Raw genomic sequence first — 72,089 nt, 5'->3', positions numbered from 1 at the left:
TACAAAAATTACAAGACAAAAATTTACATGGCAATGAGATAAGGACTTGGATCTTCGCAACTTGTGATGTCTTGGTATCATGAATTCCAACAACTTATATCATTTGCTCTTATAACTTCTTCTAACTAAGTCTTCAACTTTGATTTCTGAATTATTCTTTTCTATTGTTTCTTCTAAACCTTAAACGTCTTCAACTTTCTTCATAGATTTTGATGTCGCTCCGCTTGTTGATGATGATAAGTTTCTACTGAGAGAGAGTCGTAATCCAGTAACTAAGACTACACTGTGAGGTTGCTTTGTCTTTCTGGCATTTCCTGGCTTACTTGCCTTTCCATCATGGATGGTTAGGTCCATCACGGTTACCCTCTAAAAGGAACAAGTTCTCTCCTGAATTTCAAAGATCTCAATGTCTTTTTCTATAATGTCTCAAAAGATTGTTATCTCTAGCATTCCAATTTTTATCTTTTCGGTGAGAAACAATATGTAAACTTAGCTAACTGGATACTATGTGACTAGAAGTTTCTCCCTTACCCCCAAAATTAAATCTAACATTGTCCTCAATGTTTTAAAGATAAAATTAAAAACATGAACAAGGAGAAACTATTACCACTTGAGGGAAAAGAAATAAGGAAGAATATTACCGTGTCGCATGAAAATGGGTTACCTCCCAAGAAGTGCTAAGTTTAAAGTCTTCAACCAGACATTGGAAAAATTAGTCACCTCGTAGAATCACATAGCAGTAGCCGGAATAATTGTAGGTCATATGGATCAAAAAGTATTACCCACAAGAAGAGGAAACTGCAACAGACCAAGAAGATATCGAACATACCCTTGCTTAAGACAACTACATCTAGTTGTGGTTCAGGTTCAGGTTCAGGTTCAGGCTCTATAAAAGGGTCTAAATAAAAAGCTTTCATTGCTTGGATTTCCTCAAATGCATTCTGAAGATCAGGCTAAAGAGTCTGGAAATACTCGAGTAAGAACTTAGAAGCGCATAACAAAATCCTGAATAACTGGGGATCCTCTAAGTCAATCATATTTGACTCACACAGCTGACCACAATGAAAGAGGTAGTCTTCCTTAAGAAAATGTGTCGACCCTATTCTCCTAAAGTAATTAGGTTCAGTCTCAAAACTTAATAACCGACACATCTGAAAATCATATGTTCCCACAATTAAAAGAAAAGTTTTTGGTGGGAAAACAAAGTCAATCTTGGTATCATAGCCTGGGTTAACCACATCAACCAGAGAATGGGTTTCTAACAACTGAGCTTCTTTTTGGATACAACGAGGTCAGGAAAAAGTGTATGAAGATAATCTTGTAAGATGGTTGAGGCACAAATTTCAAGTCCCAAGTGAGGGACATTTGTAAGAGCTAAAGGTATGGCACAAGGAGAATGCTAATCACCCAAAAACTTAGATTTTTGGGTATTTCTAGATAGACTAGCTACAGTTTCCCTAATTTCTAGATCGTTGGAATCCTGAAAATAGTTAATTGCTTCTTCTAGGTTATACTCAAGTGACACATCCTCACTCATATTTAATATCTCTACGAGTTCATTTTCTTCGTCTAAGACCATTGTTTCTAAATCGCTAGACTCTAAAACGGTATTCTCAGAATAAACTCGTTCCTCTAGACCATTATCGACTTCGTAATCAAAAGGAAATACTACATCATGTAAAGAAGTGGTATCTCTAATCAAATCCTCGTCCTTTTGAATAGGTGAATAATCATTAAAATTATCGGGATTTGAACCAGAAATAACACTATCACCATAAAGTTCATTAGGAGTAAAAAATTCCTGATCACCATGCCTAAATACTTCATATTCTTCATCAACATTGTCCACATCATAATCATCATTATAATAACATGAAAATGGCTGAACCTCATCTACACAAGGAGTGTCACCAAATCTAACCTCGATATCTTGATTATGCAAATAACTAAACTCATTTTCAAGGGTATTATTGGATACACTACATTGGAAATTCAAGTCATTTCGAGCAATACTTTCGTTCGTATCTAACTCAAGTCTACGTGTCGTCTCAGCTATCCTCTCAAGGGTCTCTTCTAAAGAAAGGTCCCTAAGGGTTGGATCTAAGTTTTCACTTAACCTGTGAAGGAGATATTCCAAAGAAGATTCAGTCGTTGTTGTAGTTCTTTCATCCATAACTACGTTGTTGACCTCCTCTAATTTGTATGTCGATTCATCTAACTTACGTGATGACTCAGCTAAATTCCTGAGAGACTCTTCTAGAGAAGGAATAGGAACTGAAGGATCATAAAAAGGACTACTTTTAAAAAGTTTGATTGTATCCTCTAAATACGAAGAACTATTATTATAATCTTCTTGCTCGTAAGACTGATGCGCATGCGAATAGTAATTGGACTCACCATGGTATGACCCAAAATCTTGAAAAGGTTGGCGTGCCCAACCACTATTCACACTATGATCATAAAAAGAGTAATGTCCATGTTGCTCGGTTGGATAATCATTGTATTGGCTATACCAGTTCGACATCCTAACTGCAAGGGGATTCTAAACAAGCACAAAGAAGGCGGACTCGACCACAACAAGCCTATTTTATCTAGCAAACAAAAAGCATGATGGCTCCACTTAGATTGTTTCTAGACCAGCTTCTAATCCTTCGAAAGGGAATTCGTTACAATTTAAGCAAACCCTTTTGGAATCAATCCGAGTCAAAGTAAGTTGAATAGAGGCGAGGGAAGCTGCATGGAGCTTTGATACCCAAGGCCTCACTGCATTACAAGGTGGCGCAGTCACGCATTCAACTCACAGAAACCATCATGAACTTCGAAGTATGCTTAAAAGAGTAACCAATATTTTTCGAATGACTTTCTTATTAAGCTCATTACCCTATCGGTCTCGTTCTAGTCAAAATTTTAGGCTTAGGTTCGCGTTTGGTTTCATTTTCCTAAGGCGGGCAAGAATAGAACGGTGATGAAATCTGAACCCTTATCTTGTATGGATAGGCCTTGCCCTTTACTAGGAAATTAAAACAGCCGTATTCGATTCCTCAACATATATGCATACAAAATCATCCAGTAAACCCGCTGACAGAGGATTTGCGGGTGTTTAGAATTCTTACCTCCCGTTCCAGACGGGGGATGAACCGTTGAAGTCGACTCGGGCCACAACTCCTATGTCATGTACGAACCCGAGGGGCCGAGGCGATATCGTAATCGCCGTCCTTCCCTGTGCAGTTTATATTTGAAACTACCCTTCCGTAGGGTTTAAAAAAAAAATGTCCAATGACCAAAAATAAAGTCCAAAAAAAAAAGGTCCAAAAATAAAAGATTACAAAAATAAAAACCTTAATTACAGTTTCTAAAAAAAATAAAATAAAATTATTTACAAAATCTTCTTCTTCACTCCTTTTGGATTTCTCTTTTCTTTCCTTTTTGGGCTTTTCCTTTCTTTTCAACACTTTCTTCCCTTTTCTTTAGCTTAGCTCCAAATATGAAAGCAAACAAAATACCAAAACGCGTAAAAAAGAACAAATAAAATAAAACCTAAAAACAAATCTGCGTCGGCGGCGCCAAAAATTGTTCGAATTTTAGATAGTGGTAAAGGTTGTCGTTCACTCGGACTTTGTTGGATTGATTTTAAGTTTTAATAAACGAAAATATATACAAATATGGTGACAAGATGAAGAGGCACTGAGACGCAGGATTTCACTACTTTTCATATTCTTGTGGTTCAATCATTAACTCTAGAAAATGTAGCTCAAACAAAAGAAGTTGTGACTCTAATTCTTTGCCAAAAATAGATTTCATAAAACATTATTTGTAAGTCGTAAGCATGACGCATCAAAAGTAATTTAAACCAAGCATGCGATATCAGACAAAATAACAAGTAATTATTAGAAATCATAAAGCAATTAAATCTATGCAAAAAGTCAATAAAAGAATTAATTCATTTACCACAATCATGAAAAGTTGCTTCCTCCGTTGTCCCAGTGATGGGTCTAGCTCCACATAATGAAAAACACGCTCAAAATATAATTCATTACTCAAAAATGTTTTTCTATTGAAGAATTATAATGGAGAAGAGATTTGCAGCTGCTTCTTTCCACACACAAACATCAGCTGCACTCGGGACAGAGAAGGAAAAGAAAAACCGTGAAACCCTACTTCTCTGTTTTGCCAAAACTTCATGGATAACTCTGTTTCTTCGATTCAATGTCCATTACCAAGTCTGTTCGACCGAAACAGGCCTAAACCAAACCAAAACCATGAGAAATTCCAATAGAAAGCTCGTCCAAATCATAACCAGGTGACTTCGCCGGAGAAGACGAACAATCCCGACCAAAAATTCTGTTTACCTCCCAATCGTCGATATAGTCAATTCCAATCGAAACGAACACCACTACCAACCATGTTTACTCCATTAGAGCAAGCCTAATTAATTCCATCCCTTTAGTCTCCCTAAAACATGCCCAAATCATAAACCCTAATTCTGCCGGTTGAGAGCTTCTTTTCCCGCCAAATTTATGAATTCAAACGAAGGAGGAAATTGCCCTTATCCAACATCTGGGGTGCCAATAGCAGCGAGGTCTCCCTTAGTAACTGAAGTACCCCTTATCTAAACCGAGAGTCCGAATAGTAGGCGTCCTTCGGGTGCCTTTATCAACTTTTTGAGCCGATTTCTCCAAAAACATTTATTGCCCAAAAATACCTACAAACACATCAAACACCATAATAGGTACAAAAATGGGTACTAACAATATACAAAATCGAGATGAAAATAAACACATAAATGCATCTATCACTGAGCATCGAATAAGCCCTGACAAAAATGGTGCAAGTGTAATTAGCAGATAATGCACAGACCAGCATTTTTAATGCACGAACGAGCATTTCAAAAATACGAACGAACGAGGAACCTATGCAAAATAGGAAGGGAAAATAATAATAATAAAATATTAAGCAAAAGCACCAGGGGACTAGGCTCACCATCCGGCTAGTCATGCCGTGACTAGTCCCGCGCCCAATTTTATATTTTATCATATTTTTACTATTTTCACGATCTCATGAAAATCCTCTTGTTCGAGAAAATTTCCTTTATTTCAAAGAAATTATCTAAATCACATGATTTTGTCAAAAATAATAAAATTAGGGAAAGGTGTCGCGCGACCGAGCACCAGCCGGCCATGTCTTGGCCGGTCCCACACCTCACGTCCCATTATTTTATTATTTCTTCTCAAATTATGAAAATTCCTTGATTTTATAAATTTTCCCTAAAATCATGAAAATTACCTAATTTCATGTATTTTTATCTAAATCACATGATTTTATCAAAAATAATAAAATTAGGGAAAGGTGTCGCGGGACCGCCGGCCGGCCGGTCGTACCTTGGTTGTGGCCGGTCCCACATCTCACGTCCCATTATTTTATTATTCCTCCTCAAATTATGAAAATTCCTTGATTTTATGAATTTTCCCTAAAATTACCTAATTTCATGTATTTTCTTTAAAATCATGGAAAATATTAAAAAAATTAGGAAAACTTGTGGGACCGGGCTCTAGCCGGTCGACCATGCCCTAGCCGGTCCCACAAGCCCATTATTTTATTATTATTTGGTGTTTTGTTTCCTGATTTCATGAAAACTCCCTGATTTCAACAAAATATCTTGATTTTCAACAAATCCCTTTGATTTTATGAAAATTATCTAAAATCATCAAAATTACATAAAATTGGGAAGAGTGCCTTGGGACTCGCGCCCATTGGTCGGCCGGCCATGCCACGGCCATTGCCGGTCCCACACTCCCATTTCCTATTTTATATTTTAATTTATGTCTCTCATCTCATGGAAGTTCCCTAATTTCGCCAAACTCTCCAGTTTCATGGAATTTCCCTTAAATCAGAGAAAAATACATAAAATCACATAAAACTGGGAAAAGCATGTGGGACCGCGTGTCAGCCGGCCGACCATGCCCTAGCCGTGGTCGGTCCCACACCTTGTGATTCCTTGTTTATTTATTATTTTCATCATCTTATATATTTTTCCCAGTTTCAGCAAAACCATGGATTTTTTATATTCTCTCCAAATGTTGCTCAAACGTGCACCAGAAAATATCAAAATTCTCAGGACTGAAGCACGGACATCATGGTGACATGGGCACATCCCCTTGACCGACCAAGGGTGAACTTGAGGCTTGCAAACAGCTGGTCCCGCATGTTTTAATGATTTTAACCTAATTTGCTCAGTTACTCATATTAGGTTCGAACTCTTTCCAAACAATTGGAAGTTCACTCAAACGACCATCTACTGGTCCCACGACCACCAAGAGCCGGTCTCATGACCTCTTGGCCGGTCCCTCATATTTTCTACATCAGGTTTTATGATTTGTCGCTCACACGAGCATTATTTCAGTAAATGATTAAATCAACATTTAATCATTCTTTCACCAACTGGTCGTCAAGAGACTTTGGTATTTTTGCTCATTCGAGCATTTGTGCGTTATATGGTGAACCCGTCATCCCATGTAGCCGGTCCTATGTAATTTGCAGTAAATCATCATCTCGGGAAAATTAGGGTTTTGAATCCAGAACTCTGCAGAAATGTGATTCTGAGCAGATTCGAACACTCTGATAATTTTATGTTGATTCCATGATTAACATTCGTATTTATTTTGCTCGACTCAGCAGTCAGTAACTTAAATTAATATTTTGTTTGGTCCAGCTACCAAAAATTCATCAAAAGAACAATATTTGTTCAAACTAGCAATATTTGCTCAATTAGCAATATTCGCTCGAACCAGCAATATTTGCTCAAACCAAAGAATATTGGTTCAACTATCAATATTCAACAATTTAGCAACACAGTTTTGCTCGTCTTAGGTTATAATGATACCGCGTCTCAGCAGACATACATTTAATTCATGAGTTTCGGAACATTTGCTAATCATGTTCAACTCAGCAATACATGGACTCATCGTCCCACAAAGTCAGCAACTGACTCCACGAGATTTCAATCGTGTCACATGGGGGGATATTAACTAGGGTTTTGGTCTGGTGGTCTACGACACGTGTGTTCACCCACGATGAGAATGTGAGCAAGTCGTGCAATCAGTTGGAAGACTCATAAAAGTAGTGGGTGGAAAGTTAACCAAGTCCTCCGCACGATGATTAGTTGGTTTAACATGATTTCCCACTTCCCCGCTCTCTGATTCCAGCAACTGTCACACTTCATGGGATCATGGTGTTTTCAACTCCGGCATTATAAAATGTTTCTGAATCCTGGTTGAAAAGACGGAAGTTTTCGAACACTCGAACGACATTCGCCAAGACGAGCAATTTCTCATCAAAGTTGATACAGACAATCTTTCGTCTACATGAACTCACAGAAATTACTCTCAATTGAGCAAAATTCAATCATTCAGAGCATTTTCACGCTGAATTCACAACACACCTACAATCTCAGATCACCATTGATCTCACGTATTTCTCAGCTTCCCTCCTACATATCAACCCATCCTCTCTTGTGACCGAATTGACTCTGGAACGACCATTGTTATTGGTTTAGGCCGAGGTCTTACATATTGATCTCTCGAACTTAAATCACTCCCTTCTTGCAGTGCATCTGTGTAAGGTTCAACATTTCACTCGGTTCAAGGAGTATCCACACGGTCGACTCTTCAATTCCGTAAAAGCCAGCAAATCGTTTTTCCCCACTCACAAATTGGCGACCACAGTGGGAGATTAATCTCACGATTTCACAAGATGGATGGTCTTAGGTATGGGTTAGTTACATGTTCCAACATAAACGACACTAGTACTAGCAATAACAACAATGACAATCAAAATATCCCTGAAACGATTCCGGCGTCCAACACTGACGGTGGTAACATTACTCCTCCTCACGCTGAAGGTCATCCCCTGTTCGGTCGACACCCTGACGAAGTCAGAGGAAATCCACCACCCACCATTGCTGATCTTATCAAAGTGCGGGAGACTCTCGCAAAGAATCAGACGGACATGGCTGCTACACAGAAGAAGCTGTGTAATTATCTCAAAACTCTCACTGATAAGATGACAGAGAAGACTCAAGAAAAGGGAAAAGAGAAGGAGAAATCCTCAGATGTTGTTGATCCTGAAGTAATCCCAACACAAACAGTGGATGATGATGAAACTGGCAAAGCTGCAGATTCATCAGCAAAGGAACCATCAAATTTCATTACTCGGGAAGACGTGGAGCGCCTTCTGGAGAACCGTGGAAAAGACAAGACATCACATGTCCATCGTCACCAACCTTATTATCCTGCCGCTACGCAGAGGATTACCCTTCCAAAAGGTTACATTTATCCAACTTTCACTCTGTATGACGGAACTGGCAATGCTCGAGAACATCTCTCTCGTTTTCTCGAAGCCTTGGGAGAGCATACACCTGGTACAACAACATTGCACCGGGGACTATCAACAATTGGGGAGAAATGATCAACGCCTTCTACAGGAAGTACTTTTTCGTGTCAGAGCAAGTCACTCTCTCTGATCTTGGAAGAATGTTCCAGAGGGTCAGTGAGAATCCCAATGATTACGTGAAAAGATTCAGAATCCAGGCCCTGGACTGTCATGACCCAAATGTCACAGAGCAGCAGCTGGTAGATTTGTATATCAATGACATGCTCCCGGTCTACAGAGCTCTACTGGAGAAACTTCGATTCCAGACTTTCTCAGAACTTCACGAAGCCGCGAAGAGATCAGCAACCATTGCACCGCTCTGTTAGAAAGAGAAAAGTCCACAAAGACTGAGGAATCACGTGACACTCGAGGAAGCAGACACCTGATCAACAAGCAGTACAACCTGCAGTCCTCTACAAACACTGTTGCAGAAGGGAGCAAGTGCAAGGTTGAATCCACGAACAAGCATGCTGCAGCTCCTCCAAAGACGCAAAAGAAGGACAAACTAGAGACACAGGCTCCTGGCCAACGCACAGATGATCCTGATGATGCACCTGATTTTCCTCTCCCCATTGGAGAAGCGCTCGAACTATTAGACGCCTGGATCCAAGATGGTGCAATCAAATTGCCATACTTCAAGAGAGACCCAACTGAGGAAGACATGGAAAATCCTCTTTACTGCCGATTCCACAGGTTCGTCAATCACCCCACAAGTAGCTACAAAGTTTTGAAACGCATATTCAGAGAAAAGTTTGAGTCAGGAGAACTTAAACTTGGAGCCGAAGGAGTACACAGAGATCCTCTTCCTGTCAGGACTTTCTCTATTTCTGAAGCACCAGTCAAGGAAGCAGTTCAGTCATTGATAGAGCATGTTTGAGAATTGCTCTATCTATCAAAAACACAAAGAGGAGACATGTTCACAAATTTGAACCACATAGTGTCTGGGAAACGCCTACTGATTCCAGAAGTACCTCCTGAACCATCAGCCTCCGACAAAGAAATGTATGACTGGGGACTGCTCACCACCGTACATATTAAAGGAAATGAATTCAAAAGAGCATTTGTTGATGTCGGCATCTCCGTCAATATCATCCCTTTGAAAAATCTTAGACCTGCTGGCATTACTCGACAAGAGGCTACTCATGCTCCCATAGCAATCAGAGACCACGAAGGAATCTCCAGAGATGCATACGGCTTCATCATTCTCAAAGTCACGAAGAATTTGGTCTGCATTGAGACCAAGTTTTACATAATTCGAGAAGATCCTGGATATGACATGATCCTTGGAAGAACTTGGATTCATGCTGGAAGGGTGACTTCAAAGCTTTCAACACACTCTGTCGCTGACAAAGACTCCAAGTCAGAAGAAGAAGTAGATGACGCCCCACCGTTTGAGCATCTGGAGGTAGTAAAAACCTTGATGGGACTTACGCAAGAACCTGGGGAAAATCTACATACCTTTGTCAAGAGGTTTCGAGCTCAGGCAAGTCTTATTCCTCTTCATGCTCCAATATTACCAATGTTCAAATATGATACTTTGATTCAAGGAATTCTCCCTACAAACGATTTAGCAATTACCAAAAGTTATGAATGGATAACTTCACCTCGCCAATATTATACCCAATGGTTGGGTTCAGAGCTTCTCCAAGTCGGTCATTCTATCAAGAGGTTTATTGCTGAGGACCTGGCTAAGCACGACAAACTGTATGCTGGGTACTTTCCTCTACATGAATGTCCATACGTGCCACAACCATGGAATCAACAAAAGATATTCAAGGCGCGAACTACTAAACCAAACAAATTCAAGGAAGGGGATTTTTTTTACAAGGCGGTTAAACGAGATCTCCACTCTGCAAGGAGCTCCAATTGGGAAGGACCATTTATGGTTGCTAAGTCCATAACTGGAGCATACTACAAATTGATCAACACAGATGGTAAAACCCTGCCAGTAATTCACGAGAATTGGCTTAAGGCGTTTACCTGAAATTATTAGGCATTTGAGGTACTGGGCGTTTGAGCACTCATGACGTCTAGATTTGGCATTTAGGATTTTCTTTCATTGTATTTCAATCCCTCCAAAACGTTTGAAATACTTGCAATCAGTATTTGAATCCAACAATTTATCAGAAATTCAATTCCCTTTACTTAAAGAAAATCTCTATCAAATCCAAAATCAAAGGAAATTCTCAGTCGCAGACTCGACACCTATCAAAGAATCAAAACCCAAATAAAATCTCACATCTCTCACAGAGTTCAATGTTCTTGATATTATGGAAAGGAAACTAAAGAAAGCCATCAAAGAAAGATTTCTGCTCTTCTGCCTCCTCCAAGACTTTCAAGGCTGCCTTTTCCGCCTCCAGCTTCCTGGTTAGTTCGGCAACTTCATTCATCTTCTTCAACACGGCATCACTGGTAGGGAAGGGAACATCACCCTTTACTGCTTTCCTGATAACTTCAAGTCTTTGACGGAGCCACTTCAGATTGAAGCCAAGATCTTCAGCATTCTTCAAGTTGTACTCCCAATCAAAGAGTACGTCTTGGGTAACAACATTTCTCTGTAATCCGGATATCATTTATAACACGCAAGATGACTTCTACTTGTCTCGTCAAGAAATAACTGCGTCCTGGATCCTGAGTAACAACAATGTGTCCATACATTTCCCACAGTTCCTTGTACATAGCAGCATATCCGATGGGAACGCTAAATCCTCCAACAAGCTGGTGATATGGGAGTAACTCACCAAATTGAGGATCAAAGGAAATCCCTGCAGTAGGATACTCGTGCACTATCATCTGGTTCTCAGCTACTGGAGCAGCATCGATAATCATAGAGACGATTTCAGAGGAAGTAGCTTCTGCTATTTCGGGTTCGGGTTCCACCGTCTGAGGCACAATTGGAGTTTTCTACCTCCACGGCATCAACGACCAGCACTTCATCATCTTGAGGCACATATATGGAAGTATTGTCATCAACAACTCCTAGATTTCCCAAACCATCATTACTGGATTCATGATTCCCAACTTCGTTGTTAGGCACCTAATGCGAAGATTACATGGGATTAGAATGATTCAAGGGAGAAATCCAATACAATCATAAAATTAAGAGATAAGTGAACTAACATCATCTAAGTTCCTTATCATACATCTAAGATGTGTACAAGTAGCATCAAAGTCATGAAACACGTTTTCAAAGAAACTCAGCTGAAGAAATTTTACACTGCCCTGTGTTCAATGACGAACTGGGCAATTGTGATCTAGAGTTGGGTTATATACCATTCTCTTCGTATGGAAGTCCTCTACAACATGTCAAAATTTCATGGCAATTGGGCGAACGAGCTAGGAGGTGTGATCAAAACATCGGGCAACATACAATCTGAAAAAGTTCTGAAAGTCTCCTGGAAGTTTACTATTTCGTCTTTTTCAGGCCCTAAACGTGCTCAAAACTTAAAAAGCTTCTTTAAAGCTTGGAAATTTTCCGGGCTTGAATATGCATATGCAGATCATGAAAATCCGACTCCAGATGAAGATTTTACGGCGTTTTTGGTAAAAAACTGGGTTCTGAATTTTCTGACGACGAAGTTCGACCAAGTTTTTCGTATATACACATGGATTCTCATTCATTCATTCACAAATCAGCACTTTCATACTTCTATGAAGAGGATGCAGGGTATATACTCACTTTGGGGTCTCCGAAGTACTCAAGGAATTATGATTGTCCGTATTAACGACAAGGGGCTCATTACTTCTATTTGGCTCCGAATCTTTGGAAGTGCCTTCGTCTATATTCTCAGAGGAAGATCGAACATCAGCACTTTCCATCTCCATGACGACATCCTCCTGGACATATTATCAAGTAGTTAGCATTTTCACATGAAACATTTATGTCTGATGGTAAAGGAAATTACTCACGGCGACTTCTTCTTCAACGTTCAAATCAGAAGTCGTCTGCCCAGCAGCAGAGAATCGAAGACCGTCAATACTAGACGGAGCAAAGTCCTGTGACCAAATAACAAATATTGGTTTTGAGATCCTGATAATGCGGATGGAAGAAGTCACAGCGGAAAAATATCAACAACTCACCAAAAAGGCGACTGGGGACTTTATGGTGTTGGGCAACAACTTGCAATTCTTGCTCCTGCCTTCTCCACCGTGGGAATTGCCTCCGCCTCTGAGAAATTCACTTCAATTCGAGGTCTCACAGCACGACCCTCCTGCAAAAGAAATTGATGTGATAATTAAAGACGATTATACGAGTTGTATGAGGAATATGCAAAAGAATACATACTGGTGAACCTCCTGGAGATGTCTTTCGCTTGTCACCACCAGAAATATTCCTTAGTCTGGGACGAGAGGCACTCATCTCAGAAGAAGGAGGATCTTTCACTAAAGGTTGGACGGACGTCACATAATCATTAAGACGCTCAAGCTGCTGATCCCAGAATTCCATGTAGCCTGGAGTCACATACGTAGTTCGATCAGCACAAGGGAACCAATAAGAGCTCCCTTCATCATGTGTGTGATCTAAGCAAGTCTTAAGTTGTTCCACTGATGGTCTTCTCCTTCTGAAGGTTGGAACACATTGGTCCATACCCATCTGACGGGCGGCTCTGTCAATGTTATACTCCTCCACCGAAAAATCCATACGTTGCTGATATTAGATGACCGGGAGTGCAACTCAGCATGAAAGATCTTTCGCCATCGCTCAAATCAGCACCAGATTTCAAATACTTACTTTCTCCAGCATTGAAAGTCGTCAATTGAGAAACGTGAGGAGGAACCACCACCCAAGGACGGAAGTTGAACTCAGACTCGTCATCTAATACGTCAATGAAGCGTGTCTTGGACTGAATTTGCTTCGTAGACCAGCGCATAATCCTAGCGTTGTCTTTCTCATGGAAGATACGTCGAGCATCAGCAGAGTTCAGACTTTGTAAGACACTACGGGGAATGGGTGCATAGTTTCCGAAACGCTCCCACATCAGAGCTTGGAGAAACATCGTGTTGGCGTAGCATTCAATCTTCATGAAGCCGTTCGAAACACTGGAGTCTACGACTAAAGAGTCCAGGTTAGAATATAAAGAGCCCAAGAATAAGCTACCTAGCGGAAGTTGTTCACCTTGAGCCAGCTTAATAGCGAAAGGAATTACAAACGGCTTCAACAAGGTACCAGCATCTTCAAACACATCCCTAGACAGCCATAAGCACAAGAAAGCAGCAATAGACAACATACGTCGGGTTCATCAAGAGGGACGTCTCGTGGCCACCAATGTGTCAACCAATGAGCGTAACAACCTTTACCAAAAACCTTGTTGATTCTCTCCATCTGTTAAAGTTTTGGAAACTGCTTTCTCTTCCGCTGTCCAAAGTTCTTCAGGAAAGTTACCTGTAATTGGAAGATGCAATAAAAACTACATCTTCCAAGGTAATAGTGAACTCTCCCCAGCTGCATATAAACGTGTGAGTTGGGATGCACCAGCGAGCAAGAAGAGCTACAATACCTCGTGCGTCATGAAAGATATACAAATCTCCAGATGTTTGAACGGCCCTGGTAATTTGTGCTCTATCCAGCATAGCTCTAACACGAGGAAATCCTAGCATGTGTCTAGACCATCCCGAGAACTTCTCTAAGGGGCGTCGAGAAAGCTTGAATTCAATCATTGAAGCCTGGAATAGTCCTCGTTCAAGACAGAACCGAATAGCCACGAGGAGTCACCAATTTCTTTTGAGTGACCGTCCTGGGATTGATCAGAAGGCGATATACCGGGGACTTGAGACGATTTTCGGGCTCCGAACTTCAAAGAATGTGTCATCTATGTTTGGGACATTCTTGACTCCAGGTGTTTCGTCTTCCTCACCAACGGAAGTCTCATCCGTGCATGTTTCCTCTATGGAGATATCATCATCTGCACACCTTTCATCTCTGGAAGCATCATTGGCTGGAGAATCAGACATCCTCGCAAAGCTGCTGTGAAATCCACACAATGTTTCAGTCATCCGCGAATTCAATAAGATGATGGAATCATGCAAATTAAAACGCCGGTGTCTACAAATGGTAAATCTTGAACTCTTACCTCTTTCAATTTCACTAACAATAGTGATTGCAATACAAGAGTTAACACACGAAATTAGTTCGTTCCTTGAAACCTGCAGTAACGAACAAAACTTTATTAACCTTCAAAATTGATTTTCTCATAAAATCATATACATAATTTTCATAACGTGAACATTCACACAACTGAACTATGAAATTTACAATAAGACATGACTTCATCATAAATAAGTTGTCTAGTTTGAAGGTTACTCAAAACCCATGTCTTGATTTTACAAATCAATAATTAATGCAATTTGTTCATATAAATTTTCAGAATTTATCTAATAAGAACAAATCCATGTGAATAAAATATGTCATCATGTTTCACATAAAATATGTCACGGCTACATATATTAAAAAAAAAATCTATTTTCCTTCGTATTAGCGTTTTATTAAAAAACGAAGGTTTATGCTAGTTTTGTGAAAGCTCACACCTATTGTGATAAAATACTAATTCTCATGAAAGCTCATAAATAAAGTTTTATCACTGGACATAAATTTACATACATAAAAGTATATATGTCTATTTTCCTCGAATGAGCATTATCCTTTAAAACGGAATTTATTTCGGTTTTGTGAAAGCTCACATCCATTAAGGTAAAATCTTGGTTCACATGAAAGCTCATACACTAAGTTTTATCACTAGACCTAAGTCCACATATATAAAGAAATCTCTCATAAATCAGGGATTTTTATTAGTTTTCAAAACTAACGATCGAACGAACATACGTTTGATAAAACAAGGGTTTTTCTACAAAACTCACATCAACATATACACATGTATAGAATTTTAACATGATGGAAGCATGAACACCTCATGAAATCAGCAAACTTTGAAAAAAATAAAAAAATTAACGCACCTGACGGCGCAGGCCGGAAATTGACCGGCGATGATCGGATGGCGTCGATTCCCGGCGATTTCCGGCGGATTTTATTTTTCGCTTCTGCTGAGATCGGACGTGAAGGAGATGAAGAAGGTGGTGGACGAGTGGGAGAGATAAAAAAAAGGGATTAATTCCCTTTTATACCTAATTTTATTTCCAAAACCTAATTCCATAAGGATTTCCTTTTGGGCCCGACCCGTGAATCCTAAACCAACCAAGGTTCCACCATCGAATCAGCGGTTCTACATCAATTTATGTTCACTAGATGATGTTCTATTATGCCACAGAGGTTTCCGCTCAAACCATGGTTTGCTCATTCAGTCGAAATCCAGTAATATCTTATCTTATGACTAAGTTCAATTACTTATTCTTGTATGTACCTGGAAAATCACCATCCAATGTTGACTGAGGAGCATAACTGTTCCTCAGTAAGCAGGGGACTTAATGTAGATGGTGGATTTTCGACAAAGGGTAGAATTATAAAACTATACTCCAGATTCGGCAACCGGATGAGTATTGAGGCTCATGTCTCTCATCAAAGCATGAAAGCTCATGCCATAAAATCTCTGACTGAGAAGGCCGTCTCTCAGAGTACATGTAGATGTGTAGTCTCTCATCTGAGGCCACGACACATCTCATGAATACTGAGCAATTTCAGTAATTACTCCGGATCCGGCAATCGGATGAGTATCGAGACTCATGTCTCTATGCATGAAAGCTCATGCCACCTCTGATGGAGAAAGTCTCTCATGGAAGATGAAGATGTGTAGTCTCTCAGCTGAGGCCACGACACATCTCATACTGTATAGAATCGAAAGATTGGGCGGCTCCTAGAAAGCATGTCTGCTAGTATAGAGCGACAACGTCTTCGGGATGTAACCAGGTTTTCCTCGACTATGCAAGAGGAATATGACACTCCAGCAAGTTCATATTGCTCAACCCTCAGATAATTAATGCTCCTAGACAGGAAGCCCTTCTAGTATAGAGCCAACAATTAATTATCTTAAATCGTCTGAATATCCAGCAATATTCTTCGAGCCATCGTCTGAATATCCAGCAATATTCTACGAGTCGTCAATTAATCGCCTGAATATCCAGCAATACTCTACGATTCCTCGTTATATTTCGTTACTTCAATATGTGGTTCTTCCCAGCAGAATTCCACAGGTTAATAATAAATATTCAACGAAACAAGCATCTGAGCATCGAATAAGCCCTGACAAAAATGGTGCAAGTGTAATTAGCAGATAATGCACAGACCAGCATTTTGAATGCACGAACGAGCATTTCAAAAATACGAACGAACGAGGAACCTATGCAAAATAGGAAGGGAAAATAATAATAATAAAATATTAAGCAAAAGTGTCAGGGGACTAGGCTCACCAGCCGGCCAATCATGTCGTGACTAGTCCCGCGCCCAATTTTATATTTTATTATATCTAACTAGATGATAATTGAAACTTAATATTTGATTCTCATTAATTCTAGCCCCACTAACACGTGATGTGGGCAATCTAAATAAAGAGTATTAGGAAATACAACTCTTTCATTAGCCCCACACAATTAACTTTAATACTTTCTTATACCTTATTTACACCTCCCACTTAACCCATTTGTCTCTTTTAATGGCTTAACCCCACTTTCCATAGGTAACTGACGATATCCAACAACACATCTACAACAGCCTCCGAAACATGTTATTTACAACAGACGATATCCAAACTGTTATCGTCCTTCTCGAAGAATCAATTAGAACCTGAATAGTTTGGTGTCAATTATTGTCCTTCTCGAAGAATCAATTAAGCAATCACGGTAAGTATTCATGAAAATTATTGGGTTTTGATTCTTTACTTTTTAAATTGGGTTGGTAAAGTAGGAGTCTATCAAAACATAGGATTCTGATTTTGTTGATGCAGCTTTTATGCTTGGTTTACAGGTTGGGCAGATCTCCAAAATGAAATTAGAGGCAGGTGACGAAGTTAATGCCAAAGTATTGACAGGTGAATTTTGGATATTTAGTATGGTTCTTTTTTTTTTGATAAGAATATTTAGTATGGTTGAGATTATGTGAGCTCTCACCAGGGCCGGCCCTGGCATTTTTCTGCCCCAAAGCTTACCCAAAAAATGTTGCCCCCCCCAGCAAACTACAGTCAGGAGCATAAGGTGGTGTACAAACTATGTTAGCCTCATTTTCTGTCATATTTAAGCCTATAAATACATATATTAATTTCTCAAATGTTTCCACAAGCTTGTCAAATATCTCAACAGAACATATATTCAAAAAACAATAATAATAAAAGTTCATTCGATTCGAATAATAACACAGATTACCATCTATTCGAAAATGACCCTTCTTACATTCCTAGATGCGAAATCAGAAAGTACAATTTTAAAATCAACTTGCATAGCCATGTCATTTTCAATTGCTAATATAGATAATCCTACTAGTCTTTCCTGCGACATAGTTGATCGAAGATACGAGAAAATCAACTTTAGCTTAGAAAAACTTCTTTCCGCGGAGGCGACTGTGACTGGAATCGTAAGAAATATCCTATAAGCAATCCATGCATTAGGGTAACAACCACCCATTCTTAGTAAAAATTGTAAGACATCGATTGGCTTACTACACGAACTAGGTAGTACAATTCGCATGACGATTAGTTCCATACATAATTCCTTGCCATCAATATCACTAGATCTACCATGCTTCAAATAAGCTTCAAGTGCAACACATGCACTCATCAATTCATCCTCACTCATATATTTCAACTTGTTCAAGTCATACAAAAACCCAAATATTTCTTCGTACATTTAAAATTGTTCAAATCTGGTTCGGAATGAAGACATAGCACTATCTACTATATATAAGAAGTAATTTTTTCTAAAAAACTCCTCACCTGATGTTGGTTCGGTAGTACGGGTGGTACAAACTTCATGAAATGTAGGTTCAGTTCCGATCGCTCTTGCAATCTCCTTAGCTTCATCCATTGCCTTTTGAAACCCATTTACTCTAAAGTCTTTAAAAAAACTCAATAAGACCTTTCATTTGTTGTATAGCAACACCGATGTCCATATCTTTAGATTGCAATGACTTACTCACAGTATTAACAACAAACAGAAGTCTATACCAGATAGTCAAGCTAAGATAAAATTCAAAATTATGCAAGTCAAAACTTACTAAGCTGTCGGCAGTGCTGACTTCTTGAGTGATAGGGGATGAATCTCGCAATCTCTCTAAAGCATTTCGAATTTTTGGAGCTTGGTATCTTATTTCTTTGACACTTGCGACACGGTTTTCCCACCGTGTGTCTGACAACGGTTTAAGTGTCCATCCTTTCTTTCCAATCTCCTCTTTAAATACATCCCACCGGTTGGTTGAAGCTGAAAAAAGTGTATAAATACGTTGTATGGATCCAAAAAAAGAACTTGCTTTAGGACAAGACTTGGCCATATCTGAAAGTATGAGATTAAGACTATGACAAGCACATGGTGTGTAGAAAGCTCTTGGATTGATCTCGAGTAATCTTGCCTGCACACCTTTATGTTTTCCTTTCATGTTTGCTCCATTGTCATACCCTTGTCCTCTTATATCATCAATGTTTATCCCAAGATTGATTAATGCATCTTCAAGTTCAAAAAATAAACCTTCTCCTGTTTTATCTTCCACTCGCAAAAACCCAAGATAATACTCTTCGATTCTTGTTGTTGAAACATCTACGCATCGGATGATAATAGACATTTGTTCCCTGCGAGAAACATCAGGAGTACAATCAAGAATAACTGAAAAGTATTTGGCTTCGTGGATTTTCTTGACAATAAGCTTTCTCGTTGCATCGGCAAGCATTGAAATCAGTTCGTTTTGAATCTTGTGGCTGAGATAATGAGTACGCATTTCATTCTTTTCAATGCTCTCCAGATGATACTTTAACATGGGATCATATTTTCCAAGTGTCTCTATGAAGCTTAAGAAGTTACCATTGTTTTTTGTATAAACTTTCTCATTATCGCCACGAAATGCTAAACCATTCTTCGCTAGAAACAACACTCCATCCTTCATCCTCTCCAATACTTCTTTATAATGTTTTCTCTCTTTGTTGATCTGTTCTTGTATTCTTTTGTCGATAGTTTTTTCCTTTCTCAATCTTAATTCCAACTCAAGCCAATCATACATACAACGATGATGCACTCCACAGTTTTCATGACTTGCGAGTCTTCCACTTAGGTTATTCCAATCATTAAACTTAGTACTGCACAACTAATAATCACTTTCCCTTTTCATGAACAGATTACAACAAAAACAGAATACCTTGTCCAAAGTTTTCGAATACGCTAACCATCTTCTATCTTGTTTCTCAAAATTGCTCAATTTCCGAAAGTAATGATATCTAGAGAAACAATCGTTCTTGTCATCTCTAGGGAATATGATATTGTCAACTCTTACCGGACCCTTACCAAAAAATCAACAAGTTTTTTATCAATTGTTTCCCAATTACCTGGATCAAGCATGTCTCTATCTGTTAACTTATCACCACAATTTGCAACTTCATTATTTTCTGCTATTGTGTTTACATCATCCTCATTTCTATCTCTATTATCACCATCAACACCTTCATTCTCATTATTCACCTCATAGCCACCATCATTCATACCGTTAGCAGCACTTCCATAATTCTCATTGTCATTAACACCATTATCAGCAACACCAACATTCACATTCCCATTAATCCCCTCATTAACACCATTATTAGCAACACCAACATTCACATTATCCTCCTCAATCCCATTATCAGCAGCCCCATCACTTACATTCCCCTCATTCATGCCATTATCAGCAATACCATGGTTCTCATTCCCCTCATTCATACTCTTATCAGCTGTGGCATCATCTTCGTTGGTGGCGTTCCCAACTATTGGTTGATTCCTAATCAAAAACTTATCAAAAGAACCTGCAAGAGATTTAGTAGATGCCAATCTCTTTTTTTGGTTCTTCCTATTTTGATATCCAGATGATTGTTTTCTTTTCAGAGGCATACCTGCCATTGATTCAACAAAGAAAAATGCTCAGCAAACAAGAACAACTAACAAAAAAATTTCACTAAAAATTGGGGGTTCAATTAAAAAAAAATTTCCCTAAAATATACAATTAAGTAATGTTAACTGAGAATCAAAAGATAACATTTAAAATCAATCATAGAACATACATGATAATCTATTCTTATGATTGAATTGGGGGTTTAAAACTTTTTTCCCTAAAAATACACTTAAGTTATACTAACTGAAAACCAAAGATTAGATGCAAAATCAATTATAATATATAAATGTCAATCTATCTTATGCTTCATGATTGAATTGGGGTTTTGATTCTACTTACCGTGGAGATGATGGTGTCGCAACAATGGCTCAAGTGGAAGAGCCGAAGAGCCAGAGGAGCAGGGAAGGAAATAAGGAAGAAGACGAGATTTTGATAGAAAAATCGAGAAAAAAAATCTATATGTAATATATGATATTTATTATATATTTAGCAATAAGCCTTTAAAGTAAGTCCTTATTCATAATATCCCCCTACTTCTCTTCCTATACATCCTTTTTACTTTCTGTACTCACGTTTTAAACCTTCATTTTCTTTTTTTTTTATCACAAACCCCCTAGATACAATCCTATTTTTGCTGCCCCTTTCCTGCTGCCCCAAAGTCAACCTTCGTTGACTTTGCCTCAGGGCCGGCCCTGGCTCTCACCAAATAATTTCATCCATATCTTAAGAGAATCATCTGAAGATAGAGTGAATAGACAATGGTAGAGTTGAAGAAATCATACTAACAATGCATCTTTATTGCGATGACAGCTCTTCCCCTAATTCAAAGTTTCCTGTAAGTAATCTATTCAATTTGGTTGCCTGCTTATACTAATTTTGCTTCTTCTTTTTTCTACCTATGGACGCCTATCTAGAAATTCCCTCCAAATGACCTAAGAAGCCCGAGACTATTGAGGTTAAAATTGGTTTGTTAACGAATGTTCTGTCATGAATGTTAACTAACTTGGATGTTGTGTCACGAATTTTTAACTAACTTGGATTTCAGGATATGCGGTCAAATTGAATGTAATTTTTCGCCATGTATGCATGAGCTTCCTTTCTCTGTGTGTCATGTTTCCTTTTTATGGTGAGTTGGTAGGAATAAACAAATTTGAGAGGTTCCAGATATTATTTTTTTTTTTTTTTTGTAGTCATGTAGTGGTTGGTTCTGCATAAAATTTGTGTGTTTTACTACCTTTATCTTTGTGAAACACTTTCTGGAAAAAAATTTGGCATTCGTGAAATGAAACTCTTACCAAGCTAGAACAGTCATTTTTAAGCATTTCAGTTTGGAACATATCCAGAAAAAAGGGAAAAAGAAGAAAATGAGGCTTATATGTTTGCTGCAACTCATCTCTTCAAACATGTCTCTTCTGTCTCTCTCTATAAATTTATCTGAAAGTGAGGAAACTTAGTATGGTTCCATGCTTAATGACTATCTTTGTTTTTTCTTCTTCTTCTCATTTTCTTACTTTACGAATCAACGAGTATTTTTTCGGTAATTTCTTTATGACGTAATACTATAACTACTCGCAGATATCAGTAAAGGTCCAAAATTTGGTTTGTTAAGTATTTTCATGTGACTTCACATTTAAAATGTTTTGGTTGGAAAAGTTTCTTACACTGATACTATAACTACTCGCAGATATCAGTAAAGGTCCAAAATTTTGAAACGTTTTGCCTGTTATTGCTACTAATTAGAGTTTTTTAGGAGAGTTTGTTAGTGAAGTTGTTCTTACAGATCATGGTACGTCAGTCCTTCATAGAGATTCTAATGTTTATTTGAAGACTTCGGCTATACCTCTCGACAGCGCAGTCATACTGCATCGGCAGCCGACACTATATCCAATTGAAGAAACAGTGGGACTTTGATTTTTTGAATCAGGGGTTTCGAAAGTCAGATGTGGTGAACATGAGAGTGAATGGAAATTATTATAAGTAGTCGGACTTCACCAGAGGTTGGAGGTAAAAAGTTCAAAGGTTGGGTCTTTTTACCTCCCTAGGAGCTGGACAATGGATCGTAGTGCAAGCTCTGAATCTTTATACAGGTAGTAAATAATGTAGTGGTCTATTAATGCACTGGTTGGTCCAACAAGAACTTTAAAACTATTATTCCAGCAACTATTTGGTTATTGTGTTAACTCTTATTGGTGTAATTATTGTAATCACAATACAAGTGGTTTATATGTATATAGATGTACTTGCATGTTTATTCCGGAAAAAGGTTAAAGAGCTTATGTTAGCAAATCTGTCCGACATAACTTTGACTCGCAGAAATCAAAGCAAAAATCTATCCATCTTTATGGAAGAAATGAAACATGTTCCCGGTGCGTAGCGCGGGTTTCTTTCTAGTTTTTACTATTACGATCTCATGAAAATCCTCTTGTTCGAACAAATTTCCTTTATTTCAAAGAAATTATCTAAATCACATGATTTTGTCAAAAATAAAAAATTAGGAAAAGGTATCGCGGGAGCGAGCACCAGCCGGTCATGTCTTGGTCGTGGCCGGTCCCACACCTCACGTCCCATTATTTTATTATTTCTTCTCAAATTATGAAAATTCCTTGATTTTATGAATTTTCCCTAAAATCATGAAAATTACCTAATTTCATGTATTTTTATCTAAATCACATGATTTTATCAAAAATAATAAAATTAAGGAAAGGTGTCGCGGACCCCGGCCGGCCGGTCATGCCTTGGTGGTGGCCGGTCCCACACCTCACGTCCCAATATTTTATTATTCCTTCTCAAATTATGAAAATTCCTTGATTTTATGAATTTTCCCTAAAATTACCTAATTTCATGTATTTTCTCTAAAATCATGGAAAATATTAAAAAATTAGGAAAACTTGTGGGACCGGGCTCTAGCCGGTCCCACACGCCCATTATTTTATTATTATTTGGTGTTTTGTTTCCCGATTTCATGAAAACTCCCTGATTTCAACAAAATATCTTGATTTTCAAAAATATCCCTTTGATTTTATGAAAATTATCTAAAATCATCAAAATTACATAAAATTGGGAAGAGTGCCTTGGGACCCGCGCCCATTGGCCGGCCGGCCATGCCACGGCCATTGCCGGTCCCACACTCCCATTCCCTATTTTATATTTTAATTTATGTCTCTCATCTCATGGAAGTTCCCTAATTTCGCCAAACTCTCCAGTTTCATGGAATTTCCCTTAAATCAGAGAAAAATACACAAAATCACATAAAACTGGGAAAAGCATGTGGGACCGCGTGTCAGCCGGCCGGCCATGCCCTAGCCGTGGCCGGTCCCACACCTTGTGATTCCTTGTTTATTTATTATTTTCATCATCTCATGTATTTTTCCTAGTTTCAGCAAAACCATGGATTTTTCATATTTTCTCCAAATGTTGCTCAAACGTGCACCAGAAAATATCAAAATTCTCATGACTGAAGCACAAACATCATGGTGACACGGACACATCCCTTTAACCGACCATGGGTGAACCTGAGGATTGCAAACAACTAGTCCCACATGTTTTAATGATTTTAACCTAATTTTCTCAATTGCTCATATTAGGTTCGAACTCTTTCCAAACAATTGGAAGTTCACTCAAACGACCATCTACTGGTCCCACGACCACCAAGATCCGGTCTCATGACCTCTTGGTCGGTCCCTCATATTTTCTACATCAGGTTTTATGATTTGTCGCTCACACGAGCATTATTTCAATAAATGATTAAATCAACATTTAATCATTCTTTCACCAACTGGTCATCAAGAGACTTTGGTATTTTTTCTCATTCGAGCATTTGGGCGTTATATGGTGAACCCATCATCCCATGTAGCCGGTCCTATGTGATTTGCAGTAAATCATCATCTCGGTAAAATTAGGGTTTTGAATCCAAAACTCTGCAGAAACGTGATTCTGAGCAGATTCGAACACTCTGATAATTTTATGTTGATTCCATGATTAACATTCGTATTTATTTTGCTCGACTCAGCAGTCAGTAACTTAATTTAATATTTTATTTGGTACAGCTACCAACAATTCATCAAAAGAACAATATTAGTTCAAACTAGCAATATTTGCTCAATTAGCAATAATCGCTCGAACCGGCAATATTTGCTCAAACCAAAGAATATTGGTTCAACTATCAATATTCAACAATTTAGCAACACAGTTTTGCTCGTCTTAGGTTATAATGATACCTCGTCTCAGCAGACATACATTTAATTCATGAGTTTCGGAACATTTGCTAATCATGTTCAACTCAGCAATACATGGACTCATCGTCCCACAAAGTCAGCAACTGACTCCACGAGATTTCAATCGTGTCACATGGGGGGATATTAACTAGGGTTTTGGTCTGGCGGTCTACGGCATGTATGTTCACCCACGATGAGAATGTGAGCAAGTCGTGCAATCAGTTGGAAGAGTCATCAAAGTAGTGGGTGGAAAGTTAACCAAGTCCTCCGCACGATGAGTAATTGGTTTAACATGATTTCCCACTTCCGCACTCTCTAATTCCAGCAACTGTCACACTTCATGGGATCATGGTGTTTTCAACTCCGGCATTATAAAATGTCTCTGAATCCTGGTTGAAAAGACAGAAGTTTTCGAACACTCAAACGACATTCTCCACGATGAACAATTTCTCATCAAAGTTCATACAGGCAATCTTTCGTCTACACGAACTCACAGAAATTACTCTCAATTGAGGAAATCCAATCATTCAGAGCATTTTCACGCTGAATTCACAACACACCTACAATCTCAGATCATCATTGCTCTCACGTATTTCTCAGCTTCTCTCCTACAGATCAACCCATCCTCTCTTGTGACCGAATTGACTCTGGAATGACCATTGTTCTTGGTTTAGGCCGGGGTCTTACATATTGATCTCTCGAACTTAAAGCACTCCCTTCTTGCAGTGCATCTGTGTAAGGTTCAACATTTCGCTCGTTCAAGGAGTCTCCACACGGTCGACTCTTCAATTCCCTAAAGGCCAGCAAATCGTTTTTCCCCACTCACAGTGTTGATGGTGGTTTTTAGCTTAGGGTTAAAATCGTAAAACCTTGCATCTGATGTGATGACACTCTGCAAGGAAACAGAGCCACGTGTGCTAACCTCTCCACTGGCAAATTTGTTGAGCCGCTCAACATATTTACATGAAATTTATCCAGACTGGCGAATCCCAGATGTTCTGTAAAGTTCGGCGCTTCGCGCATATTCAATTATTATAAGTTCCTCTGGATGCCTCCTATGCTATGTTCCCCGGCTGAACTCTTAATGTTGATATGACATGACGATTTGTGTTCACTCGCATCAGAGTAGCATGAATCTCCAAGTATCAAGAATAAGATCTTTGCATAAGGTATTCAATCAGAAAAGCATGCTGCTCTCTGGGAACGAACTTAAAAGAGCTCTATGTCGACACATAGAATTCAATCAACCTGACTAACTTGCAGAAGTTAGGGATTCACGCGTCGCGCAATATATCAGACCTTGCTTGTCAAAATTTCCACCACAGCGCGCTGGAAGTCTGGACACACCCTAGCTTTCCGGCCCCACTTCGCATCGGCCAATCAGGTCGCCCTAAATGCGCCACGCGCATTCCGAACAAGGTCGTCCCCATGTTACCTGTCGGCCCCCTTTCCATCGACCAATCAAGTCGCTTTAAAACCGCCACAACGCACTGGAAGTGCGGCCACACCCTAGCTTGCCGGCCCCACTTCCCATTGACCAATCAGGTCGCCCTAAAGGCGCCACATTCTCACCAGAAGTGTGGTCACACCTTTTGTTTGGTCGGCCCCCTTTTGTGGCCAATCAGGTAACTCTAAATTTGTCACCATACATTAAAGGCCAAACGCACCTTGCAGCGCCAACATGCTACCTTGGAAACATGCCATGCTACTTCGGAAACATGCCAACACGCTACCTCGGCAACATGCCATGCTACCTTGGCAACACGCCATGCAACTTCGCAACATGCCAACTTCGTGGCAACCTGCCATAAATAGGCACCCACAACAATTTCTACTCCTGTGGCCATTTTCACACTATGGCCTTGCCATAGTTCCTTTGGCAAAGCCATGCCGCCATTTGCACAAAAGTAGTGCCATGCCTCAGCCGCACGCCACGTGCGCTAATTAGGGTTTCGACAAACCCTAATTCGATCAAATTTCTACCAAAGCCAATAACGTTCCCAGAGCAACGGGATTGGCGTGGCAACAAGGCCAATGTTTCCATGCCGCATGTGGGCCCGACTCCACGACGCTTTCTCCAGGACAAATCCTTCCAACGGCGCCAAGACATGTCCAGGCCAAATCCTCCCAACGACGCCAAGACTTGTCCAGGCCAAATCCTTCCAATGACGCCAAGATTTGTCCAGGCCAAATCTTCCCAACGGCGCCAAGACGTGTCCAGGACAAATCCTTTCAACGGCGCCAAGACTTGTCCAGGCCAAATCCTCCGGACGGCGTCAAGACTCGTCCACGACAAATCCTTCTACGACGCCAAACCCTAACTTTGGATGCGAAGCCAATTTTTAGCTTTGGCCATACCGCAACATCACTGGCATACCACTATGTCGCGGCTACTAGCACGCCGCTATGCCGCCATGCCATGGCTACGCCACCGTCATGCCATTAGCATGTGGCCATAATCAATGTCCATCCTTCTTTATGAGATGCAATCTCAGCCATCCAAGTTCACCACCGAACTGATGGACTTGTGGCAACTTTTAGGAGACCAACCGCCTAAACCCAGCGACCATGGGTACATCAGGTGCCACTTGCGCCATCGTGCCCCCGACATGCACAAGTCATGCCACTGCGCCATTTTCAGGCACCAACACAAGGTAGCCACAATCAACGGCTACCCTTATTCACAAGATGCGATCTCGGCCATCGAAATTCGCCAACAAAATGGTAAGCTCGCGACAAGTTTTAGGCGACTAGCTAAGAAGAGCCTAGCACTACATGCTATTTACCTGCGACAAGACTCTCAATTTTAACTTGCCACACGTAGTAAAATGCTACATGTTTTCCACGTAAACACTCGAGACATCAAAATATGTCACAAACTGGGGGATGCTCATCAGGGTATTGGTCTGGCGGTTTACAACGTGCGGCGTGCAATGCCCCCGTTACAAGAAAGTGTCGTGAAGTAGGACAATTAGTAGTGGGAAAAAGTAACGGTGTAAACAATTCATTTCCTTCATCATGGAAGAGTAATGACCGGCGGTTACACGAATTCACTTCCTTCATCATGGAAGCATAACGTCTGGCAGTTACACGTTACTCTTTTTCTTCCACCACTCAATTGTTCCCACTTCTTACGAGACCAGGGTACGTTTCACTATGACTTGTATAAATAAGTCTCATTTATTTCCACCAAAGGACAAGATTTGGTCGGCAACACACAACATATAAAAATCACCTGGTAGCTTTCCATTCGGCTTACCAGTTCTACTTTCTGCTACAAGTCACAAAAACGCCCACACTTCCAGAATCAACTATTCTGGTATCAACACTTCTTCGCTTCCCTCCCTAAGACCAACCCTTCTCCTTCACTTTTTGACCGAAGCAAGCCTGGAATGACCATTTCTTGGTTTAGTCCAGGATTGTACAGATTGATCTCTCGAATCAAAAGTACTCCTGTGCAGTACATTGTTTAGGGTTTAGACTCGTTTCTCACCCACACACCCGAAATTACCAAAATCAGCAGAAATGGTTTCCCCCCTCAAACAATTGGCGACCACAGTGGGAGATTAATCTCTCGGTTACAATATCAGTTTTCAATTCCCAAATACATTTTCGACCTCAATTTTCAGAAGATAATCGGTCTTAGAGATGAGTCCATGATCTCAAATTTTGCTCAGGCTCTGGAGCATGGCAATGTTCCCTTTCCCAACACGACACCTAACGGCGCAACCGATAGAGAAATTCCAAGGTTGGTCGAATTGGCACGGGTTCAGGCGATCCACGCAAGGAACATGGACCTGATGAAGGAAGCGATCAACAACATTCTCCACTTTCTTATCAGCCTGACATCAGATCTGAGTGATTCGCCCATCCCGGAAACTCCAAGACTGGGGACCGACGTATCGGACGATCGCCCTCAAATTAACATCTTCACCACCAATTAGAAACTGGTAGACCAGGAGGCAGCCGCGTTGGTGGAAAGTTTATGTGAACTTCTACACCTTTCAAAAGACCAGCGAACAGAAACGTTTGCTGCTATCAATCAAATAGCCCTAGACGCGTGTATGGTTCCTTTACGCTCGGCGACTCCAAGAATATCAGAGATGTCCGTCAACAATATTACCTTTACTGAAGACGACATGATGGCATAAGAGGGGCATAACTGTACCCTACACGTCACTGCTCGCATCAAGGATTCGGAATTCAAAAGGGCCCTCATCGACACAGGGGCGTCCTCCAATGTTATTACTCTCAGAACTCTCAGGATAACCAAGATGCGGCCAAGCAAAATTGTACGACAGTCTACCATGATGACAAATTTCGAAGGAAACCTAACCAATACGTATGGATACATCAACCTGAATCTTTCGGTAGGACCAATCCAGTCGAAGGTAAACTTCGAGGTAATCGAAAAAGAGCCAGACTACCACATGATACTGGGGAGACCGTGGCTCCACGATAACAGGATCATTCCATCATATCGCCAGTACCTAAAGACCACGTTGAATGAAGAAGTTGTTCGTATTCCCGCGCCACTATATCCTTATGCACCAATTTGTGGTATGGAGATGTTCGAACCAAGGAAAAATTCGCGAGACTCGCCAGGAAAATTCCACTGCACTCCGCTCCCGACGTGGACATCAATCGAAGAAGAAGACATGCTCACATCGCTGCACCAAGAGACCCAATCTCATACTCTCCCTCCAAAAGAAAGGAACACCAATTTCCCCTCATCAAACGGAAGTGCAGCTCACACTCATACCAAGCGGGAGCGGGCTTTTATTTCAAGTCGTGACGAAAGAGGGAAAACCGTATATCGGCGTTGCTGTTAGCAATTAGCAGGGGAGACTACCACCCAGTCTCTCCGCCCAATGGAATACAATCACAGCAGCGAGCCACAAGAGGAAGTTCCAGATGCACTACGAAAACTGCAGGATGGAACCAAATCCACCACGGATGAACTCGAAGTTGTCAACATCGGAAGTGAGGAATCTCCACGGCCTGTCTCTATCAGCTCAACTCTATGTGCTGACGAACGTGAAAAACTTGTGGACCTTCTTAAGGAATATCAAGATGTATTCGTGTGGACGTACGAGGAAATGCCTGTCCTGGATGAGAAACTGGTCACTCACCATTTACATGTAATACCCGGATCCAAACCGGTCAAACAATCCCCAAGGCAATTCAGACACGATGTGGAAGAATAGATCAAGATTGAAGTTCAAAAATTACTAGCCACCGGTTTCATCAAACCCATTCACCATCCCACCTGGTTGGCCAATGTGGTTCCAGTAAATAAGAAGAGCGTACAAATTAGGTGTTGCGTTGATTTTAGAGATCTGAACAAATACTGCCCCAAGGCCGATTTTCCTCTCCCTAACATCGATATGCTGGTAGACGCCGCCGCTGCAACAAGAGGCTTTTCGGAAGATTCAACAGATACTGTCATCTCCAAACGTCATGAAATCTCCTGTACAAGGAAGACCGTTGTGTCTCTACACTGCTTTTAGTGATACTGTTGTCGGAGCCCTTCTCGCCCAATAAGACGATGAAGGAATTGAGCACCCTATATACTACTTCGGCCGGATTTTGAGGGATGCTGAACTCAGATATCCTAAAGCAGAAAAAGCGTGCCTAGCTCTGATTCATTCCATTCAAAATTTCAAGCATTATTTGTTTTCAAACAAAGTGGTGCTGATATCCAGATCTGATCCTGTGAAGTTCTTGCTTTCAAAACCGACCCTGATAGGAAGGCCAGCCAAATGGATCCTCCAAATGTCAGAGTTTGATGTAACGTGCGCTTCCCCAAAAGATATTAAAGACAAGCGGTCGCAGATTTACTCGCAGCTTTCCAGGGAGAAGGTATCACAGCACTGCACGAAGACCTTCCTGGAGAGTTTGCGGAAATCTCTTTTGTCAAGGAAGAGGCGTGGCTACTATTCTTCGATGGCTCCGCTACCCCTAGCAATAATACCGGAGGAGCATGCGTGGTTCTAGTATCCCCAACTGGTGAAGTTTTCTCGCATTCCTTCAAGCTAGACTTTCACTGCACCAACAATTCAGCAGAATATGAAGCTTTTCTCATAGGGTTATCATTAGCCAAGCAAGATGGAGCTACGCGTCTGGAAATAAGGGGTGATTCTAAATTGTTGGTTAACCAAATGAATGGAGTATGCGCGCTGAAGGAGGTGACACTATCCCCGTATAGATCAGAAGTGTAAAAGCTGCTAAATTACTTCGCTGACGCAACCATAACGCATGTTGGCCGTGGCAACAAAAGACATGCCGACTGCCTAGCCACATTAGCATTAAAGCTGCAGTTCGAGGGTTTGGAAGAAACCTTGAGATTGAAAAGAAAAACCATGGAATCAACATGGCTTTCACGATCCAAAGATACTGAAGCCAATGAATGGAGAACACCGATTATTCAAGAACTTAACAGCTCCCTTTCTCAAGGGAAGTTCAGTCTCAAAATCTTACAAAACTTCTTCATGCTTCACGGGATATTGTACCACCAGAACCCAGATGGTTCCCTATCAAGATGCCTCGGAGATGAAGAGGCGCAGCAGCAGCTTAACCATATTCATAATGAAGTTTGCGGGCAAAACGTTGGTGGTAACGCTTTACCGTCGTCTGCAACGCCTTGGCTACTACTGGACAGAAATGGAGACTGAATCTCGTTTGCTCCAAGGATCTTGTTCCAATTTCCAAACACCACTGCATCAACTGGAAGTTTTCAATATTAACCACGCTGGGGACTGGCAGAAGCCGTACATCAGTTATCTTCGCGACGACATACTTCCTACCAGCAAGAGAGATGCAACCATGGTAAAGCAAAGATCCAAAAGATTCATACTCCACGAGGGAATCCTGTGTCGTAAAAGATTTGGGGAGACTTATTACGATGCCTGGGCGAAGCAGAAATCCCAATCATGTTAAAAGAAATGCACGCAGGCGAGCACCAAGGGAAAAGGAAGTTGTTTCTCCAGATACACGAGCGATACTACTGCCCGACCATGGAAGACGACGCGACTGCTTTTGTTCAAAGATGACACAAATGTCAAATTCATGGGAATCTTATTCACGCACCCTCTACTCCGCTGCACTCGTAAGTAGTCCATGGTCGTTTTATAGCCGGGGACTCGACATCATCGGGAAGATCAACCCGTCATCATCAAAACAACATGAGTATATAATAACTGTAACAGAGTATTTCACCAAATGGGTCGAAGCCATTCCTTTACGAGGGACTACTGAATCCACAATTGCAGCGTTCATCAAGGAATATATTATTTGTCGTTTTGGTGTGCTTAAACACATCATCACCGACAACGACACTCCTTTCACTAACAAGCAAGTACGGGAGTTACTTGAAGAATATGGAATTAAACAAGTTTTCTCCACTATTTACTACCCCCAAGGGAATGGGCAGGCCGAAAGCATCAACAAGACTCTGATTCGAATCCTCAGCCGGACAGTGCACGATAACCCTCGAACATGTCATGAACATTTACCCATGGCGCTTTTGGCATATCAGACGTCACCAAGGAGCTCTATTGGCGCCTCCCCTTACTCTCTCTTCTACGTCGCGGATGCCATTCTCCCAGCAAAAATTAAAATCCTGTCAGCCAAAATTGCCGAGGCAAGTGGAGTCCAATGGAATAAAGCCGAAACATCAAATTCCAGGGTAGCAGATCTAGACACTTTGGATTCCAGAAGGGTTAAAGCAGAAGATCACTCGCAAGCATACAGAAATAGAATTTCCCGAGCATATGACAAAGCGGTGAAACCTCGAGTTTTTCAAGTAGGGGATCTGGTGTTGAAGACTGCCAAACACATCCAACAAGACATGTCAGCACCAAAATTCTCCCCAAAATGGGAAGGGCCTTACGTGGTCACCAAAGTGTACAACAGTGGATACTACAAGGTCATCAAGGAAGATGGAGGAAAATTGGAAACAATCATAAATTGGCTCAAGGCATACTACGCCTAACTATTACCTCACCCTTCGTCGTCTCATAGCATGGCCAGCCAGGAATTTTTTCCGTTTCCTTCACATCCCAGTTATCAAATTTCATTTAATCAAAGCACATTAATGAAAATTCTCTTATTTCCCCAAAACCAATACAAAAAAAAAAGAGTTCGAAACTCAGAAGGAAAACCAGGTGTTTCACAATTGCATAACTCAGAAAAGCCCATCCAATAGATGGTAGTTCCTTGAAAGCATCATCTTCAACCGATTTTGATATCTTTCGGTCCTACTCTTCAAGTCCTGGATCGATTTTCCACCTTTTGGGATTCCACGATCAGAGCCTTCTCCTCTTCCAAAATGGATTTTGAGGCAGGAAAAACGTTGGCAAGGATACCGACTCTATCAACCTTCACGATGTTAAGACGATGCTGCAGCCAACTTATGTTAAAATTAAGGGATTCACAGGTAGACACCATGTTTTCCCACTTTTCAATAGTTGATTCTGCGACATCGCGGAGGGATGTGCCTTCCATTTCAACAATCATGGGTAGGAGATAGTTCATTATGGTAACCAAAGCAGACGAGCAATACTTCACCACGTTCCTTGTGGCAATATGGTCATATCTTCTCCATATGCTAGTGTACAGAGTCACGAATTCCTTTCGCACTAGGAATTTACCAACGCTTCGATAGCTAGAAGATAAACACTTCATGCGGACTTCGAATGACAAACCCGCATTGGGATATTCATGGCAAGAAATACCCAAATCAGCATTTTCCAGATCTGCATCGGTTGGTGTGCTCAGATTTGAAGAAAGGGGGGTGGTCAGATCATCATCATTGACAACGGTCACACATATTCCAGATGGATATCTCTGCACAAAAGGAACTCTTGTCTCACTCTCTGATGGTAACAAATAAATATCTACTGGTCAATAAAAACGTACCGGTATCATATTCTTAACTCGGATGATCCGGACGGGGGAGTTGTCGCCAGAATCAGGCCGCCTGCGTTTGACTGAAGAATCTAGCTGGCTCGAAGATGATTCACTTCTGCTCGCATGATGGAGGAAATATGGATTCAACAGAGAAAGTCTTTGTCTTGAATTAAGATAACCTAATTGCACCAACATATATACTGCATAAACCCTAAAGAGAAACGGATGATGAGCAAACACAATGGGTTTACACGGCGGCCAAAAAACGATCTCGACCAGATGAAGTCCCTCGTCGAAGCCCTAATGTGGAACGGGAGAAAACGGTCAGATAGCCAAAGGAACGCCTTCTTCACCGCTCAAAACAGCGCAATCTCCGCGCGCTCCACCAGACAAGCCGCACGATCTCCGCCCGTTCCACAACAATCTCCGCCTTCCAAAGCAGCGCCAACGGCTTCACGTCCTAGCCGACACCAACATCTCGCATTCTTCCAGCGCTAGCTTCTCTGCTCGATAACCGATGCACCAACAACGCCATCTGATACTCCAAGCTAGCCGCGCCATCCACCTTTCCGTAGCCAGCCAAAGCGGCGCCATCTCAGCCGTTCAAGACAGCGCAGTCTCCGCGTCCCAAGCTAGCACGCCATTGGCCCCTCCAAGTTAGTCACGCCATTAGCCTTTCCAAGCTAGTCACGCCATTGGCCCTTCCAATCTAGTCATGCCATTGGCCCTTCCAAGCTAGCCGCACCCATCCGCTACTCCAAGTCAGCCACACCAGGCGCGTGCCGGAAGTCCGCGCCCAAGCTAATAGCGATATTCCGATCTAGCCGCACTATCGGCCTTTCCAAGCTAGTCGCGCTATTCTCCATTCAGCAGCTTCATCTCCTCCCTAGCCAAGATTGAAGCACCATCTTTGTCGTTCAAATCAACACAATCTCCACCGTTCAAAGCCACGTTGTCCGCCATTCTTAAGCCGGAAATGCGCCGAGTCGTCAATACAAGGATCACGGATTTCTCACGCCTTCCGCTAAAGGTTAGTTGAATTTCCCTGCAAAATCTTCATGTATCGCCCTTTCGAGTTCACTCTTGTCTGTTACCATCTCATGTTTACCCCGCAACAATGCCACTGTTCCGAGCTAAGCAGGGGACTTAATGTTGATGGTGGTTTTTAGCTTAGGGTTAAAATCGTAAAGCCTTGCATCTTATGTGACGATACTCTGCAAGGAAACAGAGCCACGTGTGCTAACCTCTCTACTGACAAATTTGTTGAGCCGCTCAACATATTTACGTGAAATTTATCCAGACTGGCGAATCCCAGATGTTCTGTAAATTTCGGCGCCTCGCGCATATTCACTTAATATAAGTTCCTATGGATGCCTCCTATGCTATGTTCCTTGGATGAACTCTTAATGTTGATATGGCATGACGATTTGTGTTCACTCGCATCAGAGTAGCATGAATCTCCAAGTATCAAGAATAAGATCTTTGCATAAGGTATTCAATCAGAAAAGCATGTTGCTCTCTGGCAACGAACTTAAAAGAGCTCTGTGTCGACACATAGAATTCAGTCAACCTGACTAACTTGCAGAAGTTAGGGTTTCGCGCCTCGCGCAATATACCAGACCTTGCTTGTCAAAATTTCCGCCACAACGCGCTGGAAGTGTGGCCACGCCCTAGCTTGCCGGCCCCACTTCGCATCGACCAATCGGTCGCCCTAAATGCGCCACGCGCATTCCGAACAAATTCGACCCCATGTTACCTTCTGGCCCCCTTTTCATCGACCAATCAGGTCGTTTTAAAACCGCCACAGAGCACTGGAAGTGCGGCCACGCCCTAGCTTGCCTCCCCACTTCCCATTGACCAATCAGGTCACCCTAAAGGCGCCACACTCTCACCAGAAGTGTGGTCGCACATTTTGTTTGGTCGGCCTCCTTTTGTGGCCAATAAGGTAACTCAAAATTTGCCACCATACATTAAAGGCAAACGCACCTTGAAGCGCCAACATGCTACCTTGGCAACATGCCATGCTACTTCGGCAACATTCCAACACGCTACCTCGGCAACATGCCATGCTACCTTGGCAACACGCCATGCAACTTCGCAACATGCCAACTTCGTGGCAACCTGCCATAAATAGCCACCCACGACAATTTCTACTCTTGTGGCCGTTTCTACACTATGGCATTGCCATAGTTCCTTTGGCATAGCCATGAACCCATTTGCACAAAAGTAGCGCCATGCCTCAGCCGCACGCCACGTGCGCTAATTAGGGTTTCGACAAACTAATTCGAGCAAATTGCTACCAAAGACAATAACGTTCCCAGAGCAACGGATTGGCGTGGCAACAAGGCCAATGTTGCCATGCCGCATGTGGGTCTGACTCCACGACGCTTTGTCCAGGATAAATCCTTCCAACTGCGCCAAGACTTGTCCAGGACAAATTCTCCCAACGGCGCCAAGACTTATCCAGGCCAAATCCTTCCAACGGTGCCAAGAATTGTCCAGGACAAATCATCCCAACGGCGCCAAGACTTGTCCAGGACAAATCCTTCCAACGGCGCCAAGACTTGTCCAGGCCAATCCTCCTAACAGCGCCAAGACTCGTCCACGACAAATCCTTCCACGACGCCAAACCCTAACTTTGGATGCGGAGCCAATTTTTATCTTTGGCCATACCGCAACATCACTGGCATACCACTATGCCACGACTACTAGCACGCCTCTATGCCGCCATGCCATGGCTATGCCACCGGCATGCCATTAGCATGTGGACGTAATCAATGGACATCCTTCTTTATGAGATGCAATCTCAGCCATCCAAGTTCACCACCGAACTGATGGACTTGTGGCAACTTTTATGCGACCAGCCGCCTAAACCCAACGACCATGGGTACATCAGGTGCCACTTGCGCCATCGTGCCCCTGAAACGCACAAGTCATGCTGCAATGCCACTGCGCCATTTTCAGGCACCAACACAAGGTAGCCACAATCAACGGCTACCCTTATTCACAAGATGCGATCTCGACCATCGAAATTCGCCAACAAAACGGTAAGCTCGCGACCAGTTTTAGGCGACTAGCCAAGACGAGCCTAGAACTACATGCTATTTAACTGCGACAAGCCTCTCAATTTTTACTTGCCACGCGTAGAAAAATGCTACATGTTTTCCATGGAAACACTCGAGACATCAAAAAATGTCACAAACTGGGGGATGCTCATCAGGGTATTGGTCTGGCGGTTTACAGCGTGCGGCGTGCAATGCGCCCATTACAAGAAAGTGTCATGAAGTAGGATAATTAGTGGTGGTAAAAAGTAACGGTGTAAACAATTCATTTCCTTCATTATGGAAGAGTAATGACCGGAGGTTACACTAATTCACTTCCTTCATCATGGAAGCATAACGTATGGCAGTTACACGTTACTATTTTTCTTCCACCACTCAATTGTTTCTACTTCTTACGAGACCAGGGTACGTTTCACTATGACTTGTATAAATAGGTCTCACCTATTTCCACCAAAGAACAAGTCTTGGTCGGCAACACACAACATCTATAAATCACCTGGTAGCTTTCCATTCGGCTTACCAGTTCTACTTTCTGATACAACTCACAAAAACGCCCACACTTCCAGAATCAACTATTCTGGTCTCAACACTTTCTTCGCTTCCCTCCCTAAGACCAACCTTTCTCCTTCACTTTGTGACCGAAGCAAGCTTGGAATGACCATTTATTGGTTTAGGACAGGATTGTACAGATTGATCTCTCGAATCAAAAGTACTCCCGTGCAGTACATTGTTTAGGGTTTAGACTCGTTTCTTACCCACACACCCGAAATTACCAAAATCAGCAGAAACGGTTTTCCCCCTCAAACAGTATGATAGTGCTTCTAACAATTTAAAATAGTATGGTGTTCAAGCTGGATGATGTCCCGGAGTTTTCTGCATATTGCAGTTTTCCTTGCTAACACAATTTCTGGTATCTTGTGTCATTTCTTTTCCACATTATATTGTTTATCTTTATATTTGAAACATCACGAATTGTACGTTAATAAATCTGGATAGTTTTTAGCTTATCTTGTATGGATCCTAACGAGACTTATTCTTGTTGGCTTTGTATCTTGAAAACAGATTATGATGGTTGTTCTTGTTTGAATTTGGATCTTGTACAATTCAGATAAATACTAAGTTATACAATCAGGTACAAAGGTCTTTTCTGTTGATTTTACAACGAATTGTTCGTATAGGTTTACAGATGAAAAAGTTGGTGATATATAATATTTGGTACCCCCTCATTTTTAGTTAATTTGCTAGGTTCATTGTAACCACACTAATAGCGTGTTTGGATATCAGAAGGATTTTTGCTTCTGCTCCTTCAGAAGGAGAAGTCAGGTCCAAAAATCAAAAGCAAAACTATTTTGATTTACAAAAAGTAAACTTTTTTGCTTTTAGAAGTCATTGTTTTTGGGTAATGTTGAAAGAACCTATTGTACTTTGGGTAAAAACTATGGATTCAAAGTACTTTAGAAACAAATCGCCTCTTAGAAATAAAACCTCAATAAGAGGCTCTTGGACTAGGAACTGCATCAGGAAAGGATTAGAACTAGTGCATAAATTTAGTATATGGGAAGTCGGAAATGGACAAGACATTGATATCTAGAAAGCTATCTAGATACCATGATTAAAATAAAATATTCAGAATCTTAATAATTCTAGTAACAACTACTTAGTTAAGGTCTCAGACTTGATTAATATAAAAACAGGTACATGGAATTCTTCATTGCTTACTTCAACCTTTCCTGCTGATATTGCAGACAAAGTTAGTCAAATTTATCTTTTTAAAGATAATAATCAAAACCTTAGAAACGATCAACTCCGTTGGACTCTAACTAAATCTGGTGAGTTTACTATAAAATCTATGTATGAGAAACTGAATGAAAGTGGATTGGATATAGTCAGCTTATCTTTGCCAGAGTCATTCTGTAAATCTCTGTGGAGGCTAAATATATCAGAAAAATCAAACTTTTCTAATGGAAATGCTTACAAAATGCTCTTCTTACTAATGCCAAACTTATGGGTAAAGTAAAGGAAGTCACACCTTTCTGTACTATGTGTAGGAATGAAGTAAGAACAACAAAACATCTTCTTTTCCATTTTCCTTATGCTAAGACAGTATGGAACTCTGTAAATCTCTGTGGAGACTAAATATCTCAGAAAGAATCAAACTTTTCTGATGGAAATGCTTACAAAATGCTATTCCTACTAATGCCAAACTTACTGGTAAAGTAAAGGAATTCACACCTTTCTGTACTATGTTTAGGAATGAAGTAGAAACAACAGAACATCTTCTTTTCCATTTTCCTTATGCTAAGACAGTATGGAACTCTTCTCCTAATCCTGTCACTCTAAATCTAGATACCTCAATTACGATTGTAGATCTTTGCAAAAAATGGATGACTAATCCTAGGACTGACATTTCCATTGAATTACTTCTCACTAAAATGTGGTTCATCTGGAAAGAAAGGTGTGATAAAATCTTTGAGGACAAAACTAAAAATGCTAATATTCTAGCCTTAGAAATACAAAGACATGTAGAATTTTGGTCTACGAGAAAAAGAAAAACTACCAAGTCTAAACAGGTGCAAAAGAATAAATTAAATCCTAAATGGAAGGCTCCGAATATAGATACCCTAAAGATCAATGTAGATGCATCTTGGATCTCAGAAGTATTACCATCTACTTGTGCTTTTATCTTGAGAAATTATACAAGAGATTGTGAAAGAGGAAGAGCAGGACAAGCAGCAGGTTCTGACCCACAAGAGGCAGAGCCTATAGGAGTGTTGCAGGCGGCCATATGGGCTAAGGAAAGGAAGATTCAGAACTTCAGTATCGAAGGCGATTGCGAGAGTATTTTCATTTACATCCATGGGAAAAATTCAGACATCTCCGGGAGAACTAAAGCTTATATTAATGAAGCAAATAGAATATCTCATCTCTGCAATAATTTTCTGGGTTTCTTTTTTGTTCCTAGATTAGGCAATCAAGTAGCGGATATTTTGGCAAAGTCTGTTAGGCCTTTGAATTCGACTGTTGAATGGGGAACTTCTCCACCGGTTTGTAGCAGAAAACAACTTCTAGTAGATAAATCTAATATTGGGAACTCTCCTAATCCCAGATTAGATGGCTCTACTTCTTTTGTAACCTCGACTCTTTCCGAGTCTTAGCCTTTTTAATGTAATATCTTCTTTACAAAAAAAAAATATTTTCCTTGTACGCTTTTGTGCATTTGATCTCTTTTTATTAAAACAGAATCCAATTGTAAAAAAAAAGAAAAAAAAATTGTCATCGTTTTTTACTTTTAGAAACATTTTATAATTGTGTACCCCAAACTAGATATTGTTTCGGATTTATAAGATACTATTCCCAGTGTAGTAAAGTGTGTATCCAAACAACATATAAGTACGGTTAAGATATTGTTTCTGTTATAGGGCCTATGGCCCATCTAGATATATATGGTTTCCCTTCTACATGTATATAAAGGATATTGTTCCATGTAATCCTGTTATTCTGATAAATGGAAACTACTCTTTGTCTCTTTGTTTTCCTTACATTTCCACTGCAATACATTATCAAGCACGAGCTCTAACCCCGCGACAATGGATTTTGATTTTTTTTTTTGTTGCTATCAAATCTGTGAAGGATTGTTTTGGATCCGTATTTATTTTTATATATTTTTTTCAATCAAATACACTACGTTGGAATCATTGGGATCATTATCGTCAAATTAGCTAAGTTTTTATTATGATCTTTGATGATTCCATGTTCTAATATAAAATTATTGTATTATATTTGTCAATAAAATATTAAAAAAAGAAGGGGAAAAGATTATTTTATTGTTCAATCTTTGTCATGATTCTGATCATACATATGTACAACTGTGTGGCGATTGAAATGTTTCGTCGTTTGGAATCCTCGAGGAAAAGAGGAGAAGGAAGAGCCAGACCTTGCCCGACCAGGTCTATCCCGAACCGGTACAGCCAACCCGGTCAACCTAATCCCAGTCCAGCCAACCCCGGTCGACCCCATCCCGGTCCAGTCAACCCGGTCCGTCCAGTTATGTTCCGGCCCGGCTCCGAGTTCCAGCCTATCCAGTTCTGTTCCGGACCGGCTCCGAGTTCCATCCCGTCCAGTTGTAAGTTCCATCCTGGTTTTGGGTTGTGCACGGTTAACTTTGTTCCGGTTTTGGCCATGTACAACGGGAACCAAAGTTTGAGGTATGTAAGTAATCTGGGCTATTACATGGAATATTTGTTGGGCTTATTTGTCTGGTTTTTTTTAACATGCCTAGTTCTGTTTTTCCCTTAAGATAAGTTCATATCATATAAACGGTCAACTTAAATTATGAATGTTAATCTCGTTCATTAAGAATTTTGGTCTTAATGTTATTTTGTTCTCTTGAATATGATATTGTCTATAGTTGAATGATGTCTTTTGTTCAATTGTTTGTACCAACTCGATTCCAACATTTGGAGTTTAGAAGTATTTGAGCACCATTATTGTGTACATGATATTTTCTCCCAAAATTTGAATGTTCCTTGGGATGTAATCCACTTGCTCGACTATTAAAGAGTCGGTAGTTTCAAAAGATACGTTGCAAATAAAATTGTGGAAGAACCCACAAAAAATGATATGAGTCAGAAAATTTCCATTTCTCTACTTCACCCATGATACTAACGAAGCAGTATATATTGAAGTATGAAAGCAAGAGAATTACCTTTAGTAATCTATTCAACCTAAAGTAAGTGGTTGACATGTGTAGTGATATTCTCTTGGCCTGTTGAGATAATGAAGTTTCTCAAATTAAGCTAAATATAGCAAAATTGAAAATGGAAAGAATCCCGAAGTAATGAGGGTTAAACGTACCGACTTATATAAAGCATGTGAAAGGGGACATATATATCATGAGACAAAGATGTACTTTTCCCCTCAGCAGTAATGACACCAAAGTACAAGTATCAATTGAACATGAGATGAAGCTACATGTAATTCTATCTCTCACCAAAGAGTTAGGAATTAATCATCTTACTGTTATTGGTATAAGCAATGTAATGAGGGTACCATAGTAGCAACCAATTTCCATAGGAAGGTCATACTTTAGTCATCAACTTTAATGACAAAAAGAACTTTGACTGGCCTATTGATTATTTAATTGAACCCCATACAATATCTGCGCTTATCGAATGAAAAGTACATCAATCCCACGAAACATAAATTCTCTAATGCACTTGAGATATATCTGAATGAAAAATATATCATCCCCCCTGAAATGTAACATATATTCACCCTAAAGTACTTGAGTTGAATCCCACTTTTGTTACGCAATAAGGCCACACCACTTATTAAATCTCTCAAGACTCAATGTCTAACTAATAATGGTTTTTCTCCCACTAATTTAAGGAATATACACTAGTTTTGAATCAATTCTTTATAATGTGACTACGATGATTGGATCATCTAGTGAAGTACTGCTCAAATTTTGTTTCCAAGATGGAACAAAAATTAAAAGTCACAAAAGCTCCATATGTACCGAGAGCTAATAACCTTGTTAAATTCCAAAGTGACCCATGCAGGTGGATATCATATGGAAACTCACAGTGATGAGAATGTAACTGATTGCATCTTTTATATCTCTAATGCATGTGGAAGGAAACATATTTTAGAGAAACTAATGAGTCAATCTAGTGAAATGTAAATCACTATAGTGTTTGAATTATTGAATCCATATTGACTCCAACGATGAAATGTTGGGAATTGACTCATACAGGCTTTGACATAACCATAAAGGCACTTTGGTTGTGACATGATGTTTCGGGTTTGAATGGAATCATACGTACATCACTGTGTTTGAGTGGACGAGATAATAAGAAAAAGATTGACAGAATGCGAAGTGACGGCATATCTCTCAATAAGTGTTTTCTAAAGTACTGAATGCACAATCCCCCTTCTCATTATGCTTTTAGGTAAGAAAGCATATCACTCAATTTTACAAAGTCTTCAGTAAAATATGATCGAGACCATCCTAAGATGCAAATGGTAAAAATTCCATATTACAAAGAAAACTAGGTGAAATTTAGAAAAATATTTATGTAGAATGTGGACCATTAAAGTGACTTATAGCTCTGGTGAATGTTTTGACATTTTGGACTAGTAATAGTTCCCAAGAAATTTGCGTTTGGAAAACTAATAGCACATATTTTACATGTAAGGTCTCACCACCCCTTGTAAATGCTAGCAAGTGTACATCAAAAGGACTTGATGTTTATTGCATGTTTAATAGGATCAATGCAGAGCATCCTATACTCCATGATCTCGCAAAGATGGTGCCTTAAGGCATGGTTATGCGTACAAACCTACCTTTAACTGCTTGGGGAATATGCAATATTAACGCATATTTACTTAATTCTTTTTAGAACCCAATATTAGTCAACCTTTTATGCATACCAGTTGGTAACTGGATATAAGCCTGAAATTCGTGTTCTTACGCATTTTTGGTTGCACTATATATGTGCCATTACGACTCCACATCTATGACGGGTCTTCATAACTGTTAAGTAATTATGCTGGAAATGAATTCCCAACAATTATCCGCATTTTAAAACTTTTGGCAGGAGATATCTTACCGCTAGATTTACGAGTTATCACTTTAATGAGACAGTCTTCCCGTCGTTAGGGGGAGATAAGAAAAAGTGTTTTCTAAGGGAACGACAGGAATTGTCATGGTGTGTTCCCACTGTGTCTCATATTGATTCTTGTACTCCATAAATGTAAATATGAAATGACAAAGAATAATCGATTTTCGAAATGTACAATGATGTCGCTAAAGTGATGAGATCACACATACCAGCTGCAAACCTATCTGCAAGGTTATGAATCCTCAAATAAGGGATATACAACATATACTAAAGTGTTGCAACTACACTTAGTGGAAGTGTGTTTGAGGTCGTGTCTCCATAAAGGAAGTTGAGAGACCACTTGGTTCGATCAATCCTCACCTAGAAAGGAAGTAGGTGAGTAAGGCACAAACTTATTTATATCGTCATAAATCATCTCATAATATTGTCTCTGAATATGTCCACGAATCAAACTGGAGGACGCCCCGAAGTTTAATGATTCCAGAGAACAATGACATCCTAAGTGGATCATGAGAATGCGCACGAGTCAATGGAAAGATCATGCGAGCATATTGATGATTAATTTCATATGCACCTTCTTAAGGAAATAGAGAAAGATGAGATCGAACCAAGCTCCTTGTTACTTAATGTCAACAAAGAGCATATTTGTCCTATACAATCCAGGTAGAACTTGGTTCTTTGACAAATATACATGTATTTGGTGTGGTAGTGCTAACCAACCAAGTGTAAAACCTATTAGACATACATGATTAATTTGTCACAAAGAATAATGAGAAGAAAGTAGTATTAAAGTATAAAGACTCGCCTTGTGGCACGGGGCTTCTCAAAAAGCCCTGGAATTGTTCTTTTGTAATGAACGTTATAGTGTTCCGCTACTTAGTTAGCTTGGTAATTTCAAAAGGAATTAAAATGCAGCATATGTATGTGGTTGTTACGTATCTCTGAAAGAATCAAGAGATAACATATATTTACGAAAGTACTTGATAGCCTTTTGTTTCCCAAATCAAGTGACACTAAACCACAGAGGCGTTTACAGTTAGATAACGATCACTTATAGATTAAAGCAATCATGCGGATGTGGTATACCCGTTTAAGTGTATATTTGATTTGGAGAGAATATACAAGTAATTTATTTTTCCTTGAGTATTCACAAGAAAGTTCCTGATTTGGAATTGTAGCTATCTATGTCGATGGTACAAACATGATGGGTACTCTTGATGCAATAAGAGACCTTAAAAGCTATTTGAAATCCGAATTTGAGACGAAAAATCTGGGGAAAGCTCGACCGAATACTGAGCTTGTGGTATATTATTCCACCAGTTTGCAAATATCTAAAGTTATCAGACAATTTGACAAAGAAATGCATCATGATAGCACTCCCATGATTAGTCGAGCTTCAAATGTAAGTAAGTGATCATTTCGTCTAAAGGAAGATGACGAAGATGTGTTGGAAGATGAAATTCCTATATCTAAGTACAACAGACAAATTGTTGTACTTAGTATAATAATGCACTCGATTAAATTTTACATCCTCAGGGAACTTGTTAGCTAGATATAGCTCAGCGCCAACGCAACATCATTGGAATGGTATAGTGAATGTAATCATGTACTTAAAAGTAATCATTGACATAAATTTGTTTTATCCTTGGAAAGACATAAAAAAGAATGCTAATGAAAGTGCAATCCAAAAGTTGTTGATTATGAAAGAACAATAATCTTTTCTCCAACGAAAGTAATTAGGGGGAGATATGGTAGACTATCTTCTAAGTCATTACCGATGTTCAGTATCGAAACGTACATGACTAAAGGAACTGTCTCGAACAACTCTGAAAGTTATCAGGGGGAAATGCCGACATCAGGGGGAGGATCCAAGGATATGATGTTGACATATTTTACTTAGAAATTGAAGTTGTGTTATACTTTTTTTTCCCTTCGATTGAGAATAGTTTTTCCCGAAGGGTTTCGTCACTCGACAAGGTTTTTAGCGAGACAACACAAAACAAAAAAAAACAAGTATGTTGAACGTTGAAGACATAAAGATCGCGTTGATATTACTGAAAAATATCTGAATCTAAGAAATGGAACATGATAGTCTGTTAAGAAACGTAACTTCCAGAATCAACAACGGGGTCTTATAAACATTCAATTCACCAAAGTAAAGTGTGATAAATTCCTTTTAACTACATTAAACTTATGAAAATTGTCTGACATCATGGGGAGCATCTAATGGTGTGTTGAACTATTTTCCTTCACCAAGGTTGATTTTTCCCACAGGGTTTTGTTACTCGGCAAGGTTTTTAACGGGACAACAACAAACACCGGGAATGTAATTTCCCAGCTAAGGCTATTGTCTTTCCCACGCGGACTTTCTACTTTAGGAGTTGTGAAGTAACTAGTCAATTTCAACGGAGCAAAGTGATTATCACCTTTACTTGCATATGTCACGTTGTACTCTTTTCTCTTCGTCAAGGTTTTATCCCACTGGGTTTTCCTTGTCAAGGTTTTAATGAGGCAACGTATACGCATCCAACTATGTTCTAAGTTTACTTAATATTGTACTATTTTTCTTTAGTTCAGGTTTTGTCCCTATGGGTTAGCCTGACGAAGTTTTAACGAGACAATTAACTTAGACTCGTCGGTCTTTGAAGATCGTATTGCGTGTGATGAACTACATGTAAAGTACGAGACAACATTTGAAGAGTTGTACCAAGGTTTTGTCCCACTGGATTTTTCCTTGTCAAAGTTTTAATGAGGCAATTGATTTCGGCACAAGTCATCAAGGAGAGGACTACATTTGAAGAACTACATTCGAAACACTAAATGTGAAGCACTGTATATGAAGCTCTATTGGACCGCACAAAGGGGAGTGTTGTAGGCCTACGACCCATAGATGTGCGGCCCAGCTAGATATCTATGATTTCCCTTATAATATATATATATATATATATTATAAGGGACAATGGTGTTTTCCTACATCGACGTCTCTTTATAGTTTGGACACATAAAGGACGGTCCAGATCGAGCAACTAATGTATTTTGGAATATACAATTTAGGTACTTAAAGGACGGTTACGATGGTGTTTTATTCTTTGATTTAATGTGAATATTAACAAATAAATTTTCTTCTCTCTATTAATGATGGATCCCTAAATATCATCTTCAAGAGTTAATATTCAAAGACAATGCTACAACCATTACAGATACAGATCAAACTTTACATAAGGCCCTAAAAAGAAAACCATTAGGGTAATTAGTTTTTACGTTTTTTAACTCAGAATTTCTAAATTCCAAGATGGAAATAAGAAAACCATTAACGTGTAGCGTACCTGTTACGGTTCCTAGGTATGAGCTGTGATGACATCGGTTATAATTGGATCTAAAACTGAAGACAATTTATCACAGCGCTTTTGTTGGAAATTTATGGAGACAACTTTTTAATTTTATTTTTGAAGCAATCAATCTAGGAGACATGTAGTTGAAGCTATGTTTTCTTCTTCTTCTTTTTGTTTGTTCATGTTATAATTTAAGTTATCATTTCTTCTTCTTCTAATTGAATCTCAGGTATGAATCTTTATCTCATTTAACTTACTTACTTTAAAGGTTTTTTGAAAAAGTCTCAGTTATTTCTTTTCGCCTAATTTTGACTTTATTATTTTGGGTTATACTCCGATTAGGATTTTTATTTATTTAGATGCATAAATATGGTTATAGTGGTTGCTTTGATTTTTTTTTTGTTATTGGTGTATTACATAATTAAGCTTCTTTTTTTGTTTTATGTTGTAGTCGCTATGCTTCTGATAACCGCTTGGTGGGTTCCTGTTCACGATGCTGGAGCACGCGAGATGGCTATTACAGCAACTGATTGTCCTGGAAGAATTCAGGCATAAAATATTTAATATAATATGCTTATTTTTTTCTAATAGATAACGCGTTGCTAACATATGAGAACCTGATTAAGGGAATCATCTTAATTCTTAGAACTTGTTTGTTTGCAGCTGACTCGGCGTCTGAATCTGAGTCAACCCCTGACTCGGACCGAGTCAGCAGTCAGACCGTTTGTTTTCCATTTTGAGTCAGATCTGACTCGACCTCTGACTCAGACATAACCCCTGACTCGGACTCATTTGAGTCAGGTAACAAAATACCCCTGACTCATGGGACCAAACCACTGACTCACTTATTTCCGAGTCAGATGAGTCAGATCTGACTCAAAACAAACATATCGACTCAGATCCAGATGAGTCAGGTGATTTCACTCAGATCCAGATGATTCAGATCCAGACGACTCAGATGAGTCAGGAGTAAACAAACATGGTGTTAGTCTTCATATTATCACGAGGACATTTTTCAAGCATAAAATTCTTTAGTGATAATTTTCCATGCGATTAAAATCCGTCTTTCGCATTTCTTAACCCGAAGGAGTTATGTATAGTATTTACGCACTTTTATTACCATTTATCATGGGCTAACGGATGATGTTGGTCGACAACATTTAATATCTCAATATGTTGATGTTGGTCGACGACATATAATATCTCAAAATGTAATCGGTTTTTGAGTGTGAATTTTGGCTAGCAAACGTACCTGATTCAGGTGTAGCTTTTCTGGAAGGAAGAGTGAAACTGTCTAATGCGACTGCTTGGTTTCGGGTACTTTCTTTCACTACTCAATTCAAAATACATGTATTATGGTGTAGAGTGTGTTACTGTGTCTTAAGCAGGAGCTAATATTGCGGTCTAGAATTATTTATCAGCTTGCACTAATGTATTTGTGTATGGGTGCGGAATTGACAAAGTAAATTGGAGTATTGGTGGTAGTGGTTCCAAGTATGATAGACTCGGCTAGGTGGATAATTCTCCACCCACCAGTTAAAAATTCCAAATTGAGGTTTTAAATGGTTATGTATATGACTTGGTTCCTGACTCAACTCCAGACTACTCCACCTTTTATGAGGAATGGAAACAATGGTTCGGGGTGATTGAGATGGCTGGTATTTACTAAATTGATACTTGAAATTAAGCATTAAACGACTAAGTAAGTTACATATACCATCTCAAATCGTATCTATTGTACTGAAAATACTTCTCGTAGGACCACCATTTTAATTAGCTTTAATAGTTTTCAAGTTTAACCACATTCGTAGCTTTGTTCGCATCGCAGTCAAACATTTAGTTATTGCTTGGACACATCTCCTTTAAGCACGACATCATTGGCATAATTGTAGTGCGTCTAACTCAGGTGGGAAAGTTGCATGTTTGACTCATGTTTGCAGGAGACATATAAATGGATTAATATCTTTGACATGACAGCTGCAACGAAAGCTTTAGATTATCCTACCTGATGGACATATTAGCAAAAAGTGGAGAACTATATTGCATGAGGCATATAAATGGATACGGTCGCCGCGGAAACCCGATGAAGATATAGCAGAAACTAGCTTGGTTACTATATTACATTTTTAATGCTTTTTGCAGGGCATCCAAATGTAAGAACGGGAAAATGTGTCAAAGAAAATGTTGGTTTGAATGTTAAAGCTGATTTCGGGATTTGCTTGAGAAAATTGGATTTCTATACCATGAAAAATCAATAACACACCCGGCTAATAACCGTATTTCAACGACTAGCTAGCCAAAACCCGCGCCATTCTGCCAGGGTTCTCCATACCTTATTGCATGATTAGATACTTTTTATCAAGTGCAACCTCTTTATCAAGGTCGCACCAGAATGAGATTTTTGAAATGGAATGTGATTAGTAAGATAATGGTTCAAAGTCGATATCCCGCTTTTAACATACGACAAATTGCTTCTTTGTAATTGTAAATTACACTTAGTATTCTGTGTATATGGCAATGACTCTTTGTATTGTCATTTGACTCATTTATGTTCTATACTTTCCTTGAGTTCTTCTAAGCTAGTTATAGATTCAGAATATGTATTGATGGTCAATTTGGAGATGGCGATGTTGATTTTTGAAGCTTCTTCAAAAAGCATTGTGGAGCTCAATTATTTTATTTGCTTAGATTATATTCATGGGCTACCGAGATATCCGCAATTATTTTTCCCCATAGAAAATTGTAGCAAAATGCGTGCGGAAATGATATCATGAAATATACTCAATAACGTTTCGATGCTTATTTCGACTCGAATCAGTAGATAAAGTTGTTGAATATTCATCTCTCTTAAGTCCTATCAAAATCAACAGTTAATGTTCAATGATACAAACCAAGAGTAAGGGTTAAAATTAAAAGTTACCAAAAAAAAGCCATTACAACCTATCGTATGTGGTTATCACAATTGGCATATGTAGCTCAGTGATATTTTTATAGCTCGACGATGTCAGAAATGAAGCTCAAAGATGAACCTAACAAATCCACAAATATTTCTAAACCTTACGATGTAGGAAATGACTACCAAACTTATTCAATTTCTAAACCTTGTAAACCTAAAAAATTCAGATGATTAACCACTTCAATTAAATGTCATTCTAATTACATTGAACAATTTGAATATAATTAATTCAAATAGAACATTGAAAAATTCGAATATGACTAAACTCGAACAGTTAAAGAAACTGGTAACCCGCAGTACTGAGAACAAACCACATCCCGTGCCATTACGGTACGGGTCATACCCTAGTATATATATAAAGGATATTGTTCCATGTAACCCCTATTATTCTAATGAACGGAAACTACTATCCGCCTCTTTGCTTTCCCTACATTTCCACTACAATAGTTTCGGATTTGTAAGGTATTATTCGATTTCTGTATCCAAAGTGTAATAAAAAGATTGTAATAAACCCTAAAACTTTTTTTTTATAAGAAAAGGAGTCAGAGCGTCTAGAAAGACAGCCCACTCGTGGTTACATCCAAGGTATTGCCGGTGCTAGCTCTAGCAACAGGGTTATCCCTCAAAATAAAGTTAACGTTATTACAGTAATCCTCATCATAAGTGTTTATGGGATTTTGCAAAGCATACATGATAGTATGTAAGTTCGTTCCTCTCCAAGTAGAATCAGTAAAGAGAGAAGACTGTATGGCCAGTCTGGCTAGGTTGATGGCCACATAGTTTTGTTGTGTAGTAACTTTGGAGAGATTTCCTTGTACAAAATCGACTGGATCATTGTTGTTGTTGTTGCCTTGTTGTTGATTACTCTTTCCTTTGAACCTTTGTTGAAGTTACCCTTGGTAATTTGTTTTTATGACTTGGATAGTGTCTTCAGACTCAGCAGTAAAGTTGATGTTAGATTGTTGCATGGTTTTTTCCCAGGTCAGTGCTAGTTTAGCTCCTCGACTTGATCTGTCTAATCTGCTGGTTCCAGTGGTAAAGTCCTTGAAGTTTCTGGTTCCCAAGCATTGACCTGTTAAGGACACAACAACAAGGGAGTAGTTAATATAAGGCTGAGCATCACTAATAGCCTGGTACATATCATCTGGATCAATGTGCATGCTAATAGTGATTCCAAATTTATCAGTTGTGTGTCTTTGTTGGCTGTAGTTCTTAGGAGGAGAATTAGAGCTGTTAGACTGATAGTAAAGATTATTGATAATATGCACTGGCTTATGATGAACTCTTGAGTGACGGCATAAGTTCTGAGTTATTTCTTTAGCAGTAACAGAGGAAATAGGAGAGATTTTCCTAAAGACCCAGTCACATCTGGCTTTCCAGATGAACCAGCAGATAGTGGCATAAGTTTCATTCCAGCTGGCATTAACATTATCAGCCTGGAACCAGTTGTTGAGCCACTTATTAAAGGAGTTTAAGGAGGAGAAGAGATTATGATGAGCTCCAAAAAGATGCCTCCAAACTTCAGAAGCAGCAGGGCAGGATAATAGGACATGTGTTATATCTTCAGCTCCATTCTTGCAGTAAGTGCAAATTGGATCAATGTAGCTCAGTATGCTAGATGTCTTAGCATTAGTTGGGAGAATGCCATAGACACATTTCCATATGAATATATGTATAGCAGGATTAGTATCAAGTCTCCAGATTTGATTCCAAGGGGCTATTTGAGTATCCTTAGCATATTTATCTTGTATCTTTTTATCATAGAGAGACTTGACAGAGAACTTGTTGTTAGAGGTTTGAGACCATCTGATCTCATCATGCTCACTTGGGAAGTGGGGTGTTTGAAGAATAAGATTTTGGATATCAGGTGTGAACCATTGGTTTAAGATGTTGGTGTCCCATTCCCCATAGGTGTGGAATAGTTGGTTAACTGTTATGAGATTTTCTGGGCAGAGGATAGGTTTTTGAAGTCTTCCAGAGTTATTGGGAATCCATCTGTCATCCCATATGTGGATTTGCATTCTATTGCCAACCTTCCAAATGTAGAACTTTTGGATTAGAGCTATTCCTTCCAAAATTCCTTTCCAGATCCAAGAGTCAGTGTTCTTTGGTTTTGTGTCCAATCTTATAACTTTAGTGTTGGGGTAATGAGAGGCCTTCATAGTGCTGCTCCATAATGAATATGGTTCTGAGATTAGTCTCCAGGCAATCTTTGTGAGCATAACCATGTTGAAGAGTTCCATATTTTTGAATCCCAGACCACCCAATTCTTTAGGTTTATTTACTGCTTCCCAAGCAAAATAGTAGACTCCTTTGGATTTGTCTTGTTCTTTGTTCCAGAAGAAGTCTCTTTGAATGGCATTGATCTCATTGCAAGTAGTTTTTGGGATTTTGAAACAGTTCATCTGGTAGATACTAGACGTGGAAGTCACTGATTGGATCATTGTCATTTTCCCAGCAGTTGAGAGATTTGTCTTCCATCCAGCAAATCTGAACTTGAGTTTGTCAACACAAGGCTTGAAGGCTTGTATCTTGCTCTTAGTTATGAAAAGAAGGGATCCCAGATATTTTTCTGCTGTGTTAATTATTTGAACTTTCATAGTATTACTGATACTGTCAGATAAATCAGGAGCAGTGTTCTTGCTGAAGAAGATGCCAAATTTTGAGAAATTAATTAGCTGGCCTGAAGATTGACCAAATTCTTTAAAGATCTGTATAAGATTATTGCATTCCTGTTAATTAGCTTTGCAGAATATCATGCAGTCATCAGCAAAGAGAAGGTGGTTGATTGCTGGAGCATCCTTGCATATTTTGATTACATGGATTTGTTGTTGGGTTTTAGCACGAGTCAGGTATTTGGAGAGGGATTCCATGCATAATAGAAAAATATAAGGGGATAGGGGATCCCCTTTTCTTAGGCCTCTAGATGGTTTGAAAAACTTCCCTGGAGATCCATTAACAAGAACAACCATGCTTGTGGTGGAAATGCATTGGTGTATTAGATTGCACCACTGAGAGTTGAATCCCATTTGGGACAGAACTTGAAGGAGAAAATCCCAGTTGACTCTGTCAAAGGCTTTTCCATGTCTATTTTTATGCCCATTGTGCCATTACTCCCTTTTTCCCTCTTCTGGTATTCATGTGGTGGATAATTTCATGGGCTATGGCTATGTTGTCAGATATTTGCCTTCCATGTATGAAGGAAGATTGAAATGGGGATATGAATTTAGGTAACAGGGGTTTTAGTCTTTGAGAAATGAGTTTATATATGATTTTGTAGGTGGTGTTGCACAGAGAGATGGGTCTGAATTGAGCTGGAGTGGTAGGTTTATCAGTTTTGAGAATGAGAGATATGAAAGTGGAGTTCATTTCTTTGAGGATATGTCCAGAGGTAAAGAAATTTTGAACCATGTGATGATGTATTCTCCCACAATATCCCAGTTGGCTTGAAAAAAATTTGGAGGGAACCCATTGGGTCCTGGGGCTTTGTCTCCAGCCATGCTAAGGAGAATGTTTTTAATTTCCAGAGGTTCAGGGGTTCTGAGAAGATTCTGATTATCTTGTAAAGTAATGGTAGTGGGGATAAGCTTTATAATGAAGGGATTGATGGTTATGGTTTCAACAGTAGCCATATTAGCAAAGTGATTAGTGAAGGTCTTGGTGATTTCAACATTGTATTGGATCCAGGTGCCATCTTATTTTTGTATGGAGTCAATCTTGTTCCTTATGTATCTTTTCTTAGCAGCAATGTGGAAGTATCCAATGTTTCTATACCCTAGCTTGATGTGTTGATCTCTGCTTTTAGTCTTCCAGAAAGATTCTTGTACATGATGCCAGTGTTCCACTTGAAGTCTTGCTTTTTTAAGGTCTTCCACTCTGGATGAGGTAAATTGATGTTTGGTTATCCAGTCCAGATGTTGTATGCATTCTTCTAAATTGGTCTTGATATTTCCATAAACTTCTTTGTTCCACTGCTTCAGTCTGACTTTTATATCTCTAAGTTTCATGGTTATTTTAATGGCTAGAGATCCTTTATGAAATGTCTTCCAGCATTCAGCTATAATACTCTTGCAGTCTTCATGGTTGAGCCAGGGGCCAAATAATTTGAAGGGTATTTGACCTAGTTTCCAACTGGGATTGGTATTGAGGATGATTGGGTTGTGATCAGAACCTATGGCAGTGAGGTTTGAAATAGTGGTGTTGGGTTGAATATATAACCAAGATTCATTAGCTAGACCTCTGTCTAATCTTTGCTCAGTGAGATGAGGACCAGTTCTTTTGTTAGTCCATGTGAAAGGGCATTCGGTAAAGCTCAAATCAGAGAGATGAGCTTATTAAATCTTGCTCAATAATATATTAGCTTCAACTTGATTAATAGGATGTTGGCTGATTTTCTCATGTTCATGAAGCACAAAGTTACAGTCACCCATGATCAACCAAGGTAGAGAGTTAGTAGCAGAGGTATTTTCAATCATATTCCAAGAGTGTAACTTATCATTAGTAGTAAAGGGACTTTCATAGTAGCCAGTAAAAAGCCAAGGTTCTCCATGCAAGGGTTTAATGGTGGCATTAATGTGATGGTCAGAGAAATCCTCAATTGTGATATCTAAGTTGGTTTTCCAGGCAAGAACTAGACCTCCAGAAGTTTTGGCTTTGCCCTTTGGTTCAACAAACCAGAAATTAGTGACTCCTATATTTCCTAGGATTTTCTTAAGATTTCTAGATTGTTGTTTAGTCTCAGAGAGGAAGATGATCTCAGGGTTATGTTTATTTAGTATGTTGTCTAGGTATCTAATAGTATCTGCTTGTCCTAAGCCCTGGCAGTTCCAAGCTATGATCGAGTAGAATTTCCAAAAATAGGATATGAGAAAATGATGATTTTGTATCCTAGGATTAAATGCAGTTTCCTAGTATTGTAATCGACGTTAATCCATAAATCAATTTTCATAAACAGGATGATATATATGGTAATTTTGGACATAAGTTTGTTGTGAGTTACCTGGTTGATGTTAATTGGATTAGGTCCCTCCAGATTACTAGTAGTAGTGTTCGACAGTTGTTCCTCATCCATTGGTGTATGTTGGTTGTTGCTCCTCTTAGCTGATTGGTGCCCATTCCACTGCATAGCTTGATACTCAGATTGGCTGGATAGGTTGTACAATTTACGCTTAGGATCAACCAGCTGAGGGTGTTGTTCGGCATCAACAGCTTTTAGTTTCAACTCACTTCGTCTCCTCTCCCATAAAAGTTTTTTCTGGTTGTTATGGTCTTCCATCATCTGTTTTTGTATATCAGCTAAAGTAGGAAGGTTTTGGAGCACATTACTTGGAGAAATGATAGTGTTTGGTTGTTGAAAGTTGGTATTGGTTTTAGGGTAAATGGTTGTGGGATCCATAGTTTCCTCTAATTCAGGGGAAATGGGTACTGTAATGTAACTCTTTCTTGCTGCATCCTTGATGGTGTTTTTCTTTTTCTTCTGAGATTCTTGTTTCTGTAATTCTCCACCAGTTTCTTATGTCTTTTTTGACATGCAATGGTTTCAGGGTTGGTAGTGGGGATGACTCCAGTGATTGGGTTATCTAGACCAGCTTGAAATATTAGATGTTGTGGCGATCCATCTAGTTCTTCATAATGGTTTCTAAGAAGAGTCTTCTGTTGAGATTCCCTCATCTTAAAAACAAATTCTTCCACTCCAGCTTTATCAGTGTAGTAGGGGATTGTGGGTGGTTTTTTGGGGCTAGTTGGTGGAGTGATAGTTTTGTTGGAGGACGTTGGAGTGGTGGGTGTTGATGGAAACTTGTTTATGGAGGTGGATGTATACTGTTTGACTGGAGTTTTCTGAGTTTTTTCTTCTTCTTCAATGCACAGTAGACCAGGGTGATCAAGAATTCTGCAGACTTTACAGAAAGCGATACCATTTAGAGCATATGCTAATTCAAGCCAGTGAGAGGTGTTATCATCCTCATATGCATCAATGCCATATTTTAGAGCTTTAGTAACATTTATAGTGATCCGGACTTCAAGATTTTTCTCAGCATCGTCTCTTTCATAAGCTTTCTTAGATGCTTGGTAGATTCCGGCTGGTCCAATTAGATTGCTTATGTCTGAAATGATGTGAGTTGGAATTCGCTTGACCAGTGCCCAGATGCAGACTTTGTAGAAATTAGCTTCATCAATGTAGTCTGGTCTTGAATATGGCACTTCAGTGAGAACTATGAGCTTTTCAAATATTCCTCTTGTTCCCCCTTTCCTGAAAACCTTGTAGTCTTCAATACTAGTCAGCCTGATTTGGTAGTAGTTTCTTCTTTTCTTCCAGGGGGAAACTTCAGCAATCCTGTGTAATTCCCAGTTGTTGTTGATGAATCTTGTTATTTCTCTTGTTTCATAAGAGATTTTGCTGCAATATCTTCCAATGAAAACCCATTTCCAATCTATCTTCTTCTTAGGTAGGATATTAGCTTGGTTGACAAAAACTTTTGGGAATAGGTCTTCTGGGATAGTTAGTGATGAGTTCATTTGTTTCACAAGGTTGTCTATATTTTCTGAATTTTTCGTTCCTGAAGAAGATGCCATGAAAGTATGGAAGTTGGTTTTAGTGTGGAGGTGTTTGTGGAGGAGGTGTATATGAAAGGAGGTTTCAATTTTGGGGGGAGAGGTTGTATTATTCTGATACACTTTAATTTGAAATTTGAATTGTTGGGTGGCAATCTTCAGATAGTACAAGTTGTGTTTTACTTTGGAGTGGAACAAAATGTAGAGGAAGGTGCCAAAAAATACTAGTGCTATAAGATATATACCAAGCATAAGTCCATGGTTTCCAGCTAATAGGGTCTTTATCAGAGTTGATGTTGATGTTAATGTTTCTCTGGACTACTAGTAATCTGAAGGAGTATAGCCTACAAAAATAAGCAACACCAATACAATTTCCACTATACAGAGGATAGAAGAGAGAAATATGATAAATTTTTTGAGTTGTACTTAATAAGTTCTTTTTGGTCAAAATTTGAACTTGAAAAGTCTTGGGTTTTGAGCTCCATGTGATGGGTGTGAACTGTATGCGGTGATAGTGATGTATGTTTTGCATTCTGGTTATGGACAACATTGAATACCAGCTGGGTTGGTTTGTGCGTGGGTGGTTATGACAGTGCTTGCATTTCGTAGTCCATGTGATGAAGATGTACTTTGTGTGATGGTTGTGAATGAAGATGTGTATCCTAGAAACAGTAAAGCTATCGTACCAGGTTAAGAAGTTTGCAAGAAGAGTGTTATAGAATCTAAAGTAATTTAAATCTCTCTTGGTTTTGGACTGCAGTGTGACAGCGACTTGAGAGTCGAGGCCTTTTACCTGTTTTTGAATAATAGCTAGGATGAAGACATACATGGTACATGTGCATTTACAAACCTTGTTCTCTATCTCACAGTTTGTCCTTCCTTTGAACTTGTTGACTGTGATACTGGAGCTTGGAGGTTGTAAGAGGATCCAAAGCCACGCACGATTACCAGCTGAGCACATGGGCTTGATCAGGATGCTAAACGTTTTCTCCTCTATGTGATAGAAAGTTAATGGGCTTCCATTTGCTACTGTAATCCCTTCTTTACCGAATAGAATGGAGAGCGGTTGTGGGTCGGCATATGGATTCAACTTCGGATCAAGGGTAGCCCGCATTGGGGGTCTGCTAGCCAAAAAGCTGCCAAGTGTTTGTTGTCGCCTCTGAACGGCCAATGAGTTGGGAAAGCGTTCAATAGGTCTTTGCATGCACTTAGTAGGCTTGTGCCTCCTTGTAATCTCGACTAACTGATATCGAAGATGTAATTTGGATGGTTGAGATGCGTTGATTGTTGGTCTTCTCATCCATAAGGCCTGATGGGGAAAGATTAGTTCTAATTTCCAATTCAGTAACTTTGTAACTTCCACTTTCCCTCTCTGCAATTTCCAATTAATGCTCCGAAAATTGAAGCTATGACTAAGCAAGACAAAATTGCGTATCTGAATCAGAACGATCTCCCAGCCATGTCTTCGAATCGGGATACCCGGGTTGCACCAGAGAAAAGGAGGGCCAAGGTGAATGTGCAAGAGAAACAGGTATTGATTTTGGATACTCATGTAAGAATTTCTGGTTTTTAGGTGTTGATAGTGGATTTTATAGTTGTAATTTGTTTTATGGGTACATGTTATGATGGTATTGATTGGGATTTTCCCATTTTTCCAATTTGGCAGGTAGTAGATATAAGCAGTAGCATCAGTGAGGTTCCAAATCCCAGCATGCATGAAGGTGCAGAGAGTTTTGGAGGAAGTAAGAAAAGGAGAGTTGTTATGCATGACAGATCCAGTGAATATGTGTTGGATCCTCAGCTTCCACAACTCTAGGGAGAAAAAGAAGGATGTGTGGTGTATGCCGTTCACCCTGACAAGGGTCAGTTTGTGATCAATGAGGGTGTGGTGCTTGTAGGGGATGAGCAGGTGGTTTGTGGTGGTGCAAGACATGGATTTTACACTGCACCAGTTCCTGTTTTGAGCAAGGCCAAGATTCGGGAGAATGATTTCCTTGGTTTCCCCAATGACGTGGTAGTCTTCCCCAATATCTTTCTTTTGGCACCAGAGATGCAGCAGATGGCAAAGGTTGTTTATGATATTTCCTTCTTCGGCCCAGGTGAGATAACTGCCTCTAATGATGTTCCTGATGAAGTGGTTATGCCTGTGTCTACTCCCAGGGGTAACTATTCTGTGCCAAGGCGGAGGACTACACCAGAGGGGGATGATGTTGACAAGAAGGCTGCACTAGAAGCTTGACTTGATATCAGCCATCCCCTTCAAGATGGTGAAGTAAGATATCCTGTAAATGTGTTGTCTCTGTTTCTTGCATATGGTTTCCATGGATAGACAATTAGGATTAATAGTATGGATTATGGGTTTGATGTTGGTTGGTTTAAAGATAATGTTGACAATGTTGATTAATCTAATGGTTATGTAGTTCTGGTTTATTGAATTGTTCTTGGTTGAGTAGTTGTTGTGTGTAATTTTTGTTTTGAGCTTGACATAGTGACTAAATAATTTAGCAGGGGGAGTTTGGAAGAGGGTTTTCATGAAGGGTTGAGACTGATCTATGGGGTTAATAGTCTTATCAGGTTTTTCATAAGGACTATTCCAACTGGTATTAAAGGCAAAATTGCTATCATAGAAATAGATTAACATAGGAGTATTGTAATGTAAGACAGCATTGAAATTTCTTACCAGATACACAAAGAGGTAGCTGAGAAGTAGAATTGCCAGCAAACATAATCCAGGAATCATATGGCTCTTTAGAATCAAATAGGTAGAATCTTAAGTGGTTTATTTTCTTCCAAATCAACTGACTACCAAATAAGTTCTGAATGTAGATGTTCTGTATATTTGTGGGATTATTATTGAAAATTTCAAAGGAGTTGTTGAGCAGGGTAGACTTGGGATCTTTCATAATTTGCAGAACATGTAAGTCGGATTTCCTCCCAGGGAAAGCTAAGGAATTGGTATTGAGAGTGATGGGTGTCTTGTTTGTGATTTCTGTGTATCTCAAGACCTCATAATGTTCAAGACTTATTGTGATTTTTGTGATTTTAGTGATTGGGTTGAGGTAGAAAAGTGTTTGGAAATCAATTCTCAAAGTTAGCTTGCCCATTTCAGGGATTTCCTTGGTGATTGTATACTTGCAGGTAGTAGAATTGTGATTGTGATCAATGTACTTGCATTGACAGGTGAGAATTTGTGATTTGAGATTCATTTGAAATTTCCGGCTAGCACATCCGATGAGCTCCGGCCAAAAAGAACCGTTGGAGGAAGAAGACAGAGAAAAACAGGGGGAAACTAGTCGGAGATCGGAGAGTAATCAGGCAAGGAGAGAGGAGAGAAGGCAGAGCTCATTCTGTTACTTAGAGACATAACAAGGAGATTATGCTAATAATGGCGTTTTCTACATCTCAGCCTTCAATAATTTCCGTCACAGAGCTAGCAAATTCTCTGTCTGAAATCAGCCAAGCTCACGCGCACATGCACAAAACTGGTCTCTTTCATGACTCTTATGCAGCTAGTCGTTTAATTTCTTTCTCGACACTTTCGACCTCCATTTCTGACCCTAAAACGTTAACTCATGCTTCCTCTGTATTCAGTAGAATTCCTAACCGGCTAACCCTAGTTCTTATCTGTGGAACATTCGGTCTTATGCTAACAGTTCTAACCCTGAAGAATCACTTCTTCTTTTTCATCAAATGCTTTATGATTCATTCTACCCTGATAAGTTTACTTACACTTTTGCTCTTAAAGCTTGCTCTTTTCTACTTGGTATTGAAGAAGGACGACAAATTCATGGTCAAATTCTTTAAACTGGAAATGGGTTTGATTGTTACATTCAGAATTCCTTGATTAATCTTTATGCCAGAACTGGGTATTTCCACAATGCATACCTTTTGCTCGATAGAATGATTCAAAAGGATGTGATTTCGTGGAATGGAATATTAAGTGCTTATACAGAAAGAGGTTTAATGGAGAATGCCCGGAACCTGTTTGAAGAAATGCCCGAGAAGAATGTTGAATCTTGGAATTTTGATGATTTCTGGGTATGTGGGTGTTGAGTTGGTTGAAGAAGCGAGAATTCTCTTTGATGAAATGCCATTGAAAGATGTTGTTTCTTGGAACGTTTTGATTACAGGATATGCACATTCAAATCAAGTCGGACAAGTTTTGAAGCTTTTTGAAGATATGCAATTTGCAAATGTGAAACCAGATAATTACACACTTGTAAATGTGTTGTCTGCTTGCGCCCAAGTTGGAGCTTTGAAGCAAGGCCAATGGATTCATGCTTATGCTGATAAAAACGGCATCAACCTTCATGGATTCTTAGCTACTGCTTTCGTTAATATGTATTCAAAATGTGGGTGCATAGATAAGGCTTTAAGAGTGTTTAATGATAATACTAAAGAAAGAGATATTAGTACATGGAATTCGGTAATCGCGGGTTTAAGCATTCATGGATATGGTAAAGAGGCAGTAGAGAAGTTCTCTGAAATGATGAATGATGGATGTAAACCAAATGAAATCACATTTGTTAGTGTTCTCTCTGCTTGCAGCCGTTCTGGTCTATTCGAAGAAGGGTGTCGGATTTACGAACTCATGGTTCGTGTTCATGGACTTGAACCATCTATTGAACACTATGGTTGCATACTCGATTTACTAGGTCGGGCTGGTCATCTAAAGGAGGCCCTGAAGCTTGTTCAGACGATGCCTTTAAAGGAAGAATCTGTAGGTGTTTGGGAGTCGTTATTGAGTGCTTGTAGAACCCATGGCAATGTTGAATTAGCAGAGATTATAGCAGAGAAGATCTTAAAATTAAATCCGATGGATAGTTATAGTTATGTTCAATTATCAAATATATATGCAGCTAAGGAGAGGTGGGGTGATGTTAGGGAAGTGTGGAGGAAAATGCGAATACAGAAAGTAAGAAAAGAACCAGGTGGTAGTATGATAGAGGTAGATGGAGTAGTTCATGAGTTCTTGGCTGGGGACGGGTTGCATGCTTAAAAATCAGCTAATAGATTGACGAGATGAAGTCATAGATGACCTAATTCCACAAGGTATTTCATTGCTCATGTTAAAGTAGTTTATGTACTATAACATGCTTGCTTACCAACAAATTACATTAACGCAAGCATCTCATCGTTAGCTTGCTTGTATTATTAATATATACACTGGAGCTCACAACTCACTATGATTAATCTGAATATATATGGTTAGTGACTTCTAATTCAGGACTTAATTGAGGTAGATTCAGATCGAACCATACCTGCTTGAAAACATTGATGATCACACCATGGTATTCTTCAGAGTTCAACGATAAATAACAAGCCAGGAGTTCTTCAAGTTCTGCTGGCTGTCGGATTTCATTGTCTACAATCATCTCCAGCATTGAATCCCTGAAATCCTTTTGAGGATTGTATGAACACGTCACCACTGCAAAACTCTCTAGATCTTGTTTGTTTTCTAGTCTTATCCTTCGCTTCATCTTCTTCCATTTTGCCTTCTTCATGTCCTCAAGAGCTCTAATTTTACAGATTTCAATCTTTGAAGCAGTCCGTGGTGAATATGCTCTTGCTTTACTAGTCTGTTTTGTTCGTTGCGTTTGTTCTTCTCTGTTTTGATGAGTTGATTTTCTCTGCTTCTCACTTTTAGACATAATATCCTTAATCTTTGATTCTTTAGCTGCTTTTCTATCCGAACCTTCAAATTTTTCTACGTTTAGCCCTTGGATCTTAGAACTTATAGAATTCAAGTCTGTAAATTCCTCTGCTCCTTCCTCAATTCTTCTTCCTCGTCCATGTGCAGAGTTCAAAGATGAAATGTAGAGAGATTTCCTTGAACCTGAAGCCGCACAACTGCCGTACCCATTCTCAGTGTCTTCTATCATTTTAATTGGCTCTAAATCCTTGGTTTTCTTCTCTGCTTGTTCCAGTTCTGTACTAGTTGTAGTTCTTTTTGGATTCGGTTTATTCGATTCTCGGCCAGAATCAGAATACCGTTCTTGCGAACATTTCTGATCTGTTCTTCTTGATTTCCTGGCAATAACTTTTCGACCTTTTCGAACTTTGTTCCATGATGGCGTTTCTAACATAATCCCTTGTTCTTGATTTTCCTTCCTAAATTGTCTCATCTTTCTAATATCAGATACCATATTAGTGAACTTCTGATTGTCTTCTTTGGCATTTCCACAACTTCCACAATTTAACAATGGTGGTTCATTATCAGAATTATACATAGCACTTCTGTAAGTCTCGCCATCAAAACTTTCATCCACGCCGAAAGAAAGTCTCCAGAAAGCCTCGTTGTCATGGACTATACCTCCTTGATGAAGTTTTGCCGAATTGAAAAGTTCAGACTTTTCCTTTGTCTTTCCAGTTTGGGTTTTGGATTTATTGCTCAATTGCTTGAGTTTAGAAAACCAAGAAACTGGGAAAACTTGAGAGATTGTAGAAAAAGCAGGTGATGATGTAATAGTTGTAGTTGTAGATGATGGTGTTGATGATTGTGGGTTCTTTTTTCTATCCCATTTCATCTTGTTCATTTCCTCACTACAGGGTTTGGTTATGATTTTCTATAAAAGAAGAATGAAGAGATAAGATGTTGAAGTTGTTTTTGCTGGTTAAACAACTTTGAAACTGAAAGGAGGGGAAAGATGGTGGTAGCAGTTACTGAGACAGTTAGGTTAGGTTTGTTATTATGGGTGTTAGAGAGTTGTGGGGACGTGTTGTTGCTACTGGGTAATTGCTAATGGTTTCGTTCAAAAGAAAAACCCGCCTTAAATCTTGTGACCACTTTTTCCACTTTATACTATTACTCTTATAGAACCAAATCCTTTTCTTCTTTTCCTTTTTCTCTCTCTCTTTTTTTTTTCTTTTTTTTTCTTTACTTATTTGTTTTGTTTTAATAATATATATGCAACTTGTTCAACGATTTTCTACTCTTTCATCTCTACCAGAGTTCCATAGGTAGTCGGTCACGACTAACTGTATCACGGTCAATGACTATTGAATACAGTAAAGGACAGCCATTGCCAGTTATGATGAGGAGGTAAAGGTGTTTGCTTATACTCTCCGTCCCACTATAAAATGACCTACTTAGATAAATTTTTTGTCTCACTATTAGTTGACCTATCTCATTAAACAAGGGATATTTCTAAAATTATCATTTTGATTGATTACCGGTATTATAAGAAATATGTATAATTTGATATCCATGTTTATATTCGTTACGTAGGTGTTTTAAAATGCTTTTCAATGATACAAAGTTTACGAAAATCCATGGTATAGTTTGAAAGATAAATTAATTCTAAATTTTACAAATTATTGTCCATAAGGGTATAATTATAAAAAATACTTAAAAAATTCCTCCTTTCATTCCTTGTCTTAAGAATTGTGCAAACTTGAACTAGGTTATTTAATAGTGGTATGGAGGGAGTAATTACTATCTTAGCATGTTTAGTATAACTTTTACCTCAGTAAAAGTAAATGACTTTTTATTTATTTATTTTAGTATAAAAAATGACTTGTATAACATGAAAAATGCCTTGAAAATGTGCTCATTTTCACTACTTCCAACTCTTTTGACTATTGGTTATGGTATTTGCCAGGGGTGTTACTATATTTGAGCGCAAGGGGCCTTTGCCCTCATAAGTTCTCTTGTAGCCAATCTACCCAGTTTAAGTAAAACCAGATGGCAGGATGGATGTACTCGAGCAATCAAGTGAGATTTATTTTAGGGTGTATGGAGTGAGATTTATTTTAGGGTGTATGTAGTGTGTAGTTATTCCAAAAAGAATAACTACACACTAAGATGAATCCCTGACTTCCTCCTCAATGGAGTTGATGGGATGCCACTGAGCTATGCTCTTGGACCCTAAGATTTATTAAGATTGAAAAGGATGTATAGAGAGTTCTACCATAGGTAGATTAAAAGTTATAAAAAGTTTTTTTAAAAAGAAAGAAAAACAACAAACAAAACTACAAAAAAATTGAGTTCGAGTTACACATAACTATATCTGAGTGTAGTTACTCTAAAGTTAATAAAACCTAAATAAAGGTTTTTTTTAAGTTTTATAAGTGTTATTTATCACTTTTCATTTCTTTCTTTCTTCTTATCTGAGCTTTTACTAAAGCATGTGTACTTCTTGCAGTTTTCGTATGTACTTACTGCAATTCTACCTGGTTTTGATAGATATAAGGTTGGATTTTAATAAATTGGAAGATTTTTTTTAAGTGAATTTGGTTATGAATCAGTGAAATGTTTTTAAAGCATTCTTGGTGTTTTCCTTTTATTCATTGAAGTCTGATCCTGATATCAACATGAGTCGTTGGATATTTATGGTTGTTATATTCTCTGGTTAGCTTAAAAGATCCTGTAATAGGCAACGTTGACATGCAAATGCACGCGCACTTAACATTGTGGAAGATACTTGAGTACGAAAGAATAAGCTGACATAGAGCATATATGGTGGTGTAAAACTTTGGTATATAACGGGCATGGACCCATGATTTTTCGTTGGGATGGACTATCTCTCAGTTGCAAGGCGGTTGGAGGCTGCAACAATTTTTTTTCACAACGAATCTCGTAGTTAGTAGTTAATTTTGATCTACAAGTAAAAATACTAGATATATAAATAACTAAATATTTAAACGAACAAAATCAATAACAAGAAGTGACCACCGAAAAAAAATTGTATTTGACGGGAAAAAATGGGAGATAATTATATTAAAAGGAGCTATTTTTTTTTTTGCTTATGAATTAGAGTTTGTATTGAGCAGGCTAAAAATATATTTATGGGGGGGGGGGGGGGGGTGCTCGAATACTTACAACGTGATGGGATAACATATTTATTTTAAAAACATCAATGATTTTAGAAAATGAATCGATTTTAGGAAGCTTGTACTCGTTACATTTGTCAACGCGGAGGAGGCAGCCCCTAGGTGAGGATCAACTGCACGGATTCCAAACAAACAATGAGTTGACGTCTACTGGGAGAATCATTGAATCTCCTCATTCCTGCGGTAGCATTTCCTCCGGAAGATCTCTCATGAGCAAATCTTACTTTATTGAAATCCCCACCAATTACTGAAGGATAATGCCAAAACACCTTACTTCTTCAATCTCCCTCCAAAATAGCTTCACCTCATCATTATTAGAAGCACAAGGGCATACATTCCAGTAAATATCCATTCAAACGAGTTAGAGATGCTTTTACATAAAATAGTAATTGAATAAAGACCGATAAGAGGATCCAAAACTTTAAATTTTATCAGAATCTCAGAGGCAAAGAATTCCAAACAAACAAATGCATGTAGACATCAAATTTAAAGATATAATACCTTTGCTCAAAATAAAAAAATAAAAAAGTTAGAGATGTTCGTAGGTGATCAGTATCCATCTTCATGGAGGGTCATCAAGTACCAAGCAAAATATACCATTCAATAATATGGAGTATCAGCCTTGAATGAGCAACACCATCCGTTTATGTGAGATCATCTTTATACGAACTAGAAAGAAACCCGTGCTACGCATCGGGAGTGGGTGTAAATTATATCATCGGGTGTACCTGAAGCTGTAGGGTATGGATGTTGTCTCTATTCAGCTAATCGTACTATTAATTAAACTTTTTATTCAGGTTATCTGCTGACCCAACCGGAAGAACATAAACTTTTTGTAAATGAGTTAAAGCTATGAGATAATAATTTTACAATATATAAGTAAAATCATGGTCAACACATATATCAATTTAATTATATACAATTTCAGCTATTTCACATCAGCACTAACTGAATAAAAAGGTTGAACATCCACGTTGGATATAGATCCCGTTGCAGCTGCATTATGGGCTACTTCACTGTCGAGAGGTACAGCAGAAGTCTTCCAATAAGCATTAGAATCATTACCGGGAGACGCATTGTTCTCATTTATTTGTTATGAGATTTGATGTCTGACAACTATAAAGAGCAACTTTTCTCACAAACTTTGTTATCCCATTCAGGCGTTCATGTAGTGACACTGCATTTATAAAACAAAAGAGAAGTAACTTAATAGAAACATTTATAATCAAGCATAAGAAAAATAGAAGTAAGATTACCAAATCTGTTAAACATTTGATAATGCAACTAAAAAACAGAATCCTAGTTAGTAGGCAGTATCATTTGATAAAAGATCAATTCAAAATATCAATTCCAGTCAGCACACAAAAATATTAAAGAATTTTCAGTCAGCAAATCAATAATTCCAAATTACAGCTAGGTTTTAGAGGCAAGTGTTTTCAAATACTTAAAGGAGAAAAATAATGTCACAAAGAAAGATGCAGAGGTATTGCGTGAATTTTTCTTCTTTACTCTTAAGACTAATACATCTTTTTTTTTCTTTGGAAAACTACATACCACCAATAAGAATCTTATCCATGAGTCTCGATACAGATTCCAAACACCCGTCTGATCATAAGATGCAAGTTGAAGGTGGACAGATTGTAATTTGATGATAATTACTACGCCTACGCATAGCGTATAAGTATATGATTATGTAGCGAGATCCACTTATGAGCTCTAAACTAATCCTAATCCCACGAATCATGAAATATAATACTCAACAATTAGCCACTTCCTTTATATTTAACCATAGATTATATATTAGGGGTACTGGCTTTATGTCTTCCTACCATTTCTATTTTTCCCTTTAGATTTTTCCCTTTAGATTTTTCCCTTCAGAGTTCAGAGGTTTTTTGAGAGTTGGACTGATCGCATAGTCCAATCATCAAAATCAAAGTTGGAAAGCAGAAACGAAACTGGTGTAAGACGGTCTAAGTGAGATTTAACATTGAAAATGAGATACTCAATGGAAATTCAAATAAAACTTGCAAGAAAGAAGAAGTTCTCACCAATATAAGATGGGGTTGAAATTATCTAATTTCTCCGTTGTGTGCATCATTTGGAGTTTTTTTTAGTTTACCTTCTTGATGATGTTTGAAGTCCTAACCTGAGCACGTGTTTGATGAAACTCCACCCAAAATGACATGCGCATCCTAAAGGCATGTGGATCGATAAATCCTTCGTAAGGAGGTACATCATAGATTTCCAAGAGCATTAACAAAGCAGTTACACCAAAAACAACCGATATGAGATGTTTGTATACCAATGCAATTGCAATACTATATACCAATGAATGAACTGTCACAGCAAAACCAACCAAATGAATAGCAATTTGTCAGCGAGGATCTCCCAGACTCTAGATCATTATTTTTAGGGAAATAAGAGTGTTTATAAACAAAAGTAAGATAAAGGATAATTAGATAGGAAGATAGGCTGGTGTTTAAAATAAAATCAAAATCAATCCTTGCGACTGAAAATCACAAAACTAAAACAATACACTAAAAAGGAAAACAAAAAAGAAAGGAACTGGTACCTGAAATCTGTGATTCCATCTTTGACAGTCTTGCTAGGACCACCTCTACTGCATGCAATAACTGGCTTCTCCGCTCACATTGCCTCTAAAGGAACTTCTTGGTTCAAAAAATTAAAGAGAAAACCCGTGTTGCACGGTTAATGTCAAATTAACGAAACAAAATCGAAATTAAATGCAGTTGTTGTACTTAATATTAAAAGAAAAAATTGGGACCAAAAAACATATGTACTGAAGTGATGATACAATAATACTGTGTATTAGCAATTCAGGATTATCCTAGCCAAAAGAAAAAAAAAATTCATCTAATGTTGTTGATGGTGGTTTTTAACTTAGGGTTAAAATGGTAAAACCTTGCATCTGATGTGACGTCACTCTGTAAGGAAACGGAGTCATGAGTGTTAACCTCTCCGCTGGCGTATTTATTGAGTCATTCAATATATTTACATGAAATTTATCCAGACTGGCGCATGTAGCAACCATCCCATGTTCTGTAAATTTCGGCGCCTTGCCTATATTCACTTAATATAAGTTTCTTTGAATGCTTTCTATGCTATGTTCCCCGGCTGAACCCTTAATGTTGATATGGCATGACAATTTGTGTTCACTCGCAGCAGAGTAGCACGAACAAGGATAAGGTCTTTGCATAAGGTATTCAATAACTGCTCTCTGGCTATGAACTTAAAGATTTCTGTGTCAACACAGAATTCAATCAATTAATTTTGCGCTTTTTAATCCGCCATGGATTAGTAGGTGCAAAACCTTGCCCAGAATCAGAAAACAGGGATCCACAACAACAAAGGGAGGCGTGGCCATGCCTTAGGCCAATTGGCGCCACTTGCCATTGGCCACGCCCCATCCTAAATCGGCCCTATTACCCTCGACCAATCAGGTCGCCTTAAACCCGCCACACACACATAAGTTATGGTTGGGCCCTTACTTGTCGGCCCCCACTTCCCATCGTCCAATCAGTCGCTCTAAAGCCGCCACACTTACACCAGAAGTGTAGCCACACCCATGCTTGGCCGACCCTCTTATATTAACCAATCAGGTTGCTCTAAACTTGCCACAGTGTTAAAAAGGGAAAACTGCGCCAGATGGTCACAAAGCCAATTGGCTTTCCAAAAACCGCACCAACATGCCAAACGTGCCATGTTGCGCCAATAAGTTGAGCGGCATGCCAACATGCCACTCCTCCGCACCAACATGCCATAAATAGCGCCTCATGTGCTAACCTACCTCCTGTTCGTGGTCAACGCCATGAAAAGCTTAAAGTTAGGGTTTTCTAGTTAAAAGCACGACTCTGCATTAACCAAAATCCTAATTTCCAGTTGTAGCACAAATTATGTCACTTCGACCCCACAACATGCCACGAGCCGTGTGGGACCCAGGAAGCTCTAGGGTTGGTGCCATATCATAGCCACCCACGACAATCCCTACTCATGTGGCCGTTTCCACACTATGGCCTTGCCATAGTTCCTTTGGCATAGTTATGGCGCCATTTGCACAAAAAGTATCACCATGCCGCGACCGCATGTCACACGCACTAATTAGGGTTTCGACATGCCAAACCCTAATTTGGGTAAAGTTGCTACGCCAACCAAAGCCAAATAACGTTTCCCAGAGCGTTGGGATTGATGTGGCAACAGGGCCAATGTTGTCACGCCACATGTGGGTCCCACACCGAGGTGCCAAAGTCTAGCGGCTATGGCTATGCCAGACGCTACTTCGTGCCACTGGCATGCGCTAACTATGCCAGCCACGCCGCCATGCCGCACGTGCCAAATAGAGTTGCGATGCGCCAAACCCTAATTTGGCTAAAAGTTGAAATGCCAACTGAGTCCAGTGACTCTCCTGATTAACTTAGCAACAGGGCCAACGTTGCCAGAAGCCATATTTAGGTCTAACACCAATATGCCAAAACAGCTGCCACGGCTACGCCACCGGCATTGCCGCTATGCCACGGCTCCGCCAGGAACCACTATGCCAATGGCGCCACTTCGCTATACAATAACATGCGTCCATAATCAATGGACATCCTTCCTCATGAGATACAATCTCAGCCGTCCATGTTCGTCACCGAATTGACAGACTTGTGGCAAGTTTCAGGCGACCAACTGCCTAAATCTAGTGGCCATGGCTACGCCAGGCGTCACTTGTATCACCGTGACACTGGCATGCACGAGCCATGCCAGCCATGCCACATTTCCACTGGCGTAAACCAAACACCACCGCGCCATTATCAGGCGCCAATACAAGGTAGACATAATCAACGGCTACCCTCCTTCATGAGATGCGATCTCAGCCATCGAAGTTCACCACCGAACTGACAAACCTATGGCAAGTTTTAGGCGACCAGCCAAAACGAGCCTAATAGCATTACATGCTATTTTACTGCGGTAAGTCCCTTGACTTTGACTTGCCACACGTAGCAAAGTGCTACATGTTTTCCACGAAAACACTCGAGACATCAAACATGCCACAAACTGGGGGATGCTCATTAGGGTATTGGTCTGGTGGTTTACAGCGTGCAATGTGCAATGCGCCCGTTACAAGAAAGTGTCATGAAGCAGGATAATTAGTGGTGGTAAAAAGTAACGGTGTAAACGAATTCACTTCCTTCATCATGGAAGCATAATGACTGACAGTTACACTTTACTCTATTCTTCCACCACTCAATCGTTTCCACTTCCTACGAGACCAGGGTACGTTTCAATATGACTTATATAAATAGGCTTCACTTATTTTCACCAAAGAACAAGTTTTTTGGTCGGCAACAACAAAGTATCTAGAAATCACCTGGTAGCTTTCCATTATACTTTCAGATACAAGTCATAAACAACCACACCTTCAGAATCAACTATTCTGGTCTCAACACTCTCTTCTCTTCCCTCCCTAAGACCAACCCTTCTCCTTCACTTTGTGACTGAAGCAAGCATGGAACGGCCATTTCTTGGTTTAGCCCGGGATTGTACAAATTGATCTTTCGAATCAAAAGTACTCCCATGTAGTGCATTGTTTAGGGTTTAGATTCGTTTCTCATCCACACACTCAAAATTACTAAAATCAGCAGAAACGGTTTTCACCCACAAACAATTGGCGACCATAGTGGGAGATTAATCTCTTGGTTGCAAATTCAACTCTCAATTCCATCATCTTACCAGTAAAATGCAATGCTTCGAAGCGCATCGTCCAAGAAAAGATAGATTCAGGAGAATTACGTCTGGGGACTAGAGATTCTCCGCCTTGCTGCGGATCAACATAAAGATGTTCCACAGACAATAAAGAATGACTGGGCACTTCCCACGGAAAGGAGGGCGTCACATAAAGACTCGGATTTACTCCCTGAAGATTCAGTTTTGGTGAAAGATCTTAAAGTGAGTAAGTTTTGTCAGAAAATGTTTACACGATCTATTATTCGGGTTTTCACATTTACAATGGAAACCGATAACCCAACCATCCCAAGATTTCATATCGTCATTTTCTCATGCAACATTCACGGTTTCACAATTTTCCCGAACGATTTTGCTACTTACATTCGTAATTCAGATTTTGACATATGGATTGATAAAAGGGCCATTATTCCAAAATAATCCAAAAACTCTTATAAGAAGCAATCATCTATCAATCCAAAAACCAGAAAACCAAACCATAAACTAGACGTTTATTTTTCCTTTCAAAAAAAAAAACTAAGAAAATGAAGTTCAGAAAATAAAAACATTCAAGGAAAATTGCCTAACAACGGATCGTTCTTCTTGGAGAAAATGTCCTTCATGCTTTGAAGAGCTGTCTGCTTCAGCTTCAACTCCTGGGACAACTTCTCGACTTCTGCCTCATGTTGATTAATCAAATCCGCGGAAGCACCATCATCCGCTTCACCCTGCATCCTTTGGATCTCGGAAAATCCCTCACAGAACCAGGAGACATTAAACTCAAAGTTTACACACATATCCCGATGAAACTTCCATCTTGAGATTACATCTCCAGAAACAGTGTGACCAGTCACGTTGCACATGTCCCGAATTGAAGATAATGTTTCTTCCACCCGCTTAACCAACGGAAACCGGCTAGTGATCTTTTTGGTTGTTGCGATGTTTCCATACCTTTCCCATATTATGGTATACAACTCCGCATACTTAGCTGGTAAAATAAAGCCTCCGATCAGTACATGATCTTCATAAGGAGTGAAAAAGGGAGGGTCAAAAGTGGCGCCTGCAACTGATTCTGCGACCAGCAGGAGTTCCTTGGCAACAATCGCACCCGCAGTCACGGGGGCGTTTTCCATCATCTGAAGCGCGACAACATCTTCACGACGATCAATCTCCATCTCCAGATTGCTAGCAAGTATGGTTTCCATGGTTGGAGGCAATACCACATGTTCATCGCGACGAATCTCCATCTCAGGTTATCTTCGATGGCTTCTTCCTGTGACAACACCGAATGAGTATTTATTCCGAATAAATAAATAACCTAAAAAAAGGGGTGTGGAAAACTCACCGACTCATTTGTGGGCCTACTGGAAGAAGACTCGCTATTTCATTCAGAAGTGCTCCTCTCACCACCGGATCTCGAACTTTCTTCCTCTTCGGATTATTCTTCAAGAGA

General features: G+C 39.4%; 2 protein-coding genes and 1 pseudogene across 2 annotated transcripts; 2 read left to right on the top strand and 1 right to left on the bottom strand.

The window, feature by feature from the left end:
• The first annotated feature begins 38,863 nt into the window (after positions 1-38,863).
• On the top strand, positions 38,864-39,775 carry LOC113359124. The gene has a single exon (XM_026602827.1). The coding sequence runs from the start codon at positions 38,864-38,866 to the stop codon at positions 39,773-39,775; it is 912 nt and encodes a 303-aa protein (XP_026458612.1).
• A 19,687-nt stretch (positions 39,776-59,462) lies between these two features.
• Positions 59,463-61,109, top strand: LOC113281302 (annotated as a pseudogene).
• A 9-nt stretch (positions 61,110-61,118) lies between these two features.
• Positions 61,119-62,850, bottom strand: LOC113281312 (transcription repressor OFP5). The gene has a single exon (XM_026530023.1). The coding sequence runs from the start codon at positions 62,617-62,619 to the stop codon at positions 61,273-61,275; it is 1,347 nt and encodes a 448-aa protein (XP_026385808.1). The 5' UTR covers positions 62,620-62,850; the 3' UTR covers positions 61,119-61,272.
• Between the last annotated feature and the right edge of the window lie 9,239 nt (positions 62,851-72,089).

This window comes from Papaver somniferum, chromosome 1, assembly GCF_003573695.1.
Source record: "Papaver somniferum cultivar HN1 chromosome 1, ASM357369v1, whole genome shotgun sequence".
NCBI lineage: Eukaryota > Viridiplantae > Streptophyta > Magnoliopsida > Ranunculales > Papaveraceae > Papaver > Papaver somniferum.
The sequence above is the reverse complement of the archived record's forward strand: the minus strand, read 5'-3'. Positions and strand labels throughout refer to the sequence as shown.

Bases quoted from the DNA above. Each gene is read 5' to 3' on its own strand.
- LOC113281312 (XM_026530023.1), bottom strand. From the start codon at position 62,619: ATGAACAAGATGAAATGGGATAGAAAAAAGAACCCACAATCATCAACA.
- LOC113359124 (XM_026602827.1), top strand. From the start codon at position 38,864: ATGTTTAGGAATGAAGTAGAAACAACAGAACATCTTCTTTTCCATTTT.